This window comes from Saccoglossus kowalevskii, chromosome 11, assembly GCF_978046115.1.
Source record: "Saccoglossus kowalevskii chromosome 11, keSacKowa6.1, whole genome shotgun sequence".
NCBI lineage: Eukaryota > Metazoa > Hemichordata > Enteropneusta > Harrimaniidae > Saccoglossus > Saccoglossus kowalevskii.
The window spans coordinates 840,433-912,521 of NC_140651.1; the positions used below are offsets into that span (position 1 = coordinate 840,433).

Here is a 72,089-nt window from a genome sequence, read left to right on the forward strand (position 1 = left end):
TATCAAAGCAATCGGGCTTGCCGTTTTTAACAAGTAGTCGAAAATATCACTTTTTACCAAAAATGACAAAAATATTCATCAAAATTAGAAAATTGAAGATATCATCACAAATGAACAAATCTGAGAAGGTTCCACATGTAGTACCTATATATGCAATATCAAATTGTTACCTGTAGTGACTTATGGTATCATCCTGGTGAATCAGGCGCTAAATCGTTACCTGTAGTGATTACGGTATCGTCCTGGTGTATCGCTAAATCGTTACCTGTAGTGACTTACGGTATCATCCTGGTGTATCGCTAAATCGTTTGATTATGGTATCGTCCTGGTGTATCACTAAATAGTTACCTGTAGTGATTACGGTATCGTCCTGGTGTATCGCTAAATCATTACCTGTAGTGACTTACGGTATCATCCTGGTGTATCGCTAAATCGTTTGATTATGGTATCGTCCTGGTGTATCACTAAATAGTTACCTGTAGTGATTACGGTACCGTCCTGGTGTATCGCTAAATCATTACCTGTAGTGACTTACGGTATCATCCTGGTGAATCAGACACTAAATAGTTACCTTTAGTGATTACGGTATCGCTAAATAGAGACCTATAGTGACTTACGGTATCGTCCCGGTGTATCGCTAAATCGTTACCTGTAGTTCATGGTAACGGTTGGTTTATCGGACGCTAAATCGTTATCTGTAGTGATTTACGGTATCATTCTGGTGTATCTCTAAATCGTTACCTGTGGTGATTAACGATATCGTCCTGGTGTATCGCGATCTAAATCGTTACCTGTAGTTTACCTTATCGTAAGTTATGTTGCGGTGTTATGCACTGCGATATACTGTAAGTATTAACAGCAAGTCTCAGGAGTATTGGAGCAGCAAGTTCTACTTCGCACAACCACTTTGGTTTTGACTAAAGCAGATGACCTACAAGTTGAATATTATCCTTCATTCGATCACCATTTAATGCAAGTAATATCTAAAAAAATTCAAAAACAAAGTTGACAGCGAAGTAGAGAGCAAGTTTGCCGAATTTCTGTGACAATAGTTCCGTTGCTACGTTACCGTCTTTCTGAGTACCGACTTATTTTATCAGTCTATATATTTCGCATAAATCGATACAATGCAATCAACACGACTGGTGTCCTGGACACTCCGTTAACTACTAATACTATGTGACAAATTTCCCATTAGTCTTTGGTATAGCAAGGTCAGGGGTCATTCGTAGGAAGCAATTGACAAGTACATGGACTTTTGACATTAGGCGTATATTGCTATAAATTAAATCGCGGACCTTTATTACTCGTCCATATAATTGGTTGACTTTCATTTGAATCTGTGTCAATTAGCTGTCATGGGAATCACTGCGGTTTTGACAAGACACCACATCGCTCTGTAGAATCACGTTTATCAAATACTATTGGTATATACACTAGTTCATAGTGATGATGACAAATAATGCTCTACCCACAGAAGATAACCACTATCACAATCGAGACCGGGTAACTTGCCAAATACTAATGTTTTGACGGTATCCTGAACCCTGTGACATCGATAAAGATACGCGATCGACACCCGATCAATACATTTCATGGGTCAGTAAAGGTTTCGGTTCTTCGCAACTATTTATTTAATGCGTTTGAAGTTAAGATTGTAAAATATTGAATAATTGACAGGGTGGATTGACATTTGCCCCTGACCCACAACAAAAACAACATCCCACCAACCTAGCATAAATCAATTTCACGTCAGACTATAAGTGTGGACCGTGATTTCACGCATCCCTGCCGATAACACCGTCAACGTAGTTGAAGTTGCACTCACCATGGAGGTGTATAAACAAAACAGCACGATTAATATACGCGGTGAAAGCATCAACAACGCGGACGATCAACAACGAAGACCCAAAGATCCGGCGAAGAAAACACGCACAGAAGGTAAGCTATGACACCGGTATATATTGTTTATTCTTGACGGGGATACTGTGTAGTCATGCCTGGCGATTTTGTCTCACCAATGTAAGTAATTAAACCGTGCGTTACTGGGCGTGATGTGTAAACATATAGGCGAAGAGATCGCACCAAGCTCGCCGACTATTGACTTATTTAACGTCTTCACAGTGACCATCGATCTAGTTTACTTTATCACAAGAATATGCGCGATAGTTGGGTAGTCGTGCTTTACAGCGGTCAAGTGAATATTGGATTTAAAGCGCCATGCATGCTTGAAAGATATCACTAGTAAATACAGTATATGATACGCCTCATTTGGTTTTATGTGCCGATATATAATACATTTGTTTGGTATATCGGTCATTATTAAGTTACTGAGTGTGGATAGCTTCACGAAGAGAGACCGTTGTATTGGCAGTATTTTCAAACTGGACGTCAAACTGTTTTACGTAACGTTATGCGTCGCGCGGTGGGTGGGCGTCTTTTATTTTTTCACTGAAATATTTGTTAGAACAAGAATAGGCGCATCATTTAAAAAATACTACAAAACAAACAAATCTCTTTACTGTATCGTCCTCGTATATTGCGAGCTAAACCGTTACCTGTAGTGTTTTGTGGCTATATATATATATACATTAAATGGTAAAATGACATGCTTTTATTGCAAAAATTATTTCTATTAATGTTGTTCTACCAGAAGAAGGGTAGGAGAGAACCTGGAGAAAAGTTTTTTTTTTGGGGGGGGGGATTTAAAATATAGTCTATTTGCCTTAAATAAAGAACCATCCAACTATTTGCCGAGGAAAAGCTCAAGCCTTTTCAACAGTATGTGTTCAGTGGCGACATTAACAATCAATGTCAATGAGTATAGCATGTGATCTGCACAGAACATAGAACAATAATAAAGTAAACTATTTGCTCGTGGTCTCTGGTACGGACTTATTTTTTGTTGAAACCCCCTAAAAGAGGCTGATTAATACTTCCTACCAGCGGCAAATTGGTTGTATGCTTGCGATATGTCACCATTGTATGGTGCACGTTCAATGTATTTGTTCTTACCAAATACGATATGAACTTACTATGGGACCAAATGAGATATTTTCATTTAATGGACCCCCCTCGGTGGGACAACTCGATTTATTTGTCAACGCCGATTATGCTTTAAAGACCACGCACAATAGTCGCAATAGGCACGACACGTTACAAATAAGTATATATAGTTATTTAACGAAGCCATGGTGTACGCAGTGTCCCGCTGTGTATATTTCAGTTCTATAGTAGCTGGCGAGTGACAGCTATTGGCAATTGATCAGTGTGTTCCAGTCGCAGATCATGTCGAATAACATACTTGCAGAAGGTGGGTCTTCATCGAGGACGAGCTCAACAGGTGACTTCACATTTAAGGTGTATGTTGTGAGATAGACGTGCGGTATATGTGTGTTACGGTGAATAGTGAACCCCTAACCGCGGCATTGTAAGAGCGCTCATGTTTATATGTACATGTATGTCGCTAGACTACAAATGGTCGAACGTATGTCGACCATCGGTCAGTATTGGCGAATGATGACTGTATAATAATCGTTATTGTTTGTTTATGACATTAACTCATTTTTATTTACGACCAACTGAACGTCAAAGACGAAAAAGCCGGGCTTTGTAGTTTGAATTTCATATTTTGTTTATGCTGTTCGAGTCAGTCGGGATGTACCTCGCAATACGTATTCACATTGAACTGTAGCGTCGGTTATATATGGTTGGACAAACGGGAATATAACGTCCTTTGTTTGTTTTGTTGTTTAGGTGACGTGTCAGATGTAAGAAGGCGAGCCCAGACAGTTGTTGAGCCGACGACATTAACCAGCTCGGGGAGTGGGCATAACACCGGGAACCAAAAAACAATGAAGACAGACAGTACAGTAAATAGATGTAGCAATAGAAAAAAAATGTCACCGTCAACGGTTTTTGTTAGAGGACTATATTCAAACAAGTCGGCGGTGTATTTGGGACCCAGGCTAAAAAACGTACACACTCACAATAGCCTTTCTTCAAGTGAGGGAAGATGAGGTGGTCTATATGTGATGGAGTTTTTACGCTGATAAAAAGACTCGATGTGGGTGGTCATTACAACATTTGGAAAAAAATACTCTTTGACTGGAACTTTCAGTTTAGTTTGTATCATTGAATTCCATGATACAAATGATCAGCAGTTTAATGATTAGCGCCACGGTTACCTGTACTGAGAACGTTATACGACCCAGCAATTGTTTTAGCCAGGCCATGAGAATGTGTACAAGGAAATAACAGACATCACAGACAACAACATGGCTTCGAAAACCATTACACACGACAATAATGCACGCTTGGTGGATGTAACAATAATTATGTCAGTAAATATGAACTGCCTAAAGTGTTATAGAATACAAACACTGTAGAGTTAACACTATAATATTGATAAGCATAATAACTCTGAAGTTATGCAGCATGATTAGGTCCCACAATTATAAAATACAAATCATTACTAACTTCGTAGTCAATTATTGCTATTAACATTAGTACATCGTAAAGCAACAGTTTAGTATAGTAAGTGTGTTTCTTGTTTTCTAAAATTTATTTCAAGAGGTAATTCTCTTTTATTGTCCCAGATAATGTGCTTCAAAGTACGACTGGTATACTACATTTGTATGTTTACAAAGAATTTATTAAATTCTAAAACAGATAGATTTAATCGCTGAGTGAATTATTCAGTTTGTGTATGGACATGTGACAGCAACAGAGACCGATCAGCGGATCGATATATGTAAATGTTGCAGTAAGTTCACCATACTGTTGAATACGGCGCTTATTTTTTGTCACATACTGCGGAAACACGAAAAAGCTCCCGATGGATTGTCTCCAACAATTCAAGTTCATCGACGTTCATTTTAATACCAGATGAGAAAAACCTGCAGGAATTGAGCTTAGTCGAAATTTGTATTTACGGAAAGTGACCTTTAAACCTGATATGCATGTTGGGTTGTGTTGTATGCAACAATCTATAAGGCAGAGCAAAGTTTCTTTTTTCGCTAAAACCATGTGGAGGCACGTGGTTAATCAATTTGTGGTTAATCAGGGCGCTGTGTAGTGGCGAAATAAGTGCGGCGGGGCGGCATCTTTTTTTGGTGGTTTGCACGCTGACCAGAAACATAAATTTGTGTGTTAGGCTATATTAATTATGGCTTTTGCTTTAGATTGTATTTGTCGTAATCTAGGCAATTTCATTTGATAAATTCAGACCAAAGCTGTCCACCTTACTTTTTTTTTCAATGTAGCAAGTCTGGCGCCCCCTCGTGGCAGCTTCTGGCATTGTACTTCAGAAAAATATGGAGATCCGATTTCAGTGATGGTTATTGAAATATTTTAATATTCCAGTGTTATTCACGATAACATACGCCATAAACACAATGTAACCCTAGCGATGCATGACATCAGTTTGCAATTATATACACAAGTACTGGTAGTTCTATCTTGGTAGAATTGACGGGCACATGCTTTTTTTTTTATTTTTCATTTTGTTAGTAAATTATGAAAGTAAATACTAGTAATGGTACATCTGGATGTCAGAAGTAAATCGTATCAACATAATGACTGGCAATCTGGATAACTGTCTTTTAAAACATGTTCAAATTAATTAGTTTGATTATGTCTTAATAAAACAGTAGTATACGATTTATCATAAAATAAAAATGTTAAACTGCAGAAATGAAAAAGCTTGAGCACTTGATAGCTGCAAGTATAAGTGTATGTAAATGCAGAGTACATACATCATTGTTTCCTGTAATGAATACTTCTACATTTGATATCAAAATGGCACTGCTTAATGTACAATGAACTGTATCCTGTTTTTGTACCACGATGTAATATTGCAACTATAATAAACATATTTGCATAGTTTGGTCAAACCAAGTTGTTGTGCTTCACCAATAACTCTGTATGTGGTAATATACTGGTACATTGATGTCGTACACCACAGCATATAACCATGGTAACACTAAATGGCCAACTCATGACAGCTATGTTTATTATGAGCATTTTGGATTCAATGAATATGTCGCATACGACTTGTTTACCACTTCCGTGTGACTGAGAATGTTCTAGATTTTGTTTAGAAACTGGTTGAATAGGTAACAGAACACTGTAGGAGACAATAGAAGGTAATGGAACATTCTAGAAATTGGTAGTAAGTTCCAGACTCATTATGTATGCTGATGTAATGGTCTATTTATAGACAGTGTGGGTATATATAGGGGAGTTGTTCAGCACTGAGTTCAGATCAGAGATCTCGTTGAATTGTGTTGGAGTTTAAGTATCTAGTTATTGGAGGTTTGAAGTTTTACCATGTTATTGTACTTGATGATTGCAGAGTATAATAATACCAGTACCAGTTGAAACCTCATCTGTTGGCTCCGTGTTCGTATGTTATCATCGCCGCCAGGGAAGTCTTTCTGTTACTGTTGCCATTTTGGTATTTGAACCATCACACCTGTACTATACCAATTACGGTAATATTACGTTGCGTGTGACAGAATAATTCCAGAGGAAAATAGAGAAACAAATCATTCACAGCCAAATTTGAAAATATCATTCAGTATGTTTATTACATAATCTTCCTTTTAACTTCATTTCATTTGCTATGAAGTCTACTATTTTGAAAATATTTTGTCTGCTGAAGGAAAATCATACACGACATCAAAGATGTACATGTACACAGAAGCTTTATATGATGAGGGTATACAACGATGTGAAATAGAAGAAAAAATCACATATGCAAAATAGTATTTAGTCTGTGAAAGAACTTATTCATGTTCATTTTGACTGTGTTTCATAGTGTACCCATGCTTATTTTTAAAATGTGGTGATAATCTTGCAAATCTGCAATCAAAATTTCTCAGCCACACTGTGTTGTGTATTGCTATTACATAATTAGAACCATATTTGCTTGATGTGCATGAAATATGATTGCTTTCAAGCGCTCACAAAATGCGCGAGTCCGCTTCCCCTGAAATCCTAATATCACTGAACAAGGTTATGAAAGTTGCAAACCCTTATAATCCTTGATAACATCTATTTGGAATTACAAAAACACTATTAGTTTCAGAATTAGCGCTTGTGAGACTTTTATATTTGTAAAGTCACTGTAATCACAGAATTAATGACTGTAGTGTTTAACAATTCATTGCTTGGTTTACGTGTTCTAACATCAACTGCAAGTGCAAGTGCAAGTGAAAAGTAAATTAATTCCTGAGAATAATTTTTGTGTCTTCACTTACAATGATTAATCTATAGGCATTAGGTTGTAAATTATTATAATACATTGCTTCAAATGAAAGCTACACAGTCCTTGCATCAGCAACAGCATCAGGAACATATACTTTCATTCCATCCATATCTTTTGTAACACAAATTTGACAACCAAGTCTTGATCTGAAAAACAAATCAACGTGACATGACAAAGTCCTCATCATTTTCCAATGTAAGTCACATGTCAATCATTTTCAGCCAGAACATAAAATCAATGTATAATACCGGTAAGATGTGTGTGATATGATTGCAAGACGGAAATATTGCTGTGCAACAAATATGAATCTAATCATGGAAACAAAATTACTGCATCACGGTTCCATTATTCACAATTGTTTATAGCAATGAAATCCGTTGATGTACCGGTACTACCAAGATTTGGTTACAGAATGGCAGCAACGATTGATTTTGATAATTGTTGACATTAAAATTACCCCAATTCCCAGAATGCATTTCAACAGATGGTCTCCAGTATTCAGGATATTCTGGTAATACTCGGTTCAACTAAGATATCTCAAATCACAAATTATCTTTTTATCGCTGGTAAAATTTACATAAAAGAGATTGAAGAATATATTGCAACAAAGAATAGTAAACTCAAGGTACATCACCCAAAGTGGTCCATCTTACAGGAACAACTCAGACTTATTAATCCATATCTTTTACCTATCTAGATGACCACACTCAGTCAACATTTTCTTTTGAACTTTTGTATACCTTGAGATTATGCCATCTGTTATGTAATATACAAGTTTTATCTGTATCTGTTATGTACTTTAAAATACTTTTTTTGTGACAACTTATTCGCATATGGGGAATAAAAGGCCACGATTTTATTTTGTGCAAAACAGCATAACTTTTTTTTTCTTGGTGCATAGATTTCTATGCTTTGTCACATTGTGGACAAAAATAAAAGAACATTTTCATAATTCAAAATTGTTTTCTGCAACAAAATTTCAAAAGGAATTCACAAAATGCGTTGTATGGCTGTGGTTGCTGATCTAGGAACTATATATGAATGAGGTATGTATATGTGTGAGTCTCATCTGTAGTTGAGTAAAACCTGCCTAGATTTACAGTTTTTTTCACTTTAATTTAAATTTATTGCAAGTTTGTTTTCTGTATTTGATAATTTGTGTCACCAGCAAATGAATGGTAAAAACTGTAAATCACTGTTTTGCAGCAAATCAGATAAATCTTCATGTTGTGTTTTGACACATTGTTTCAGCTAATAGGCAAAGTACATGTATGACTTTTGCATTTGGTAGAAAGAATTTGTGGTTGTTTTGGCATGTACGCTGGTTGTTTTGGCATGTACGCTGGTTGTTTTGGCATGTGCGCTGGTTGTTTTGGCATGTATGCTGGTTGTTTTGGCATGTACGCTGGTTGTTTTGGTACTGTATGTACGCTGGTTGTTTTGGCATGTACGCTGGTTGTTTTGGCATGTATGCTGGTTGTTTTGGCATGTACACTGGTTGTGTTGGCATGTACGCTGGTTGTTTTGGCATGTACACTGGTTGTTTTGGTATGTACGCTGGTTGTTTTGGCATGTACGCTTGTTGTTTTGGCATGTACACTGGTTGTTTTGGCAAGTACACTGGTTGTTTTGGTACTGTATGTACGCTGGTTGTTTTGGCAAGTACGCTGGTTGTTTTGGCAAGTACGCTGGTTGTTTTGGCAAGTACACTGGTTGTTTTGGCATGTACACTAATTGTTTTGGCAAGTACAATGGTTGTTTTGGCATGTACGCTGGTTATATTGGTATGTATGCTGGTTGTTTTGGCATGTACACTGGTTGTTTTGGCATGTACACTGGTTGTTTTGGCTTGTACGCTGGTTGTATTGGTATGTAAGCTGGTTGTTTTGGCATGTACGCTGGTTGTATTGGTATGTATGCTGGTTGGTGGCATGTACACTGGTTGTTTTGGCATGTACGTTGGTTGTTTTGGCATGTACGCTGGTTGTTTTGGCATGAACGCTGGTTGTTTTGGCATGTATGCTGGTTGTTTTGGCATGTATGCTGGTTGTTTTGGAATGTACGCTGGTTGTTTTGGAATGTACACTGGTTGTTTTAGAATGTACACTGGTTGTTTTGGTATGTATGCTGGTTGTTTTGAAATGTACGCTGGTTGTTTTGGAATGTACACTGGTTGTTTTGGCATGTACGCTGGTTGTATTGGTATGTATGCTGGTTGTTTTGGCATGTACGCTGGTTGTTTTTGCATGTACGCTGGTTGTTTTGGCAAGTACACTGGTTGTTTTGGTACTGTATGTACGCTGGTTGTTTTGGCATGTACGCTTGTTGTTTTGGCATGTATACTGATTGTTTTGGCAAGTACACTGGTTGTTTTGGAATGTACACTGGTTGTTTTGGCATGTATGCTGGTTGTTTTGGAATGTACGCTGGTTGTTTTGGAATGTACACTGGTTGTTTTGGCATGTACGCTGGTTGTATTGGTATGTATGCTGGTTGTTTTGGCATGTACACTGATTGTTTTGGCATGTATGCTAATTGTTTTGGCATGTATGCTGGTTGTATTGGTATGTATGCTGGTTGTTTTGGAATGTACACTGATTGTTTTGGCATGTATGTTGGTTGTTTTGGCATGTATGCTGGTTGTTTTGGCATGTACGCTGGTTGTTTTGGCAAGTACACTGGTTGTTTTGGAATGTATACTGGTTGTTTTGGCATGTATGCTGGTTGTTTTGGAATGTACGCTGGTTGTTTTGGAATGTACACTGGTTGTTTTGGAATGTACGCTGGTTGTATTGGCATGTATGCTGGTTGTTTTGGCATGTATGCTGGTTGTTTTGGCATGTACACTGGTTGTTTTGGCTTGTACGCTGGTTGTATTGGTATGTATGCTGGTTAGTTTGGCATGTACACTGGTTGTTTTGGCATGTACGTTGGTTGTTTTGGCATGTACGCTGGTTGTTTTGGCATGTACGCTGGTTGTTTTGGCATGTACGCTGGTTGTTTTGGCATGTACTCTGGTTGTTTTGGCATGTACGCTGGTTGTTTTGGCATGTACGCTGGTTGTTTTGGCATGTACGCTGGTTGTTTTGGTATGTACGCTGGTTGTTTTGGTATGTACGCTGGTTGTTTTGGCATGTACACTGGTTGTTTTGGCAAGTACACTGGTTGTTTTGGCACTGTATGTACGCTGGTTGTTTTGGCAAGTACACTGGTTGTTTTGGCATGTACACTAGTTGTTTTGGCAAGTACAATGGTTGTTTTGGCATGTACGCTGGTTGTATTGGTATGTACGCTGGTTGTTTTGGCATGTACACTGGTTGTTTTGGCATGTACACTGGTTGTTTTGGCTTGTATGCTGGTTGTATTGGTATGCATGCTGGTTGTTTTGGCATGTAAACTGATTGTTTTGGCATGTATGCTGGTTGTTTTGGCATGTATGCTGGTTGTTTTGGAATGTACACTGATTGTTTTGGCATGTATGCTGGTTGTTTTGGCATGTACGCTGGTTGTTTTGGAATGTACACTGGTTGTTTTGGCATGTATGCTGGTTGTTTTGGAATGTACGCTGGTTGTTTTGGAATGTACGCTGGTTGTTTTGGAATGTACACTGGTTGTTTTGGCATGTACGCTGGTTGTTTTGGAATGTACACTGGTTGTTTTGGCATGTATGCTGGTTGTTTTGGAATGTACGCTGGTTGTTTTGGAATGTACGCTGGTTGTTTTGGCATGTACGCTGGTTGTATTGGTATGTATGCTGGTTGTTTTGGCATGTACACTGATTGTTTTGGCATGTATGCTAATTGTTTTGGCATGTATGCTGGTTGTTTTGGCATGTATGCTGGTTGTTTTGGCATGTATGCTGGTTGTTTTGGAATGTATGCTGGTTGTTTTGGCATGTACGCTGGTTGTTTTGGCAAGTACACTGGTTGTTTTGGAATGTACACTGGTTGTTTTGGCATGTATGCTGGTTGTTTTGGAATGTACGCTGGTTGTTTTGGAATGTACACTGGTTGTTTTGGCATGTACGCTGGTTGTATTGGTATGTATGCTGGTTGTTTTGGCATGTATGCTGGTTGTTTTGGCATGTACACTGGTTGTTTTGGCATGTACACTGATTGTTTTGGCATGTACGCTGGTTGTTTTGGAATGTACACTGGTTGTTTTGGCATGTACGCTGGTTGTTTTGGCATGTACACTGGTTGTTTTGGCATGTACACTGATTGTTTTGGCATGTACACTGGTTGTTTTGGCATGTACGCTGGTTGTTTTGGCATGTACACTGATTGTTTTGGCATGTACGCTGGTTGTTTTGGCAAGTACACTGGTTGTTTTGGTACTGTATGTACGCTGGTTGTTTTGGCAAGTACGCATGTTGTTTTGGCATGTATGCTGGTTGTTTTGGCAAGTACGCATGTTGTTTTGGCATGTACGCTGGTTGTTTTGGCATGTATGCTGATTGTTTTGGCATGTACGCTGGTTGTTTGGCAAGTACACTGGTTGTTTTAGTACTGAATGTACGCTGGTTGTTTTGGCAAGTACGCATGTTGTTTTGGCATGTACGCTGGTTGTTTTGGCAAGTACGCATGTTGTTTTGGCATGTACGCTGGTTGTTTTGGCATGTATGCTGGTTGTTTAGGCATAAACGCTGGTTGTTTTGGCATGTACGCTGGTTGTTTTGGCATGTACGCTGGTTGTTTAGGCATGTACGTTGGTTGTTTTGGCATGTACATTGGTTGTTTTGGCATGTACGCTGGTTGTTTTGGCATGTACGCTGGTTGTTTTGGCATGTACACTGGTTGTTTTGGCATGTACGCTGGTTGTTTTGGCATGTATGCTGGTTGTTTTGGCATGTACGCTGGTTGTTTTGGCATGTACGCTGGTTGTTTTGGCATGTACACTGGTTGTTTTGGCATGTACGCTGGTTGTTTTGGCATGTACGCTGGTTGTTTTGGCATGTACACTGGTTGTTTTGGCATGCACGCTGGTTGTTTTGGCATGTACGCTGGTTGTTTTGGCAAGTACACTGGTTGTTTTGGCATGTATGCTGGTTGTTTTGGCAAGTACGCTGGTTGTTTTGGCATGTACGCTGGTTGTTTTGGCAAGTACACTGGTTGTTTTGGCATGTATGCTGGTTGTTTTGGCAAGTACGCTGGTTGTTTTGGCAAGTACACTGATTGTTTTGGCATGTATGCTGGTTGTTTTGGCATGTATGCTGGTTGTTTTGGCAAGTACGCTGGTTGTTTTGGCATGTACGCTGGTTGTTTTGGCAAGTACACTGGTTGTTTTGGCATGTATGCTGGTTGTTTTGGCATGTATGCTGGTTGTTTTGGAATGTACACTGATTGTTTTGGCATGTATGCTGGTTGTTTTGGCATGTACGCTGGTTGTTTTGGCATGTACGCTGGTTGTTTTGGAATGTACACTGGTTGTTTTGGCATGTATGCTGGTTGTTTTGGAATGTACGCTGGTTGTTTTGGAATGTACGCTGGTTGTTTTGGAATGTACACTGGTTGTTTTGGCATGTACGCTGGTTGTTTTGGAATGTACACTGGTTGTTTTGGCATGTATGCTGGTTGTTTTGGAATGTACGCTGGTTGTTTTGGAATGTACACTGGTTGTTTTGGCATGTACGCTGGTTGTATTGGTATGTATGCTGGTTGTTTTGGCATGTACACTGATTGTTTTGGCATGTATGCTAATTGTTTTGGCATGTATGCTGGTTGTTTTGGCATGTATGCTGGTTGTTTTGGAATGTTTGCTGGTTGTTTTGGCAAGTACACTGGTTGTTTTGGAATGTACACTGGTTGTTTTGGCATGTATGCTGGTTGTTTTGGAATGTACGCTGGTTGTTTTGGAATGTACACTGGTTGTTTTGGCATGTACGCTGGTTGTATTGGTATTATGCTGGTTGTTTTGGCATGTATGCTGGTTGTTTTGGCATGTACACTGGTTGTTTTGGCATGTACACTGATTGTTTTGGCATGTACGCTGGTTGTTTTGGAATGTACACTGGTTGTTTTGGCATGTACGCTGGTTGTTTTGGCATGTACACTGGTTGTTTTGGCATGTACACTGATTGTTTTGGCATGTACACTGGTTGTTTTGGCATGTACGCTGGTTGTTTTGGCATGTACACTGATTGTTTTGGCATGTACGCTGGTTGTTTTGGCAAGTACACTGGTTGTTTTGGTACTGTATGTACGCTGGTTGTTTTGGCAAGTACGCATGTTGTTTTGGCATGTACACTGGTTGTTTTGGCAAGTACGCATGTTGTTTTGGCATGTACGCTGGTTGTTTTGGCATGTATGCTGGTTGTTTAGGCATAAACGCTGGTTGTTTTGGCATGTACGCTGGTTGTTTGGGCATGTACGTTGGTTGTTTTGGCATGTACATTGGTTGTTTTGGCATGTACGCTGGTTGTTTTGGCATGTACGCTGGTTGTTTTGGCATGTACACTGGTTGTTTTGGCATGTACGCTGGTTGTTTTGGCATGTACGCTGGTTGTTTTGGCATGTACGCTGGTTGTTTTGGCATGTACGCTGGTTGTTTTGGCATGTACACTGGTTGTTTTGGCATGTACGCTGGTTGTTTTGGCATGTACGCTGGTTGTTTTGGCATGTACACTGGTTGTTTTGGCATGCACGCTGGTTGTTTTGGCATGTACGCTGGTTGTTTTGGCAAGTACACTGGTTGTTTTGGCAAGTACGCTGGTTGTTTTGGCAAGTACACTGATTGTTTTGGCATGTATGCTGGTTGTTTTGGCGTGTATGCTGGTTGTTTTGGCAAGTACGCTGGTTGTTTTGGCATGTACGCTGGTTGTTTTGGCAAGTACACTGGTTGTTTTGGCATGTATGCTGGTTGTTTTGGCATGTATGCTGGTTGTTTTGGCATGTACGCTGGTTGTTTTGGCATGTACGCTGGTTGTTTTGGCATGTACGCTGGTTGTTTTGGCATGTACGCTGGTTGTTTTGGCAAGTACACTTGTTGTTTTGGAATGTACACTGCCCCCCTCTAAAGTTTCCACTGAGATTCGTTATGGTACGGCCCATTTATCCACTAGCTTCTGACAAGTCAAGCTATATTTAGACCACATGTGTCAATGTAGCTGGCCATGGTCATGTTCATGGTGTCACTGAAAACCCTAGCATTACCATCTAACCTAATTATTTATTCTGAGCATGCTCGAACCAGAGTTTTAGGTCAATAAACAGACACAATTGAAGTTTACTGTATACATGTCTATGCTTAGCTATTGCACCAAAGAAAGACAAGGAGATATCATTACCTATCTGTTAAACCATATGCTAGATCTAACATATCAAGTTCTTCATCTGTTGGCTCATCAGGTAATTTATCAAATACTTCTTTTTGAAATAATAAATGACATGTTGAGCATGCTAGTGTTCCTTCACATGCACCTAGTAATAAAAAAAGAGGAATAAAAAACAAATTTGACAGTGTTTTGTATATTACATGTATGTCACAAAATCATGTCATCATGGATGTATCCATTCATCACCTTCTGACAGGTATACCGGCATTTGTTTCTAACTTAAAATGAACTGTTATTATTCATTACGGTGTAATAAACATATTATCATACGCTATTCTAAAGCCAGTGCTCTGGTAGGACTTCAAAGTAGAAAGAAGAATGTCATCTCATTTACCATATACCGTACTCGACCGCGTTAGCACCCAGGGGCCTCAACTCAGAAAATCACGATGTTGTAGGGGTGGGCGCTTACCCGAGCACCCCCTCGAAAAAGAGTGCAAATGAAAATTTTGATTCATCAAGTGACAGATTACGTCTTTGAGGGAAAATCAAATTACTAAATTAATTTGCGTCGTCATTGATTTTCACAATGAACAAACAGAAATGATCACAAAAAATATGCACATTTTATTACAATATTAATTACGTACCACCATAATTTACGGAATTAAAAACATTCGAGTCTGTTGGAACACAGTCAAAGTCAAAATTGTCATATTATTTCCACTGACGAAGTTGTTGGATCGTACGCAAACTCTCGATGAAAATCACTTTCCGCCATCATGCAATTGCAGATTTGACCTACAGCAGCGTCGTTTGACCTAATGGGTCAAAGTTGGTTATTAACTAATCAGAATGCTGTGTTGTACTGACGCAATTCTTCTGAAATTGCCGAAGACTTTCCGGTAACGCAATGCGGAAGTGAATAATCGATGTCGAAGTACGATCTGTCTAGCTCTTCTAGCAATGAGATCACGTCCATTGAAAATGTGATTATTGAACAGTCTGAGATTACGCAACACGTTAACAAGGACAAAAAAATTGAGCTTTCATCACCTGAACTGAAAATTTCAGTACATTGTATTCTTACCAACCAAAATCAAGAACTGGCAAAACAAATTTGTTATATGAAAGCAGAATTAACAAATGCCATATCTTCAACTAGAATGAAACTACATTTGAACATTGACAAAGTTAATGAGTTGAAGAGTAATATTGATGAGATGGACACGAGTAGGAAATTAATGGAATCCAAGATTGAAGCATTACGAGGCATGCTGGACAAAGAACGTTGCAATAGAACATCAACTCAGGTCAAATTAGATAGATATATGAAGTAGGTGAAGTCATAGAAATTAAAACTTGATATGAACAATATGCAACTCAGCAGTCTATTGCTTAAATAAATTGTCGGCTGATCGTCCACATTCACAGGTAATTATTCAATGTATTCCCCTTAATGATAGAGATGAAATTCACAGTCGTGGCAATTTATTGAAAGACACAAAATTAATTAATTGTACACAAACATTAACTGATACTGTTGCAGCAAGCACAGGCCTACTACAGTGCTAATCAAAGAAAGCTTAGAAAGAACTCCCGTGTGCTGAGAGTTTTGGAGACACATTAAAAATTAATTCAAAATTACTTATACTTGAGATATTGATGGAATAGCTGAAAACTAATTATGCAAATAAGGTAACTAATATGAACAGATTTAAGTGTAAAACTAAAGGTCTGCACAATGTACCAAGTTTCATTGAAATGTGATTAGAACCAAAAAAATAATTATATTTATATAATAATTATTAATTATTATGCTAATTAGAGAATTAATATGAACAGATTTTAACCTAAAATTAATCAGGCTGTCTATTGTCCTAGAGCATTTATGTACCAAGTTTTATTCAAATGCGATGATCAATACTTGAGATATCAGTATTAATTATGTTAATTAGGTGATTAAGAAACATAAATATTTACCAAAAACTAATATGGTGCATGGTCTGAGGTTCATTGAAATGTGATGGGTACTCTTTAAAAGTTTCATTGAAATCCAATGAGTGGTTTTTAGACATCAGTGCAACAGCCATAGAACAGCAAAAAATTAACTAATTATGCAAATTAGGTAATTAATAGGCACAATTATTTATCCAAAAATTAATCAGGTCTCTGCATAGTCCTAGAAAAAATGTCTCAAGTCTCATTGAAATGTGATGATTAGTACTTCAGATATCAGGTAAAAAGCTTAAAATTAACTAATTATGCTAATAAGGTAATTAATATGCACAAATATTTTACCCAAAAACTAATTAGGTCTCTGCACAGTCCTCAAGTAACTATGTACCAAGTTTCATTGAAACGTGATCATTACTACTCAAAATATCAAAAGCTGAAAATTAATTAATTATGCAAATTAGGTACTTAATATGTACTGATATTACCCTAAAAACTATCAGGTCTGTGCAGTGTCATATGACACCTATGTACCAAGTTTTATTGAAATGTTATCATTAGTACTTGAGATATCAGTGGAAAAAACGAAAATTGATTAATCATTATGTAAATTAGGTAATTAATAATATTAACAGATTTTTACCCAAAACTAAACAAATCTGCGCATTAGTTCAGAGCATCCATGTGCCAAGTTTCATTGAAATCCAATGAATGGTTCTTCAAAAATCAGTGGAACAGCTTAAAATCAGTTAATTATCATGCAAATTAGGTAATTAATATTCATAGATTTTTACCCAAAACTAATCAAATCTGCGCACTAGTTCAGAGCATCCATGTGCCAAATTTCATCAAAATCCAATTAATGGTTCTTCAGATATCAGTGGAACAGTCTTGAAACAGCTAAAAATCAGCTAATTATCATGCAAATTAGGTAATTAATATTCATAAATTTTTACCAAAACCTAATCAACTCTGCGCATTATCCCAGAGTATCTATTTACCAAGTTTCACCAAAATTTGATTAGTGGTTCTTGAGATAACGGTGGAACAAAAAAAGTGACATACATACATACATACATACATACATACATACAGACATACATACATACAGACATACAGACAGGGTAACTGCAAAGACTCCCTTTTGTGCTTCGCACACGGGAGTCAAAAATGGTGGTGCCCATGTTCAGATTTGAGTTCCAGCGAGAGATACCTGCACTTGCTTATTGTGGATGGCAAAATTAGTAAACGTAGTACATGAAGCTGTTATTTAAGACATTTTAGATGACAGCATTAGTACTGTTAATAACAATTTTGGGTTTCATATTGATTTATTATTATTAAAGCGCCCATAAAAGTTGAACAAGCGTTGGTGGGGGTTGGCATAACATGTGCTTGTACTTACTAGGCATGTAATGTTAGTTAATTGGTTGGGTACGTTAATAGGTTGGGTATTTTCCCTTTTGTTGTTGACTGTCATGTGTGGTCAAGTTGGCATAATCTATGTTTAAACTATGTTAGTTTAGTGTTATAATTTCCTTATTGTTCTTTACAGATACATATAATTTATACATGTTTTTGTTTTGGGCAGGTCTATTCTTTTTCTTAGCAATGGGTACCTACATGTATTTAGGCAGAGGGTTTTCAACCTGACTGTTCAGATAGTTCTTACCCACCTTAGACTCCAGTAAGTCAAAATGACTATTTTGAACTGTAGGCATTAAGCTGCGATTCAGCCAATGATGGAGACAGGAATCTAAGTCATGACCTCATAGATTTTCTTCCACATCACGTAACACATGACCGAGGTCAAGGGGTCAGCACCATCTTGTCTTAGGTTCCCTTCCCAGTTTTCTCCGTATACAAGGACTAAATAAAAGCACTACGGAAAGATGGGTGGTTGGGAGGTACCCAGAATCTATGGTGGGTATGAACTATGTGAATACGCGGGTTGAAAACCTAAATTCACAACGAGCAATTTCCAACCTTAGACTCTGGTCTGACAAAATAATCAGATGCCAAGAGGTGGCGCGTTTCCGAGCAAAACAGAAAATAAAATTAAAATGTTATCCTTTCGAGTACTCAAAAGAATAAAATTACTTATGACATCCACCTAGCTATGAACAGTGAAAAACGCTGTCTTACCTTACCAGTGTGGCCCCATAGTAATAGTGCTGATCGGGTGATGGGGTTGGCATTGCCCCAGGACCCAATTCTGGCGGTAACTAGTTTCCCAAAAAGAAGAGGCCAAAACAGTTCTGCATAAGGGCATAGGCCGAAAGCGAGACCTGGGATGTCCAAAGAGTGCTGACGGAAGAAACTTCCCCCACACAAATCTGTAGCCGAGACTGCTCTATCGCATTTGCGCAGAGGTTCTTGTGGTCGTTTGGGTTGGGTCAACAATCAAAGTTTGATCACAGCGACGGGACCTACCTTAAAAAGACCTTTCTCAATGGATTGCATGCCTTTTCGGTAATAGTTGATATTTAGACGTTTTGCATTATCCAGAAGCCTGCCCTAAGTATGTGTTCAAGGGGGGCACCTGACGCAAGTGCTAATGACTTGGCAGTCGCACGAACCTCATGAGCTTGTACTCTACTGAGGACGCAAATCGCCCATAAACCTCAAACACTGTTGAAGTGATCCACCTAGAAGTTGGGGAGGCTGGTCTGTCCTGCTTACCTGGGCCATAACACATAAACATGTGCTTGTTGACTTGCCTCGACAACCAGTACATCTCTCATAGCAACTCAAAGCTTGAACCAGGCATAAAAGCAACTCCTTTTGATCCTCCGGGCCGACAATATTGGCTAAACAGGGGATGACGATCGGCTGTGGATTGTGTCCAGGGATTTATTTCTAGGCGAGAAACCTGATTCATGTCTTTATTACAGCTTGATTGTCCATAAAGGCGGCACAACAGTCCGAGAAGGACAGGGCCCCTAACTCAGAACAATGCCTACCAGAGAGCTAGTAGGAAGACTGTTTTCCACGTCAAATAATTCAGTGGTGCTGATTCCAGTGGTTCAGAGGGTGGTCTGCTTAGAGCTGACAACACAACCGACAAGTCCCAAAAAAGTCTCCTAATAATTGGACAATCGGCTAGTCTTGTCCCCGAAGAGTTCTCAATAGCGGGTGACAAGGCTGACCTATAGCCAACAATTGCTGCGTAGAATAAATCTACCTCGTGAAATAGATGGACGAAAAAATCAGCTACGTGGCCAACAGTGGGGTTGCATGGATCAACCTCCCTTCCACTACACCAATCAATGTATGCCCGCCACTTGGAGTCGTAGGCTACGTTGGTGGAACACCTCTTTGCCCCAGCCAGGATGTTTGCAGCACGCTCAGATAAGCCTTCTGTCTGTGCGGGTCTACTGAAAGCCTCCATGCGTGTAAGTGGTGAATCAGTGGAAGGGAGGAAAGGCGTACACATCCATGTGGGTCCACATGATCAATAATGCGTCCATGGTTCATGCTCCTGGAGTCTACGTCAATAGCTTGGCATTCTGGGGTGTAGCGAACAGTGACTGGCCCACAGCCTGGAGGCTACTCATTGGAGTACTTGCCACTTGTGTTTGGAAACAGAGTCACCATGAAAGGGCTTGACTGTTCCGCCCCCTAGAAGGTGGTGTGCAGTTAGCTCCACATTGTATTCCAGGCACCAATGGAGAATTTTCTCCGCCAGGGCTGACAGCGACGGGGATTTTGTTCCCCCTTATTGTTGATGTAGGAGACCACCATTGTGTTGTCCGTGCGGAGCAAGACTCTGTGGCCCGAAGTGTATCAGTGCCAAGTGCACTGCTTTCATTTTGAGCCAATTGATATTGTGGCCCTGAATCCAATGCAGGGGCCATATTCCTTGGGCTTCATTAGGTGCACTCCCCAACATGTGAGGTGGGCATCCATGATCAGAGTTATAAGCATGGCAAGTGGGTCCAAGGGGATCCCCTGCCTGGGGTTGGCAATTACTGTCAGGGCAAGGCATCCCTCGCTTGGTCCAAGAGAGTTACTCACCTCTCTAGTTCCCATAGGTGAGACCGGTGCTGCAACAAAGTGTGTTGCACCCGGCGGCTATACAGTGTAGCTTGGGAATGATGCGCATCAGCTCTCAGAGAGACACAGATGGAATGCTGACTAGACTGCCTGCTTATTGCTAGGCAACAAGCCTGCGATGGAGAGTAAAACTGTGTTTGGCGTCTCCATGCGGAACCGACTGAGGAGTGCATACTGATTTCATTTGCTTATAGTCAGGGATCCAGTGACCATTTCAGGGAGGGTACCTGGCATGGTCACCCATACTTTACATACCACCATAATTGTTTAAGTAAGACATTCTGCAATAATAATCAAGAGGGCTGCTCGCACGAAATTCTTGCAAAAATGCCCATTTTTGGGTCAAAATCCAAGATGGCGGCTCAAACTCCCCCAAAACATGGAAACTGATATTTTGCCCGTATCTTAATAAATAATCAATCGATTAAGTTCAACATTGTTTTAATATGTTCCTCTAGCAATGTGCATTATAGGTCCTACCAATCATTCTCTATAATCACATGATGTTGGTTCCATTTTCCAAGTTTAAATGGCAAAAATTTGTATTTTTGGCCATAATCTCTGTATTATTGAATGATATAGTCCCAGTATCACACACTACCACTTTTTTTTTTCTATTTTTTAATGTGTTTATCATTTAAATATATTTGGCCGATTTGGGGTTCTAAATGAATGATGGCAACCAAAATAGAAAATTATTGTTTTGCTGATATAAATATTGGATTGATTCAAAGTTGCCTTGAGATTTTCATATCAGAATGCTCTATACGGTATGTAGTAATAATGCCCTATTTCCATCTTTACTTTATTTTATTATTAACTTAAATATGTAAAAGAACCCATTTCTCACAAAATGACTGATGAAGTGCCAGTAATGAAATCTAAATATCAAATATCTTGGTGGTAAATTGGCATTTCAATGCAATCCCTTTAAAAACTGTATACAAACCAAGATCTAGAAGTAATATTGTCACAATTATGTTAATCACTGTCACTGTCACTTATTGTTGGTTGAATCCTGCCACACTTAGAAGGATTAGCTGCACATAGACAAGCAACAACACACTTCACGCCTGCCTTAACACAAATGCAGCAACGACTCATACATTTGGCCTTTGTACAGCGACAATAATGTGAACGTTGCACTTCTGTGGGCTTTGGATTGCATCATTATCAGGACAAACTTTCCGTTTATAATTTTTCTACCAAATATTGTTGCATCAGGGTACTCAGGTGATGGGTTGTGGGCATTTTTACTAACCACAATTTGATAAAGACTACGTAATACATGTAGTTTGAAGGCATCTTCTGTTGGAGGCAGGCATCTCAAATCACCTTTGGTAGTACAAAATAAGTGCGCTCTCAGATCATCTAAGTTGTCCGTGAAATTGGGCCTTCCATAAAGTGCCATAAAATATGATCTGGAACTTTGTAATATATCTTCAGTGATGTCCAACCTACCAGCCTGCTCACCATACTGGGCAAGTGGGAGCAGATCTGGTAATTTGTCCAGAGCAACCTTCAGAGCTCTCCTTTTTCCTCTTCTGTATGGATAGCTGACTGTATCACATCCGCTGAGTATGTACGTACTCAATAATATAGAAGTGATCAGAGAAATCTCCGTCTCAGACTTAATAGCAAGAGCACGGCTGATATCGTGGAGTGGCAGAAATGTTTCCATCTTATGTAACCACATTTCAGATCAGCAATTCGATTACAGTAATATAAACCAAACCAAGGACAACAACAACGATATTAGTGGCTTGAATTATGACCCTCTTGTAGCCAAGATTGTGAACACAGTATGCAATGTGAGCAAACATGCGTGTGTCTGCTTCTTCATGTTTTTCACAGGACAGTTCAGGTAGTTCATCAACTCTTTCACTGGTTACTTGAAGTGTCTTGCCGGGTTCATTTAGTGCTCCTCCTATAATTACTTTGACACCAACTGTATCTTTGTTGTATTCTGCCCATGCCTGCCCTAGATAATTGAGAAGATTTGACTTATTCGTTGGATTTTGGACAAATTCCTTCCAAGGTGGAATGACGAAACTGTGACAAGGCTCATATTCTTTGCCCTTGCTCTTGGATGCATTTTCTTGACTTTTTTCTCTTTCTTCACCTTTCAAACTTTCTGATGGTGGTACAATATACATCATATCTATCTCCCACAAAGTTAATACAGTCACAAAATTCCGGGCCATGCTAATTAATTTCTTTATGTATTTTTCCTGTAACTCACCAAATGTATTACATCCAAGATGTTGGTAGCGTTGGACGAAAGTCATTGCATCAACAACCAAAACAGTTGGTTCATCAGACGTGGGCAGGTAGTTCACAGGCTTCCATGTATCATCTAAGTATTCTTTAATAGCATTAAGATAATCAGCTTTATTACTTTTTCGCATGGCATAACCTTGTGATAGACTTGCCTCTGGTTCAAATAAAGATGCTGGATATTTGGTCCACTCATAACTCAGAATCTCTTTCTTCTTTTCTTCATCTAGTTCCTGCACGAAATACAGATTTCTGATTACTGAACTTTCCTCTTCATATATCTTCTTTGCTTTCTCTGCATCCGTTTTTTCTTAACCTTTGTGGCAAACGTCTGCAGTTTCACTATTTCTATTTTGTCACTACCCTTATCTTGTGCTGCAGCTATGGCTTGAAGACCCCTTTCCTTTGCCTTTACCAGATCACAGGAAATAGCTTTCTCTCCAGTAGATATGTTAATCAAGTCAGTTGAATCACAAGTGAAAGGATTGATCATCTTTTCATCAATGACCCGAAACACACTTTTAGTAGCCTCGTATTCCTTTCTTGATAATTGTTCTGAATCTTCATGGTGTTTTTTATGGTCTTGATCCATGTGTGTCATCAGCTTTGTCTTTTCGGAAATTGCTGTCATCATTGGCAAGACTCTCAAATATTTTTCCATTTTTGTGTTATTCCATGGAATAGACTGGTTTTTGCCTCACAGTTGTATGTCTGCTTAAGTCCCATGTCTGTCCAAACACCATTGAACCGACCCTGCTTTCTTCGCACTGTGAACTTTCCATCCATAAAAGCCTGCTGAACATCAGGTGCAGTTATTGATAGGCTCTTCATTGCTGACAGATAGTGGGGGAGACATGACACATAATTGTGGTGTCCTGCAGCCACTAGATATGGTAGCATATTCTCAGTCTCAGAGATATGGATATCCCATAGACCAGCCCGTTCAGCTTGAATGTATTGCTTCAAAATCATCACCATATCCATGTACATTAGCCACAGTTGACTAGTTGGTGATGTGCATCTTGAACTGTTGAACTCATTTAACAACTGTTTCATGGCTTCTAATGGTTCTGTTGTGGCATTCAAGCAGTCACTTGATACATGTCTTATATCATTATCAGAGAGTGCTTCAGACACTTGCTGTACACTGTGTGATAAAGCAGCAATTTCATCTAGCCCCATATTCTCTTCTATTAGCCAATGTTCGAATGCTTCCCAATGTAGGTGGAACATTGCAGCATGAACCAAGTTGTGTGCCCGTAGCATACCATAGTAGTCTTTCCCTGACATTATTTTATTCGCTGTACCACGTAGACAAATTCCAGCATCAACCAAGATATCTTCAATTCCACTATTCTTCATAAAAAAAACCCAATGGCACCCATGAAGTTTGTGGCAATGTGGAATCCACCCATTCGTATGACAAGTTTACTATATTTGTCCTTATGTTTTCTTTGCAGAGCTAGGGCAATTTCGTATATGGCTTGATCACAAGTTATAACAGTGAATTCCTGATCCAATTTGTTTGACACATTCCTACAATGTGCTAGTGATTGTTCTACTACATCTGGATCGGTGGGTGACTCTGGAAAAATTGGTCCATAACTGATCACAGTTGCTTTAGTTTCTTTTGAGATAAGTCTATCATTAAATACACTCCAGGTTGGAGGAATGAACTCAGCAGTGGTGGTACTATCATTCATAATATCGGTAGGGCCCATTTGCAGTAGTTGCCAAATGATGTTGCTGTTTTCTAAAGGATGGTCTGTTTCATTTGAATAATGCACCAGTACATCCATACCTGCTAGTGATCGACTTTGGCGTCTATCCTTGAGAGTGAGATTGCTTTGTTGGGCATAGAATGATTGTGTATATTTAATGGATGCTTTCCGGATTTTTATAAGTGGCACTGCACCTATCTTAATGACCCCTTCCCCTTCATCTAGGTACTGATAAATGTTAGGTGTTGTGGCATGACGAGTGGTTCCATCTTTAGTGTGCTCTTGAAAATCTAAGTTGTCCATAGCAAATTGACAGAATCGTCCTGGTTTTAAATCTGTCGGTACAAAAAAGCCATCCTCGGCTATTTGTTCTTCAGCTACTGTGGCCATAGTTGATATGTAACGTTGGGTGTCCTGGTAACTAATGCAATTTCCTAATCTATTGAATAGTGTTAATGTGTCCTTACTCCTTGTTTCCTTTAGAACATGTATGGCTGCTCCCACTTGCTTTGGCGTTGGAATAGTTGCTACTGAAGCAATTATGTCTTGTGCAATATTGAGCACTTGCTCATGCTGACGCTGTTTTAAGGGGACCCTCCCATCTTCTCCTATGACTGCATCTGCATCTGTAAAAAGTCATGCTATATGATTATATAAATTGTCTGTGACACGTGTTGATGCCGTTTCATAGGATATATCCATTGTTGGCATTTCTAAATGACTGGCTGTGGGAGTTTGAGCATGTTCCTGCAAACTTTCCCCAGATATTGTCACACTTTGTGGTGGAGTTGATTGTACCTGGGAATAGTTATCTTCAGCAGCTGTTTGTTGTGATTTTTGGTTCTTAAATGTCTTTATTTGTTCTTTCTCAGCTTTACCAAGGTGCTTTAATTCAGATCTAAGGTGCTTTGCTGCGTGAAATGACATTGTCTTCAGTTCATTGGTTCTGTTGGGAGGATCATCAGACTCATCGCCACTTTCCTCTGCATATTCTGATTCATCCAATTTGTCCTTCAGTTTCATAACTTCAGATAATAATCTCGAAACATTGAGGTCTGATGAGCACAGTAAACTTGATGTTCCTTGCTGTGGCACAATTGTCACTCTACAACCACTTGAGGTCGCATAGTAATTTTGTAGACGATGTACTAAATGAGATGATCTGTAGGACGATGCATCTGTTCCTCCATACTCTGCTAGCAGCCTTCGATATTGGTCACGTAGGGTTTTTACATAATAAATATTGCCTTCAAGCAATGGTTGATCAATTGAGGCAATGAGGTCCGAGAAAGATCTGTCATATATATTCTTGTGCTCATCTGGATGAACTAGCTTATCCTTTTTCAAATACATACTCGTACATGAATGGTGATATCTGAAGTCATATGCTACCATATCTATGCATCCACCTACTAAACCCCGAATTCTATGCGACATATTCTCATCACCCAACTCATTTGCTTTTTTCCATACCGCACTTTTTCTCTCCGCTGTAGAAACTAGGTTCAGTTTCCATGTACCAGTCTTGTCACGGCGCTTCCCACATATGAAGCAGTTTAATTTTAAGTCTATTGATGTGTCTGAAGAGGACCTGGTTTTTGTTTCAATTGCTGGATGGACATCACTGGGTCCAGGCTGGTTTGACTCATGTTTAGTCTTTTGACTTGTTCGCATCATTTGAGCTACAGTCTTTTTGTTGGTATAGTTTCTTCTGCAATTTGCATGATAATATATCTCTTTTGCAAATAGCGCATCTTTTGATTTCATGTGAGGCATAAGTCGAAATGACACTTCATCATCTCTGTTTTCAATAGCATAGAGTAAGGATGGATAACCCGTTTCAGTTAATCTTTGTAATGATCCGATATCTGATTCACTTTGGCAAATCAAATCAGTGTCAGGTTTACATCTTTTTTGCCTGATAGCGAAAGGAGCATCCATGATTCAACTGTTGTTCAGGTAATACACCTGTAAAAACAAAATTGTCTTGTTATTCAACAAATACAAGTCATAGAAGTAGACAAAAAAATCATAGAAGTAGACAATCTGATACATTGTATCCTGGAGAATATATTGCCATTAAGTTTATGTCAACAAATAAGACATTCCTGCTTACACCCCTCTGACCCAGAATGTGAAATGTTCATCCCTTCATATTTTACATTGTGCTATCTCAACACAATTTATATGACACCATGCCCCCATCCCACCCGGCACCAAGAATATTTAACGATACCTATATTATATTTTTATAGTATACAACAGAGTAAAATTATCTTCATGATTTATGTTCCTCTCTGTTATGTGGAATCATATTGCTATGAACATAACATGTTTATATGTATAGATATTATTTTCCTTGGCTACATTGTACATGAACCAAATGCAACTGCATCCAAGATTACAACTGATCAGACTTGTTTTCACCATATTTATCTCCAGGTCAGGATATGCACACAGGATTAAGCATGTGATATTTTTCGTCCACAAAATACATCACCAAATGATCAATGCTAACATTCAACATTACATATTGTGATGAATAATGTTTAATCTCTGCATGATTGCATGCTAAACACCTTGTGGCAAGATACATGCAAGATGCAAACCGGATTTTAGAGACATTTTATTGCACTCACCTGTCATCTAAAACATGGAAGCAGTGTGAAAGGTCATAACATCGCCACCACAGTTTGAGATGAGAAATGTTTTTTCCTAAATAAAATAAGAAACCTAACAAAAGTAACCTGACAAAATTAGTACAGACTACGCAACATCCAAAATGTATCAAAATATCATTAACTAATGTAAAATAGTGTGCGGACATTCATCCCTTTATAGCATTAGAGTAAAGAAAGTATGGATTGAAGTTCTGCTTATAAAGCCTTATTTCTGTGACCTAATTATGCAAATAAGGGCCACAGTATCCTAATGTTTTCAATGTGAAAACATTTTTCCTCAGCACAAAAAAAAATAAAAGATATTAGACTACTTGCGAAAATTTGTATTTCTAGGCCCTTTTTGTATTATGACGTCATAATTGTGTCAGAAAACAGCAAATAAAATTACTATCACAGTATTTGGATAGCTTATTTAATAGGCTTTTCAGATGGTACCATAAATATTATGGTTCTCTGCAGTTTAAATATATTTAAATGACATTTTACTAGAACACTTTTGCCATATATGTCTATTTTATAACGTTATAGTACAGAAAGTGGGATTCCAAGTCGCATTTAACAAGCTTAGTTTGGCTACTTTTGCAAGAGCAGATACTGAGCAGCCCTCTGGTTTCTTAAAGTTGAATGTTTGAAGGGTCCTCTACCCTGCGTAAGCAAACTATCTACCTCCTGTCAACAGGGGAGGTATCTCCATCAAAATTTTGTAACCATGTGTCACCACCTGGAGTGTCCAGGGGTAGGTTACCCCCTTCCTCCAAGCCAGAATACACCGGTGCAATCTGAGTGAGACAGGGATATGTGGCCACAGGTTTGGCAGTTCTACATTAGGGGCAATCTCTCCTTGCTGAGGCGAGTCCCATCAAGGTTTGTAAGAGCCGAAAAGCTCTGACTCTGCCTCCCGCCGAACGCTTTCTCATCCCCCATGTCTCATCCAGAAGCGTCAAACTTGTTTCCCTGCGACTTGGGGGGCACCCAAGGAAAGGGAGGATCCACCACCTGGTACCTTCTTCTTGGGGGGCATGCCACTACTCTTCCCTCCCCCAGGAGTGTAGGGCCGCTTGCCTCCTGGCTGCTTCTGGCCAGAGGGTGCCGACTTTGGCAGCAGCCAATTTGCTTGTGGACTCACCTGTACCATCTGGTCTGTGGCTTCCCAAAGCCCTGAGACTTTACCCTCCATCTCCCCATCAAAGAGGGTGGATGAGGTCTAGTCTGCGTAACTGTGGTGGTGACGCACCTTGTGGCTCAGTTCACCAACGAAAACACATGCTGCCAAAACAGCATCCCGCTGCACAGAGGTAGCCCCTGCCAAGAAAGCCAGATGACACTGCAGGATATCACACATAGCCGTGCGATGTCCTACCAACAACTGTGACAGGTGGTCTAGGAGGCTGATGCATTCTGCCTCTGAGACTTCAGAGTCCTGGAGACGCAATGCAATGCATTCCAGTGTGGTGGCCACAAACTCCAAAAAGTTAATGGGTCACAACTCTCAGTGCGTGGTGGACTGTTTCTGACTGAGATGCCGAAAAACTCCACAAACACAACCATCCACTTTCACCAGTCCCGCCGAACAAAGTTCATGGTACCTGGGTCAGCAGAAGGAACCAAGGGAATCCGGCCAGGGGCGTGAGGTTTGGCACCAGACTCTGCTGGCTCTGGTACCTGACACCGCACCGATCAGATAGCACTTGGTCCAGCAGAAGGCGATAGTCATAAGATTACCCCACCCTGGGGTCTTAGGACTATACTCTTCCACAGGGAACCAATGTCCTCCCTTCAACACGGTCTGTGCACCCTCTGCAATATTCAGCAGTCTGCAGGACCAGGAAAGCTGTGCAGATGGTGCTGCCTTGAATCCTGTAATCTCAAATCCCACAAGCCACAACGCTACCAAGAGGAACTGCATCAGGATCGTGGGTCGGGGTATAAACATCGGGTCACTAGGGCTGATTACTTCTTGCATCACCCCTATGGCGCGATTCACAGAGTCGTTCCAGAGAGTGAAATCTGAGTGGGCGTCCAAACCCGTAGGATCAGACATCGTCGAACTCCCCTTTCACTTTAAGGATCCGATCAAATGCCTGGTAGTTGGGGCAGCCCCTTCTGGAGTGCCTGCAGGTCATTCTAGGAAGGGTGACCCATAGCGGAGGTGGTGCTCTGGGAAAAATCCCTGGTACTGGCTCCTACTGACAATCCCTGGCTGGCAGGACAGAGAGTAAACATAAGGCAGAATGACGCTGACCCCGGTCACGTGTTACATGACGTGGAAGGAAATCTATGACGTCATGGGGCTTCCACTAACCTAGATTTCTCTCCTTGTCATTGGCTGAATCGCAGATTAAAGCCTACAGTTCAAAATAGTCATTTCGTCTATGATGGGTAATTGAATGTAGTGAATTTGATCATTTTACTTTCGCAACAAGCTTTACAAAACCACATATCAGAATAATGTGGGTACATTTAATATTTACATTATGTTATCATGATTGGTGGGTCTGATAAAATTGAAATAGTGTCGTATAATTGCAATGGATTAATTGATTAATTATGAGATAAATGTAGCAGTATATATTGTTTACAAAAAACCCACTCTATTATTAATAATGAGCATATGTGGAAAAATGACTGGGATGGTGATATCATTTTTAATCATGGTACCAGCAATCAGCATGGTGTAGCTATTCTTTTTAGAAAGTGTTGTTCATATGTAGTTCACAGCAGTAGAAATAGTAGGTGTTGAAAACGTTTTACTTTAGTTAATGTGTACGCTCCGAATGATGATAATGCAGTTTTTATTGATAAACTGAAAGTGAATGCAGAAGGGTATTGAAGTGATTTTTTGTAAAGATTTCAATACAATATTGAATGAGAACATGGATAGAGCAGGGAATATTACACACAGTTATCAAGATTATTATAGTTAAAGAATTAGGGAATTCTCAATTTGTACATGTATCTTTTTATGTTACTTACCTCGTCCAATGAGCATTTTTTTAAAAGTTCAATTTTAGTTGGAAGGTAAGCAAGACTAGGTTAGAATAAACACAGTTTACAACACATATAGTTAGGGCAGTCTGAATTTAACCAATTTGAGGGTTTTTAATGATTCTCTTAAAGCATTTGAACAGTTTATTTTATAACAAGGGGATTTATGTTCCCAATATAAATTCTTTCAATTAAACTCTGCCATTCCTTCAAAATGTATCTAAACTGAACATGCATAACCTTAAGTGGCTAAGTTGTATACTGTGCTGTTGAAACCTTTTTTTAAGCGATAAAATTCCAAGACGTATCCAGCACTACTGGCATGATATTATAATCCCTTATAAAATCACCATTGATGCAAAGCTAAGAAATTTCTTGTACAAGTTTACTATGAAATTGTTACCATCTAATCAACTTCTGTATACATGGAATCTCACAGATCTAGAGTCTCCATTATGTTATTTTTGAGGTTAATGAAGACTACTATCACTTATTTTGGGGTTGTAAATTTACATACAAGTTTTGGGAGAATGGTTAGAACAGAACAGAAGATTACTTTAGATTATACTAAATATCATTTTTATCATACCCGGTACATGCATTGTGGTGCACTTCACACTGTTGTCTATATGTGTAAAACAATGATAGAACTTGACAAAAAAAAAACAAGTATACCAGTATAAATTATATTGATTATATTGCAAACTTCTCCTTTTTCTGCCTTCCATTCAATAAATGTGCCCTTTCCAATATTTGAAAATATTTTTTTTTACATAGCATTTTAAATTAATGTTTTAATATTTTCAAATTGTGGTGTCCAATCTACCCATCCTAAGACGATACTGTTTACATTATCCATGCAGAGACATAAGTGCCCCTTTTTTCAACAAAAATGTAATTTTACTTACCAAAGCCATCTATATCTAAATCATTATCTAAAGCAATATCTAGAAGGTTCTGTCCAACTTTAGTTTTTACTGAGACTTCTGACTGGTCCCTCATAACATATGTAACTGTTATTCTGAAATCAATTCAAAAACTTAATAAATGTCAGGTGATGAATATTCATCAAAGTTGCACTATTGGTTGTTTGATGAAAGAACTGATACATTCACAATACGGGATCTTGGCACATTTTTTTAATCCTTTGTGTTTGCAGAAGGATTACAGCAGTTGTATTCATGTTAGTCATTTATTGATCTGTTATTTGACCCAAACGTTGAAAACTATATGCATATGAAGATAATAATTGCTATATTGTAATTATATCCATTTGCATTTAAAAAACAATTATTTTTTATGGTCAATGTAGCATTGCAACAAAAAAACAATTGCAGTGGCACATAAATATGCATCGCTGTCGACGGTTTGCATTCATTTCATTAATATGCATCGCTGTCGACGGTTTGCATTCATTTCATAAATATGCATCGCTGTCGATGGTTTGCATTCATTTCATTAATATGCATCGCTGTCGACGGTTTGCATTCATTTCATTAATATGCATCGCTGTCGACGGTTTGCATTCATTTCATAAATATGCATCGCTGTCGACGGTTTGCATTCATTTCATTAATATGCATCGCTGTCGACGGTTTGCATTCATTTCATAAATATGCATCGCTGTCGACGGTTTGCATTCATTTCATTAATATGCATCGCTGTCGACGGTTTGCATTCATTTCATAAATATGCATCGCTGTCGACGGTTTGCATTCATTTCATTAATATGCATCGCTGTCGACGGTTTGCATTCATTTCATTAATATGCATCGCTGTCGACGGTTTGCATTCATTTCATTAATATGCATCGCTGTCGACGGTTTGCATTCATTTCATTAATATGCATCGCTGTCGACGGTTTGCATTCATTTCATAAATATGCATCGCTGTCGACGGTTTGCATTCATTTCATTAATATGCATCGCTGTCGACGGTTTGCATTCATTTCATTAATATGCATCGCTGTCGACGGTTTGCATTCATTTCATTAATATGCATCGCTGTCGACGGTTTGCATTCATTTCATTAATATGCATCGCTGTCGACGGTTTGCATTCATTTCATTAATATGCATCGCTGTTGACGGTTTGCATTCATTTCATAAATATGCATCGCTGTCGACGGTTTGCATTCATTTCATAAATATGCATCGCTGTCGACGGTTTGCATTCATTTCATTAATATGCATCGCTGTCAACGGTTTGCATTCATTTCATTAATATGCATCGATGTCGACGGTTTGCATTCATTTCATTAATATGCATCGCTGTCGACGGTTTGCATTCATTTCATAAATATGCATCGCTGTCGACGGTTTGCATTCATTTCATTAATATGCATCGCTGTCGACGGTTTGCATTCATTTCATAAATATGCATCGCTGTCGACGGTTTGCATTCATTTCATAAATATGCATCGCTGTCGACGGTTTGCATTCATTTCATTAATATGCATCGCTGTCGACGGTTTGCATTCATTTCATTAATATGCATCGCTGTCGACGGTTTGCATTCATTTCATTAATATGCATCGCTGTCGACGGTTTGCATTCATTTCATAAATATGCATCGCTGTCGACGGTTTGCATTCATTTCATAAATATGCATCGCTGTCGACGGTTTGCATTCATTTCATTAATATGCATCGCTGTCGACGGTTTGCATTCATTTCATTAATATGCATCGCTGTCGACGGTTTGCATTCATTTCATAAATATGCATCGCTGTCGACGGTTTGCATTCATTTCATAAATATGCATCGCTGTCGACGGTTTGCATTCATTTCATTAATATGCATCGCTGCCGACGGTTTGCATTCATTTCATAAATATGCATCGCTGTCGACGGTTTGCATTCATTTCATAAATATGCATCGCTGTCGACGGTTTGCATTCATTTCATTAATATGCATCGCTGTCGACGGTTTGCATTCATTTCATTAATATGCATCGCTGTCGACGGTTTGCATTCATTTCATTAATATGCATCGCTGTCGACGGTTTGCATTCATTTCATAAATATGCATCGCTTTCGACGGTTTGCATTCATTTCATTAATATGCATCGCTGTCGACGGTTTGCATTCATTTCATAAATATGCATCGCTGTCGACGGTTTGCATTCATTTCATTAATATGCATCGCTGTCGACGGTTTGCATTCATTTCATAAATATGCATCGCTGTCGACGGTTTGCATTCATTTCATTAATATGCATCGCTGTCGACGGTTTGCATTCATTTCATTAATATGCATCGCTGTCGACGGTTTGCATTCATTTCATTAATATGCATCGCTGTCGACGGTTTGCATTCATTTCATTAATATGCATCGCTGTCGACGGTTTGCATTCATTTCATAAATATGCATCGCTGTCGACGGTTTGCATTCATTTCATTAATATGCATCGCTGTCGACGGTTTGCATTCATTTCATTAATATGCATCGCTGTCGACGGTTTGCATTCATTTCATTAATATGCATCGCTGTCGACGGTTTGCATTCATTTCATTAATATGCATCGCTGTCAACGGTTTGCATTCATTTCATTAATATGCATCGATGTCGACGGTTTGCATTCATTTCATTAATATGCATCGCTGTCGACGGTTTGCATTCATTTCATAAATATGCATCGCTGTCGACGGTTTGCATTCATTTCATTAATATGCATCGCTGTCGACGGTTTGCATTCATTTCATAAATATGCATCGCTGTCGACGGTTTGCATTCATTTCATAAATATGCATCGCTGTCGACGGTTTGCATTCATTTCATTAATATGCATCGCTGTCGACGGTTTGCATTCATTTCATTAATATGCATCGCTGTCGACGGTTTGCATTCATTTCATTAATATGCATCGCTGTCGACGGTTTGCATTCATTTCATAAATATGCATCGCTGTCGACGGTTTGCATTCATTTCATAAATATGCATCGCTGTCGACGGTTTGCATTCATTTCATTAATATGCATCGCTGTCGACGGTTTGCATTCATTTCATTAATATGCATCGCTGTCGACGGTTTGCATTCATTTCATAAATATGCATCGCTGTCGACGGTTTGCATTCATTTCATAAATATGCATCGCTGTCGACGGTTTGCATTCATTTCATTAATATGCATCGCTGTCGACGGTTTGCATTCATTTCATAAATATGCATCGCTGTCGACGGTTTGCATTCATTTCATAAATATGCATCGCTGTCGACGGTTTGCATTCATTTCATTAATATGCATCGCTGTCGACGGTTTGCATTCATTTCATTAATATGCATCGCTGTCGACGGTTTGCATTCATTTCATTAATATGCATCGCTGTCGACGGTTTGCATTCATTTCATAAATATGCATCGCTGTCGACGGTTTGCATTCATTTCATTAATATGCATCGCTGTCGACGGTTTGCATTCATTTCATAAATATGCATCGCTGTCGACGGTTTGCATTCATTTCATTAATATGCATCGCTGTCGACGGTTTGCATTCATTTCATAAATATGCATCGCTGTCGACGGTTTGCATTCATTTCATTAATATGCATCGCTGTCGACGGTTTGCATTCATTTCATTAATATGCATCGCTGTCGACGGTTTGCATTCATTTCATTAATATGCATCGCTGTCGACGGTTTGCATTCATTTCATTAATATGCATCGCTGTCGACGGTTTGCATTCATTTCATAAATATGCATCGCTGTCGACGGTTTGCATTCATTTCATTAATATGCATCGCTGTCGACGGTTTGCATTCATTTCATTAATATGCATCGCTGTCGACGGTTTGCATTCATTTCATTAATATGCATCGCTGTCGACGGTTTGCATTCATTTCATTAATATGCATCGCTGTCGACGGTTTGCATTCATTTCATTAATATGCATCGCTGTTGACGGTTTGCATTCATTTCATAAATATGCATCGCTGTCGACGGTTTGCATTCATTTCATAAATATGCATCGCTGTTGACGGTTTGCATTCATTTCATTAATATGCATCGCTGTCAACGGTTTGCATTCATTTCATTAATATGCATCGATGTCGACGGTTTGCATTCATTTCATTAATATGCATCGCTGTCGACGGTTTGCATTCATTTCATAAATATGCATCGCTGTCGACGGTTTGCATTCATTTCATTAATATGCATCGCTGTCGACGGTTTGCATTCATTTCATAAATATGCATCGCTGTCGACGGTTTGCATTCATTTCATAAATATGCATCGCTGTCGACGGTTTGCATTCATTTCATTAATATGCATCGCTGTCGACGGTTTGCATTCATTTCATTAATATGCATCGCTGTCGACGGTTTGCATTCATTTCATTAATATGCATCGCTGTCGACGGTTTGCATTCATTTCATAAATATGCATCGCTGTCGACGGTTTGCATTCATTTCATAAATATGCATCGCTGTCGACGGTTTGCATTCATTTCATTAATATGCATCGCTGTCGACGGTTTGCATTCATTTCATTAATATGCATCGCTGTCGACGGTTTGCATTCATTTCATAAATATGCATCGCTGTCGACGGTTTGCATTCATTTCATAAATATGCATCGCTGTCGACGGTTTGCATTCATTTCATTAATATGCATCGCTGTCGACGGTTTGCATTCATTTCATAAATATGCATCGCTGTCGACGGTTTGCATTCATTTCATAAATATGCATCGCTGTCGACGGTTTGCATTCATTTCATTAATATGCATCGCTGTCGACGGTTTGCATTCATTTCATTAATATGCATCGCTGTCGACGGTTTGCATTCATTTCATTAATATGCATCGCTGTCGACGGTTTGCATTCATTTCATAAATATGCATCGCTGTCGACGGTTTGCATTCATTTCATAAATATGCATCGCTGTCGACGGTTTGCATTCATTTCATTAATATGCATCGCTGTCGACGGTTTGCATTCATTTCATAAATATGCATCGCTGTCGACGGTTTGCATTCATTTCATAAATATGCATCGCTGTCGACGGTTTGCATTCATTTCATAAATATGCATCGCTGTCGACGGTTTGCATTCATTTCATAAATATGCATCGCTGTCGACGGTTTGCATTCATTTCATTAATATGCATCGCTGTCGACGGTTTGCATTCATTTCATTAATATGCATCGCTGTCGACGGTTTGCATTCATTTCATTAATATGCATCGCTGTCGACGGTTTGCATTCATTTCATAAATATGCATCGCTGTCGACGGTTTGCATTCATTTCATTAATATGCATCGCTGTCGACGGTTTGCATTCATTTCATTAATATGCATCGCTGTCGACGGTTTGCATTCATTTCATTAATATGCATCGCTGTCGACGGTTTGCATTCATTTCATAAATATGCATCGCTGTCGACGGTTTGCATTCATTTCATAAATATGCATCGCTGTCGACGGTTTGCATTCATTTCATAAATATGCATCGCTGTCGACGGTTTGCATTCATTTCATAAATATGCATCGCTGTCGACGGTTTGCATTCATTTCATTAATATGCATCGCTGTCGACGGTTTGCATTCATTTCATTAATATGCATCGCTGTCGACGGTTTGCATTCATTTCATAAATATGCATCGCTGTCGACGGTTTGCATTCATTTCATTAATATGCATCGCTGTCGACGGTTTGCATTCATTTCATTAATATGCATCGCTGTCGACGGTTTGCATTCATTTCATAAATATGCATCGCTGTCGACGGTTTGCATTCATTTCATAAATATGCATCGCTGTCGACGGTTTGCATTCATTTCATAAATATGCATCGCTGTCGACGGTTTGCATTCATTTCATAAATATGCATCGCTGTCGACGGTTTGCATTCATTTCATTAATATGCATCGCTGTCGACGGTTTGCATTCATTTCATTAATATGCATCGCTGTCGACGGTTTGCATTCATTTCATTAATATGCATCGCTTTCGACGGTTTGCATTCATTTCATTAATATGCATCGCTGTCAACGGTTTGCATTCATTTCATTAATATGCATCGCTGTCGACGGTTTGCATTCATTTCATAAATATGCATCGCTGTCGACGGTTTGCATTCATTTCATTAATATGCATCGCTGTCGACGGTTTGCATTCATTTCATTAATATGCATCGCTGTCGACGGTTTGCATTCATTTCATAAATATGCATCGCTGTCGACGGTTTGCATTCATTTCATTAATATGCATCGCTGTCGACGGTTTGCATTCATTTCATAAATATGCATCGCTGTCGACGGTTTGCATTCATTTCATTAATATGCATCGCTGTCGACGGTTTGCATTCATTTCATAAATATGCATCGCTGTCGACGGTTTGCATTCATTTCATTAATATGCATCGCTGTCGACGGTTTGCATTCATTTCATTAATATGCATCGCTGTCGACGGTTTGCATTCATTTCATTAATATGCATTGCTGTCGACGGTTTGCATTCATTTCATTAATATGCATCGCTGTCGACGGTTTGCATTCATTTCATTAATATGCATCGCTGTCGACGGTTTGCATTCATTTCATTAATATGCATCGCTGTCGACGGTTTGCATTCATTTCATTAATATGCATCGCTGTCGACGGTTTGCATTCATTTCATTAATATGCATCGCTGTCGACGGTTTGCATTCATTTCATAAATATGCATCGCTGTCGACGGTTTGCATTCATTTCATAAATATGCATCGCTGTCGACGGTTTGCATTCATTTCATAAATATGCATCGCTGTCGACGGTTTGCATTCATTTCATTAATATGCATCGCTGTCGACGGTTTGCATTCATTTCATAAATATGCATCGCTGTCGACGGTTTGCATTCATTTCATAAATATGCATCGCTGTCGACGGTTTGCATTCATTTCATTAATATGCATCGCTGTCGACGGTTTGCATTCATTTCATTAATATGCATCGCTGTCGACGGTTTGCATTCATTTCATTAATATGCATCGCTGTCGACGGTTTGCATTCATTTCATAAATATGCATCGCTGTCGACGGTTTGCATTCATTTCATTAATATGCATCGCTGTCGACGGTTTGCATTCATTTCATTAATATGCATCGCTGTCGACGGTTTGCATTCATTTCATAAATATGCATCGCTGTCGACGGTTTGCATTCATTTCATAAATATGCATCGCTGTCGACGGTTTGCATTCATTTCATTAATATGCATCGCTGTCGACAGTTTGCATTCATTTCATAAATATGCATCGCTGTCGACGGTTTGCATTCATTTCATAAATATGCATCGCTGTCGACGGTTTGCATTCATTTCATTAATATGCATCGCTGTCGACGGTTTGCATTCATTTCATTAATATGCATCGCTGTCGACGGTTTGCATTCATTTCATTAATATGCATCGCTGTCGACGGTTTGCATTCATTTCATAAATATGCATCGCTGTCGACGGTTTGCATTCATTTCATAAATATGCATCGCTGTCGACGGTTTGCATTCATTTCATTAATATGCATCGCTGTCGACGGTTTGCATTCATTTCATTAATATGCATCGCTGTCGACGGTTTGCATTCATTTCATAAATATGCATCGCTGTCGACGGTTTGCATTCATTTCATAAATATGCATCGCTGTCGACGGTTTGCATTCATTTCATTAATATGCATCGCTGTCGACGGTTTGCATTCATTTCATAAATATGCATCGCTGTCGACGGTTTGCATTCATTTCATAAATATGCATCGCTGTCGACGGTTTGCATTCATTTCATTAATATGCATCGCTGTCGACGGTTTGCATTCATTTCATTAATATGCATCGCTGTCGACGGTTTGCATTCATTTCATTAATATGCATCGCTGTCGACGGTTTGCATTCATTTCATAAATATGCATCGCTGTCGACGGTTTGCATTCATTTCATAAATATGCATCGCTGTCGACGGTTTGCATTCATTTCATTAATATGCATCGCTGTCGACGGTTTGCATTCATTTCATAAATATGCATCGCTGTCGACGGTTTCCATTCATTTCATAAATATGCATCGCTGTCGACGGTTTGCATTCATTTCATAAATATGCATCGCTGTCGACGGTTTGCATTCATTTCATTAATATGCATCGCTGTCGACGGTTTGCATTCATTTCATAAATATGCATCGCTGTCGACGGTTTGCATTCATTTCATTAATATGCATCGCTGTCGACGGTTTGCATTCATTTCATTAATATGCATCGCTGTCGACGGTTTGCATTCATTTCATTAATATGCATCGCTGTCGACGGTTTGCATTCATTTCATAAATATGCATCGCTGTCGACGGTTTGCATTCATTTCATAAATATGCATCGCTGTCGACGGTTTGCATTCATTTCATAAATATGCATCGCTGTCGACGGTTTGCATTCATTTCATTAATATGCATCGCTGTCGACGGTTTGCATTCATTTCATTAATATGCATCGCTGTCGACGGTTTGCATTCATTTCATAAATATGCATCGCTGTCGACGGTTTGCATTCATTTCATTAATATGCATCGCTGTCGACGGTTTGCATTCATTTCATAAATATGCATCGCTGTCGACGGTTTGCATTCATTTCATAAATATGCATCGCTGGCGGTTTGCATTCATTTCATAAATATGCATCGCTGTCGACGGTTTGCATTCATTTCATAAATATGCATCGCTGTCGACGGTTTGCATTCATTTCATTAATATGCATCGCTGTCGACGGTTTGCATTCATTTCATTAATATGCATCGCTGTCGACGGTTTGCATTCATTTCATTAATATGCATCGCTGTCGACGGTTTGCATTCATTTCATTAATATGCATCGCTGTCGACGGTTTGCATTCATTTCATAAATATGCATCGCTGTCGACGGTTTGCATTCATTTCATTAATATGCATCGCTGTCGACGGTTTGCATTCATTTCATTAATATGCATCGCTGTCGACGGTTTGCATTCATTTCATAAATATGCATCGCTGTCGACGGTTTGCATTCATTTCATAAATATGCATCGCTGTCGACGGTTTGCATTCATTTCATAAATATGCATCGCTGTCGACGGTTTGCATTCATTTCATTAATATGCATCGCTGTCGACGGTTTGCATTCATTTCATAAATATGCATCGCTGTCGACGGTTTGCATTCATTTCATTAATATGCATCGCTGTCGACGGTTTGCATTCATTTCATTAATATGCATCGCTGTCGACGGTTTGCATTCATTTCATAAATATGCATCGCTGTCGACGGTTTGCATTCATTTCATTAATATGCATCGCTGTCGACGGTTTGCATTCATTTCATTAATATGCATCGCTGTCGACGGTTTGCATTCATTTCATTAATATGCATCGCTGTCGACGGTTTGCATTCATTTCATTAATATGCATCGCTGTCGACGGTTTGCATTCATTTCATTAATATGCATCGCTGTCGACGGTTTGCATTCATTTCATAAATATGCATCGCTGTCGACGGTTTGCATTCATTTCATAAATATGCATCGCTGTCGACGGTTTGCATTCATTTCATTAATATGCATCGCTGTCGACGGTTTGCATTCATTTTTCATTAATATGCATCGCTGTCGACGGTTTGCATTCATTTCATAAATATGCATCGCTGTCGACGGTTTGCATTCATTTCATTAATATGCATCGCTGTCGACGGTTTGCATTCATTTCATAAATATGCATCGCTGTCGACGGTTTGCATTCATTTCATAAATATGCATCGCTGTCGACGGTTTGCATTCATTTCATAAATATGCATCGCTGTCGACGGTTTGCATTCATTTCATAAATATGCATCGCTGTCGACATTTTGCATTCATTTCATTAATATGCATCGCTGTCGACGGTTTGCATTCATTTCATTAATATGCATCGCTGTCGACGGTTTGCATTCATTTCATTAATATGCATCGCTGTCGACGGTTTGCATTCATTTCATAAATATGCATCGCTGTCGACGGTTTGCATTCATTTCATTAATATGCATCGCTGTCGACGGTTTGCATTCATTTCATTAATATGCATCGCTGTCGACGGTTTGCATTCATTTCATAAATTATTATGAGCATATCTAGCTGCACTTCCCACCATCGTCATATCATACTAGTATGAATCACTTATGTGGTAGAAATGAAGAAAACAGACCTATGTAAGATGACATTTTGAATTTAAGTGGTGATTGAACTAGTGAATGACCCAGTGATTTTACTTTAAGATGATTGAATATTAAACAGAATTGGGGATGTTACCTCCATTTATAGTAAAACTACTGGATTCACAGCAATGTGAGTAACAAGATTTGTTGTGAATGCTTGTCGTGAATTATGCTCTGATGCAATACACTCAAACTTGCTGATTGTTGTATAAAAATGTACACTGGAAAAATTGGAAAACTCTGCCTATTAAACAGTATGCAAGACAAAATCATCATCCCGTCATTAAGACATCGCCATGTTGATTTCATGGACACTTTTAGTATCTTATATTCAAAATTTTATTATCAACCAGCCGACCAATTTTAACATTGAACTTCCCAAAATGAGCATTTGTCATTGTTTTAATAGTTTCACAAAATATAACAGGGACAGAAACTTCGAGTTAGTACACATTTCGAAAATAGCTCATAGTTCCATAGGGAGAAACATCACACAGAATAACGATATGTACATGTACTGTCAAATCATCAATTTTACTACAGGAACAAAGCAGTCCATAGTCTACTCAGCTCTAAAAATCAGGAGTCAGACCCGTTTTGTTGAGTAAATAAGTGGACAGGCGTTTCGGCAACATATATATTATATATCTTATCGTTCACGTCCTTGTATATATTTATAAGATAAACAAAATGTCTTGTTAAAACAAATCACAGCAAATTTCTCGGCTATATTCGAACGTGAAAATAAAATATAAAAGTTACATCCGAATAATCCTCACGTGTATTATTAGTATTAGTTAATAAATACAAATACGCCATACACGCAACGTAGAATACTCGTATTAGTAAATAAATACAAATACGCCATACACGCAACGTAGAATTACTCGTATTAGTAAATAAATACAAATACGCCATACACGCAACGTAGAATTACTCGTATTAGTAAATAAATGAAAATACACTTTACACGCAACGTAGAGTTATTATTTAATACATACAAATACACAAAAATAAAACCACAGCATCCCATAGTATAATTATTGATGCATTGTAATGTATTTTTGTGATTTGTAAATATAATTTTGTAATTTATGCACTTTTTATTTTTTACTGTTAATTGTTTTTTTATTGTCTTGTAGTTTCGTGACTTTACTTCTGTACTTTCCAAAGTCTGTGTTAATAAACAAACTATTGTCTCAAATCAACCTCAAGTAATCATAACGTGGTTGCACCGGCATGTGACGTCCCTCTGGCCACACTTTCTTTGGTGCGTTTTATGAATAACTTTTCTTGTATTTTATCCAACTGTATTGAGTGACTTACCTTCAGTGTATAAATCATCAACAATAAATTGTTAACAATAAATTCAAGCACGGATTTCCTGTCTTTTATCTTTATATATTTAATATGAACTATTTCACTATGCCCAAATATATTGGGCACGAATGACCCGATTGACCTGCCATCCACACGGTGAATACAAGCAAGTATGGTGGTGCTTGGTGGGAATATTTCGTGCATGCAAGCGTGTCAGTAACTATATACAGTTGACCGAACCCGCAACACAAACCGACAAGACATAGCATATACCGCAAGTCAATGTCAACCCCTTGCACAATAACACACATAGAAATTGACCCTGCCCAAGATCGTAATGCTGATCAAAAAAATGGAACGAATGTGAAATGGGACAAATGAGAATTAGGACGATTGTGAATTAGGACGAATCGACTTGTGCTACGAATGTGTTAGGACGAATGTGAATTGAGACGAATTGACTGTGAATCAGTCCATGGAGGTATAAACAGAAACATACCTCCATGATCAGTCCAAGACGTCACACAATTAATTATTCATGCTTCACAATCACACACTCTGAAGGTCAAAAAGACCCGGAGGAGACCCACTGAAGGTCATGGAGACCTACAAGATGCTCGAGACTTTGAGTTATGACAAAAACTAAACGCGATGGATCTACCAAATAATAATACAAGTTACATGACACTTCGTCCGTTTAAAAGAAATCCGACCAGGTGTGTGACCGGTTCTACGCTATGTCACGGCATGGAGGTAAAATATTTTTTTTACCTCCATGGTCACGGTTACTATACTAGTAACCTTAGCTATGTTGGCAAGTGTGCGTCTGCGGGGTTCGTCAGCGATTTTACTTACGTGTCTTTTGAAAGAATGCTTGCCGATGTGCTCAGCGGCCTCATAGCTTGGGAAACATGCCATTTTTGTAAATAAACACGAGGGACAGTGTTACTAGCAAGGGCTGATCGAGTAAATCTTGCCAGCCCATAACGAAGGTGTGGAACAATTATAGAGGACGCCATTTTCATATATCGGGTCACGTGTTTAATACTGTATGACCTCCACTTCAATGAGTTTAAGAGTTCAAAAGGTCAAGCTGATATTAATTATTAATTATGGCAGTCGTCGTGCTGCGTCCTGTTCGATATGGGACTCATCTGTACAAAATGCAACACAAATTCAATTGAGGATGAATTCTATTATGTTATGAAATGCTCACAACATATTGCAATCAGGAACAAATTGTTTGACTCAATTAGAAATAAAACTGTTAATTTCCATTTGATGGACATTATGGGCAACACTTCCTCATTGATACAGTTTGTTATGTTTATAAAAGAAAGTATGGTAATGTTACACAGTAATTATCAATTCCCTGTTTTTCTAAGCCCTTTTGTTAAACTGTTATAGTATCTTTTTGTCTGTTTATTTGTCTGTATTGTTATTTAGTTATAGATTTGACTATGTTCTACTCAAAATGAATATGTCAATACAGTTATTATTATTTATTTCTATTGCAAATTTACACTTACATTCCCACTGCAACCACCCGCTAATTTCGGAAACTATATCAGTAGTATTGCTGTCTAAGTTGCTGACTGTTAGGCGCCCCCTTTAGTCCGCTAAAAAATGACAAATTGACAATTGAGAAACCCAACCCACGTCAATAGAAGTGCCCCCTTACCGAATTTCTGGATCCGCCAGTGTGGCTGGTAGAATCTGGCAAAAAAATGCCAAATGCTACTAGGACTTCTGCCGGGTCAGTGAAACCCCACTTTTTCGCCAAAAATCGCCATGAGCAGTTTTCCGCGATAACTTTTCAAATCATTTTCGTGATCCCGGCTGTTTATGCGTCCAGCCTGTCAACTCGTGAAAGTTGTCGCAGAAAACTGCTAATAGCGATTTGGGGCGAAAAGATGGCGTTTTACTAAGAATTATAAGACATTGATTCAAACTTTTGGCATTTTTCTATAGGATTAGATGATAATGTCCACGTGAAAAAAAAGATTAAATGCATTCGAAATTGCCGTTTAGAAAATGCTAGTTGTGTGCTTTGTTTCCCCCTTTAGGTAATTCTACTGTACACACCGACCCGGTAACAATTCTTGTAGCGTCATTGCTATAATATTATTTCTAAACAATATTTTGACTCAAAATGAACGACTATTTAAAGCTGTACGCAATTATTCTAGTTCTTTCTGCTGGATCCTACCAGCCATACATAGATCGTCCGGCCCTGTGATTAGAACATGTTTGGTGGCAAACTAACGCCAAACTGAATAACTTTTACTTTCACGTTTTGATAAATCTTACCAGACCGAATCTGGTATACAGCTGTGATGTCAGTTTCTGTGGATTTACGTTGGTGTCTCTCAATATACGTCCATCATGGGAAATCATAGTTAACTTGGTAGTTAAAGGAAGCATAATTGATTATTGGTATCTTTAAGTTAACTATACGAGTGCATTTCTACTCGGGTCAGGATAAATATATCTTGATCGGGATACAGGTGCACATCGATCTGAGGATATCTCGATCGGGATAAGTTGTCTTTGTACGTCTTGAAGTAGGATTCGTTCAGGGCTAACCTCCGATCGGGATAAGTTGTCTTTGTACGTCTCGAAGTAGGATTCGTTCAGGGCTAAGCTCCGATCGGGATAAGTTGTCTTTGTGCGTCTAGTGGTAGGATTCGTTCAGGGCTAAGCTCCGATCGGGATAAGTTGTCTTTGTACGTCTCGAAGTAGGATTTGTTTAGGGCTAACCTCCGATCGGGATAAGTTGTCTTTGTGCGTCTCGAAGTAGGATTCGTTCAGGGCTAAGTTCCGATCGGGATAAGTTGTCTTTGTACGTCTCGAAGTAGGATTCGTTCAGGTCTAACTTCCGATCGGGATAAGTTGTCTTTGTACGTCTCGAAGAAGGATTAGTTCAGGGCTAACTTCCGATCGGGATAAGTTGTCTTTGTACGTCTCGAAGAAGGATTAGTTCAGGGCTAACTTCCGATCGGGATAAGTTGTCTTTGTACGTCTCGAAGAAGGATTAGTTCAGGGCTAACTTCCGATCGGGATAAGTTGTCTTTGTACGTCTCGAAGAAAGATTAGTTCAGGGCTAACTTCCGATCGGGATAAGTTGTCTTTGTACGTCTCGAAGAAGGATTAGTTCAGGGCTAACTTCCGATCGGGATAAGTTGTCTTTGTACGTCTCGAAGAAGGATTAGTTCAGGGCTAACCTCCGATCGGGATAAGTTGTCTTTGTACGTCTCGAAGTAGGATTAGTTCAGGGCTAACTTCCGATCGGGATAAGTTGTCTTTGTACGTCTCGAAGTAGGATTAGTTCAGGGCTAACTTCCGATCGGGATAAGTTGTCTTTGTGCGTCTCGAAGTAGGATTAGTTCAGGGCTAACTTCATTTTTAACTTCTATTCCGATAGGGATAAATATCTTTTTAACAACAGAAAGCAAAAATTTGCCTTGGACAACTTATGTTCGATCCCTGGCTTTTATAGTCTTTGTGAGAGGAAAGTATGATCCCGATCAGATCAACAATATCTTGACTGGATTATATTAATCGAAATACACGTATATCCTGACCGAGATTGATATCTCGTTCGACGGTTTGTCCTGACTGAATACGAGTTATCTGTAGAGGTTTTTTTTTTTCAACATTTTCTCTGTGAAGAATTTTTTTTAAATCCACTATACTACTAGTACGTATCTTGAATCTTGACTAGAATTTGTCTATACGTTTGTTTTGTAGTTTAGTGTGGCAGGAGATAAAATCGGACAGAAAAACACACAAGACTTCAAATGTGGGACAGAAAACTTCCAGAGACACAATGTCGTTATTCCCGCTACAGTGAACATTGTGTGTTGTTATTTTTCTAATAAACGAATAAATTAATTTAATTTAATTTAATTGAATTGAATTGAATTTAAGTATATTATATTACAATTTAACCAAATATTATATGTTGTTTATTTAAATTAGCTAAGAGTGGTAAACACAGCACGGAACAATATGGGTTTTTGTGGAGCAAATCAGCCCGGCAAAATTGGCCCCGTGGTTTAGAAAAGACTGTTCAGGAGTCGTTGAAAGTTCAAGTTGGGTCTCAGTTTTGTTCTGGAAAGCGCATCCGCACGGGGGGGGGGGGCTACTTGCATAGAAGTGCAATACGGGTATGTGCCGCCCGACTGGGGTGTCATTTCACGTTATTTTGTTTAGAAGTGGGTGGTCATTTATCAATGTTTTGGTTTAGAACTTGAAGTGTGTAGCATTTTTTTACTTTTTCACAGGTCCTTATATTCAAAGCCAGATACTGGAAAAGGCTGAATAAAATGCATCGCCACCAGGATGCGCTCACTGGTTGCGAAAGTTGTAAGCTGGGGTGTCTTTTTGTTGTTGCTGAAAACACTTGTGTTTAGAAGTGGGTATATAAATAGAAAAAAAAATGGTTTAGAAGTGAGTATGGTTTACGAGAGGTGGGCTGCACACCCTTACCCACTTAATGTGGAAGAAGCCCCCCCCCCCCCGGCATTCCGCATGCCCAGTCTGATTTTGAGACGAGTGTGAAGACAGCGTACGGTTCGATTCACGTACGATTGACGTACGATTAATAGTCTCATTGAAATACCTATAATTCACGCGAATGTTGATATTTAGAAATTTGAGCCAATGTAACAATATTGTGGAAAAATAGGAATAAACTTTTTATTGTCCATGTAAATGAAGGTTATAAATACTTTTATAGTGCACATGACAGTTCCTTGACTCCGTCTGAAGTGCACAAAGAAGATCAAAGGGCAATGAATATCAATAAAAACATCGTCAACGTCCTTGTTTCCAAGATTTCTTTAGTTTTTTTAGTACTGAGTGGGGATAATTTGATACTATATTTTTTATTCAAGTTTTTTTTAAAACATAATTATGCGTTTCTTGTATGTTTCTATTGCTATTTCATAATTGTTTGAGCACGCGTAGGTATTTAAATCGTACGTGAATCGAATCGTACGCTGTCTTTATACCCGTGATTTTGAGTGTGATTCTATCGTGTGGTTACGCTCACGCGTTTCACGAGACTACAATTACGCGTGTTTGTATCTACGGGCAACCCTTGTTCACAATATTTATGCCGAACTACTCAAACAATTTATCAATCCGCCTCAAAAAATATTCCGTTTATTAGTTTATATTCATGTTTTTCATAGTTCAGATCTATATAGCTAACTCGCTAAATCATTTGTTAATCTCAAGAGTGCATGTTCATTTAAAAATTTTTTTTTTGTTGGATAAGAACAGGCCCACACGTTTTGCGGAGTGATTTGAATGACCCGTGGTTAATGTAAAATGTTCATGTGTACAGGGAAACAGTGAACGCCATTATCGAAGAGTAATATTTTACCGTAGTTAGCCCTGTAAAGATTGTTCAGTTTGTGTGATTAAGACCTGTAATTTTGTACAAACTTCTCACTAACTGTTGTCGGAATTGTTGAAGGACGTATTTGCTAGACTTCTGTCAACTTATCAACATGACGACGGTGATACCACAACAGAAGAGTGGCACATACACATTTGCCAGCCAACCCAGAGCAGTGCCACAGAGGAAAAAATACAGACAAGACCCAGCACTTTTACAACAGTAAGTTAGTTACAACAAATCCTGCTGTCAACATCCCCCCCCCAGTAGTTGTTATAGAAAGTAGGAATTATTCTAAGATCTTATTTGTAACTAAAATGATCACTGTTGGTCCTGATTTATATACATACAATATTTCCTAGTGGATCGAATCGGAAGTTTGTCGTTGTCATCTGTAATTTCGAATTGTGTCTGATTGTTGAGCTATTATTAATTTTTGTAAGATCTTACTGTTTGAACTTGACTTAAAATTTTGGCACCAAATAGTTTGGTAGTTTGTGGGTCAAACAGTATGTTGTAAATGCGTGTGTATACAGAATGTGTTGGTGAATGTTTTGTTTATTTTCTCACCTCCACTAAGTTGGTTTATTTATTATTAGATATTGAACCTATTTGGGAGATTTTTAATAGTTGCGTTTGATTTTACTTGTGATTATCCGTGGTTAGCTTAATTAATTCATTTATTCCCATTTAGCTGTCTCCGAAAAGCTCTGTTTTGTTAATCCTGAAAATAACGTTGACAACGCGGGTGTCAACGAACACATTGTGGCGCGTGAATCGAACACTTCATTCTGATTAATCTCACTTGCCAATTTTCTTGCTGATTAACAATTTCAATTATACTTGTATTTTCATACTGATATACTCTTTATTATCTAGAAATGACCCCTCCGCTCCATATGGCAATATTATGTACGACAGGCGTATTGTGCGAGGAAACACATACGCACAGCACACACTTCCTGCGGTAAGTTATTTTATGTCAAAATATTGTGTTGATGATCGAGTTCAACAAGTTTCACCATATAATTCTCTTGTTGTTCAATACTGAATTTAATGACCTCCCTAGTGTTTTACATGCAAGAGCAGATATGAACTTCATTGCACCCCCCCCCCCCCTCCCAGGAGAAAGTGTAGTATTTCTAATTTGGCTTGTCATCTTCTATTAAAGTCAATTTAAAAATAAAAATAGTGAATTCTCAAAGGGGCGGAACGTTCTATGTTGCTAAGATGGGCACCATTGTACTATGTATTTCTATGGGCTCTGAATGAGCTGCTGTGGATGTATAATGTAATACATATATTAAAAATTACATTCTATTAACCAAACTAAGATGGTATTTGAAAAACAAAAACTGATCGATTCATATTCACTAAAGTGCATCAGATAAATGTAACTAATTATATGATTTTGTTTGCTTCTGCTCATAAGAGTGTTTTGATTTCAATGCAGTGGACATCGTAGTTGAAATTTTATCTTTTTTTACAAATTAAACATCATAACTGCATGAGATAAACTTTTAAATTACATAAAGTCATGCGTGACTTTCTACAATGATAATTTGATCAGATGACAACCTTGATCAATGTGGTAATGATTTGTCATGATCACACAAGCTGTTATGTGTAAAACTGCTCCTGTACTAGAATACATGTTGAATTATTTACCGGTAAATCATATACTGTATTACTCAAAACTGCTCAGATTGTGCTGTCTGATAAAAATAACAATCCAAGTACATGATAATTACCGGTAGTTAAACAAAAAAATGGGGCATCTAGTTTATAGTTATCTTACAGCAGTGCATGAACATGTTAGTGTGGCAAGGCGGCCAACCAATCCAAAGCATCAAAAAATACACTTCATGATGAGTATACAGTCAGAATTGTTTGAATAATATACAAGGGTTGGTTGAACCACACATCAAGCCAAAGAAGTGTAGCCAATTGACACTGGCTAGGGCACTGTGATCATAGTCACTTGTAACATCCAAACATTGGGCTGGTATAATATAATAGATTGTACCTCGGCAGAATTTTTCATCACAAGAATATCATATCACTGTTAAATAACATTTTGACATAAACTGGGAATTAAAACAATATCTTTGATAATTAATGACCTTTTATCATCAATTATTATAGAATGCTCAACCAGATCCCATTGAAGTGCAGAGACAGCAAGAAGCCAGACGGCGTGCTGTTGCCAGAAAACGTGCCAAGGATCAACTTCGTCCAAGGTCACCTGAACCAGTAGAAGGACGCAAACACATTGATGTCCAAACAGAATTATACTTAGAAGAGCTGAGTGATAGAGTGGAGGAAGCTGATGTCCAAGTTCAAACTGATGCTTTCCTTGATAGACCACCAACACCATTATTTGTTCCTGCTAAAACAGGCAAAGATATTGCAACACAAATATTAGAAGGAGAGGTAAGAAATTTTAAAATTACTTTTATTCTTATGTAAACAGTTCTCTCATTGCAGATGCACTAGAAATCTAGGAAATAATTAGACACATAGATTTTAAAATTACTTTTATTCTTATGTAAACAGTTCTCTCATTGCAGATGCACTAGAAATCTAGGAAATAATTAGACACATAGATTTTAATGATTTTTACTGTACTGTGCAACTTAACTTAACAAAATAATCACTGAAATGTGACTTTTTGGTTAATATGTGATCAAATCCAAGTTGTAATTATGTAATGTAATTATAGCATTAAAACACTGACAAATTATATTTCATTTCAAACACATTAATGTAAGCTTATGCATAAACAACATGAATCTCTATCGAACATTGTGTCCTTTTTTTATTATGGTTTTTTTGGGGTATTTAAATATTTATTAAATGGGATGAAAATTTTATCTCAATATTTTGTTTCGAAAGTGCTACTTATAAGAATTCTTGTAAAATCCATGGAAAATAAAATTAAATTACCTATCTTATGCCATTTTATGACTATGTAACTAAACAATATTTTCAGATATGAAATGATCTTTTCTCCATAGGAACCTATTTTAAATGACTCAAACATTGTCATTTTCATGTTTCATTTATATCAATTTTGTGAACTACAATATAAAAATGAACCATTGTATGAAAATCATGATTTTCTGAATATCCGTTCTAATACCAATGAAAAAAATAACCAACAAACTGTGTTTCTTTTGGTTGACATGTGTGTTGCTCATGAAATAAGTGTAAGTTTGCTAACTGGGGATTATTTTCTATACCATAAAAACTCCATCAAGAATATGCAACGGCATACAAATGAAAATGCTTTTCTTGTTCTTGAATTAAAAAAAAAAACTTCTCAGAGCCAGTATACATTGGTGCTGACAAAATAACCTACAATGTGACATTCAAGTTACACCCAAATGAGTACTCTTTGTTTCCGTTTTTAGATTAATTTAGATGCAACAGAGACATTCTTTACTCAGGAAATATTCTGAGTACCAGTATATATATTGTCTTAAAACATTGTTTGTCTTGCCACATGGTACTGGTATGATGTGTTGTGATCACAGATCTGATCACTAGAGAAGTTACAGAATGAGATAATAGGCAATATACTTTGCATACAAATAAAAGTTTGAGTTTCACCAAAAATATGGGTACACAATTATAATTATTCTTTTACTTGGCCTAAACATGATTCAAATGTCATGTTTTGCAACACTTTTTTGTCCCTTATAGTATGAATGATTCTGTTATGTATAAAAAAAAAAAAAAAAAGTGTGAAATAAGAAGATACAAAGATAAACTATTTTTTAAATGTTGCAATTAAAAAGATACATTTAATTATTAGCTTTGAAAATGTTACTGGGTACACATATTGAGATTGTGAATTTGTGGTTTTCACAGTAGTTCAATATTGTTTCCAAAAAAAAAATCAGATTCCAACATTTCAACACACAGAATTGTTTAAATAGAAAACATGAGTAAATGAAATAATTCTTTATTTTATTTACAGCTGTTTGATTTTGACATTGAAGTCAAACCTATCTTAGAAGTTTTAGTTGGTAAAACGGTAGAACAAGCGTTATTAGAAGTAATGGAAGAAGAGGAACTTGCCAATCTAAGGTCTCAACAACGTGCCTTTGAAGAACTTAGAAATGCCGAACTTGTGGAAACTCAGAGGTTAGAGGAGCAAGAAAGGAGGCACAGGGAAGAAAAGGTAGATGATATTTTCAATTATTTAAAAATATTAAATAACTGCTTTAACTTTGTAAGCTTTAGATTTGTAGAAAAACAATCATATTGTTAGAAGTCTTGTCAGTCAGTATATCTCAGCTTTTAGAATATTTTACAGAACCTTATTGTGTATGCACTTGTTTTTCTTTATCAGGAACGACGTATGATGCAACAGAGAGAGGTGCTAAAGAAAGAAAGAGAAACTGCAGATAAAATTGCTGCAAGGGCGTTTGCTCAGGCCTATCTGGCAGACCTTGTACCTTCCGTGTTTGGTACTCTTAATGACAATGGATATTTCTATGATCCGGTGGAAAGGGATGTTGAAACTGGATTTATGCCATGGCTTATGGATGAAGTTGAAAAACAACTTGGAAAATCAATACTGTCACGGACTGTTCTTGATTGTAAGTAAAATTTATTTTTGTTCATATTTACAGAAATCATAACAGTTTATTTTAACTTGCATTTCTAGCCGACCCATTCAAATGACTAACAATGTGTATTGATACGATTTATGATCCACCACTCGACCTTTACACTTGTCTGATTAATTTGTTTATTCTCTTATCAATAGCAATCATCAGGGATGTTGTTAAAGAACGTATGGCAGCATATTTTGAACTAGACCATTCTGTAATGGATGAAGAGAGAGCAACTGAAACAGCACAGGCATTGGTTGATCAAAAACTTGATGGTGAAACTCAGCCAACCACTGAAAGTGAAAAACCAGCAGAAGAAACAGAGGTAAGTGTTGAATTTCTCTATTTTGCCTTTTCATCCAGGTTCAAATTTTATTTTGTGTTCATCGTCCGTGTCAACTTTTTACTTTTTCGACTTCTTCTTGAAAACTACAAGCCTGAATGATATGATACCTTGGATATATCTCTCTTAGATTTGTTCATTTCATAATGTTTCCTTCAATTCTCTAATTTTGGTGAATATTTTTGGTAAAAATTGATATTTTTGACTTCTTGTTAAAAACCGTTTTGTTCATTTTCTAATGATATCTTCTGTTATTTAATTGAAATGTGCATTGCACAGCACAGCTATCTCATCCGACAGGCTCCTTGTTCAAAATTATCATGGGCTGCACATGCAAATAAAAAGACCAAAACGTTTGTTAACGTTCAGACATGCTAAAAAGTGAGCCACATTTTAAATTAAAACTTGATGCACAAGCTGTCTTGATGATAGGGCTCCTTTTGAACCTTTTCTTTGGAAACATGATATAAGTTTACTCCTGTTATTTTTGTATACACAGTGATACTAATATATGATATATTTTGTAATTTACAGGCAGCAGAACCAGTTATAACAACAGAGGAACCTGAAACAGCAGGTGGAGAAGAAGAACCAAAAGAAGAAGCAGAAGAACCAGCTGCTGAGCCACCAGCTGAAGGTGAAGAGGAGTAACATAAAAACAGATACTGGCTTGTTTCCAATTTAACCATCCTCTTTGATAGAGTTAAATAACTGTATGCAATTTACACTCTATCAACTTTTAATAAAAATTGTAAAATTCAATCTTATCTATTAAAATTGGTTCAACTGCCATTAAAACATCAATGCTAGTCATTCAATCCAACATGCCCTATATCTTTCCCTATCCCATGTCATAGCAACACTTCTTGTACATAGTTGACTTATCAGATATGTTTGCACTATTAACCGGTTTTGAGATGACCAACAAAATTGTTATCAAAACAACAAAAGTGTATCATTCACCCAAATCTTTGTTATGTGACATAATTATCATTGTTCTGGAATACAGGGATCCTCTCATCAGTATGTAATATTTTTTATACCTATTTTAAATAAGTTTCATTTGCTTTTATGTTATCAAGTGTGATAGATTAAACTACAATTTTAATCTCAAGTTGTAAATGCTGAACTTCTCTTGATTCCTATTAATTTCAGAAAAACCTAAATATAGGACTCAACTTAATGACTGTCAAATCATTTTCAATCATATAAATTATTCAGTATTTGTGATTATTTATGACACAATTTTTAAATGGTGTTGTAAATCACTTTATTCACTTTTTGGCTGTATGCCATATTATTTTGTGTTCACCCCATTAAAGCGGCAGTCATATCGTAGTGAGTTGTGTTTCCCATTTACGTATACAATGCATGTAAAGTGCATTCTTTTCACAAAATTGGAATGCATGCTTTGCAATGATTATGGTGCCACCATTACTGTCCATTCAATCAGAAATTGTTAATTTATTATGCTATGTACTGTAAAGTGTCTAATTTAACGAGAAACAAATTTCAGAATTTCTTAAGATTTTCGGTGAATTTCACAAAATTTTGTTTTTACATTTGCCATAAAATCTTGAAATTGAAAATATTTCAAGCAGTGAAAATTATTTTGTTTACAGTACATCAGCTGGTACTGTAATGCATTATGGATAATTTACAGTGATTTGTGTCACCATCCATCCCAGTATTGAGTTCTCTCTGCTTTCAGGCAAGCACAAAAAACATTAAATGTTCAACAAAGTTGAAGTGATTGGGCAATTTATTTTGAAACATTCCAATACCTAGACTTTTATTTTTTATTATAAACCCTATGCTAATGCACATAAGCTGAAAACCATATGTTTGTTCTCTATTCTTTTGGTCAATTCAAAGAATGGCAATGTCCAAAGCATTGACTTAATGCTTTGTTTACATTAGACCATGATGGTGTGGTACTTTACTTAAAAACATGTAAAATATCTTAGTTTAGTACTTGTACTTAAGCGAGGCCATGTTACACCCATCTTTGTGTATATTATTTGTATTATGTTTCCTGTATGAAGTTGTACGATAAAATAAAAGTAGCCAAATTGGCTTTGAATTTTGAAAATCCTAGGTGCATATTAATTTAATTGAACAAGAAATGTCAAATGTCCTGACCATACTTATGATGGATGTAAACTACATTACTATTGCCCTGCAGTGAATGCTAAATCGTATCTTATTTGAATTCTCAATGCATGTCATGATGCCTATCAATTGGAAACAAAATCATTTGCTTTAACCAAAATATTGCCATCCATTGAGCTGGTGTGTAAAAGTTCATTTCTACTGACCACCAAAAAAATGTGATTATTGCTTAACAACTGGTCCTGTAATAATTTATAAAGTGATAAAAGACTAAAACACTGTTTTGAGTTTAAAATACATCAGTATGCCTTGAGCTTGACAATAGTACAAACAACCGCCATACAATCCCTGCGCCCTTGGTACTGAAAACATGAATATTACAGTGGCTTGGCGGATAACCAAAGAATATTATGTAATCGGCTAGTATTATTTCCTTATCCAAGTCTTGACCTTCGAGTCGTTACCCCATGTATTTTCATGCCTATGTGATAAATAATTTGGATGGATATAACCCTGTCTATGATATGTGGTTTGACAGTACCGCTTAGTGAGGACATGCACAAGATTATGCTTGTATTCGTTTTAGCTAAGATACCCCCATGAACTCATTGTATCCCTAGGGACTCACCTCGGTTTTATACTAAGGGGCGCTTTTCTTGCATGTAGTTTTTTGAAACCAGAAGATTTGTAATACCCTGCTTGGCCAGAGTCAGTCTATACTTCAATAACAAGTTTATAGGTTATCGGTATTTAGAATGTCAGTCTCATATGTTATTAATAATTATGTAATTATTATGTATGTCTATGATTGGCTAATGTTCAAATTGTACGAGTCATTTATTATGTGATATTGTAACTTTAGAGGGCGAGGTTAATGTCTGAGATTTTCAAATGTATCAAGTTATAATGATGTTGATTGTATTGGTTTTAGCATGGAGGTAAAAAGAGATTGTGCAGTCATTTTCATCGCATGCGATCATAAACTCAGTCTCGTCGCCACCACAAATACATAATGATTTGTTATTAAATAGCACTTCTTTTTCGATACTTTCAACGTCGCCCCAATCTTCAGCATAATCCTCAAAATACTCGCTCGAATAATTACAACCTTCTTCCTGCTTCGCCATTTTCAAGTGTGTACGCATGCTCACCCGGGTTGATATGGTCTCCGAACGTATACGGACAGCCACGAAGTTAACTGACAGAAGATTAAACCCCGTTAATCTCGTAATAAGATTAAGATAAATGAAGTGGTCAATATCTAATGAGTAAATAAACTATCTAATGAGCAAATAAACTATAACTATCATGGAACAGGCAGCAACAATAGCGTCCTCTCTCCTTCCCTTTCTCGCTCCATGGTTAGAGCACAGTCCCTCTAGAGGGATAGAGGGACTGTGATTAGAGCAGGGAGCTGTGTCTCATTACAGCTCCCTGATTAGAGGTAGTCATAGTCCTTGGCAGGAAGTCTTGTAGTCTTTCTGAATTATTGAATATAACAAAAAGTACAGTATACTATTCGATCATTCATTATAGTAGACGTCTTCGCCATATACATGGAATGCGCTACTATGGGGTGCTGATCCTTCCGTCACGTGGTATGGCCTTTGACACCCCCCCCCCCCCGAACACACGCACAACACCACCCTGGACGCCCATTTCCCCGCAATAGACTGTTCTCAGCTTGGATGTCCCGGTTCTATTCACCTACCCCAGATGAAAAATGCATTCCAAAGAATTAAAATAATTCCTAATCGTTTTATGCGACCGCCTGTGATCGCTTCAAACTAGAGGGGCCAAGGGAGGTAGTAGCTAATACAGGTTACAGGAAATAAAAAAATGCATTTTACGTTTTTACGGGAAATAAAATTAAAAGTTCCATTTACAGTAAAAAAAATATTTTTTTTTAGACTTTACAGATAAAGCAAATTCCTAATTACATATTACATCCTTATGATATATTGATATACTTTGTGTTTATGAATCCTAATTTTAATATGGAAAATGCTTTATAATGCTTACAAAAAATCGGACGATTAAATTAGCTGATTACATTTATAACATGCCCATGTCTACAAATTTACGTTCTCTATTTACGAAAATAAAAACAATTGACAATTAAAGCCGCAAGCGGCGTCACCGGGGCCCAAGCTGACAAGATTCTGTTTCATAATTAATGTGGTCACATGTTAGACAATCAGGTAGCTTGAATTATCAGTAACATGAGGTCAAAATGAAGTTGGTACCATGTATTTACCTGGTTTGGTTATCGAAATATGGTTTTCAGGATATATAATGAGCCATGTTCTTAATAATGAGATTACATAATCATATATAGCCATTTCTAATGTCAGTTACATCTTTCATTCAATGTCTTCATAATGACACTTGTTACATGTCCTGCTCTGCGACAGTGTTTTAGATATGACTGCTTTGCATATTAATGAGTTCACATGACCATATATGGTCATCTGTTTTTTTTAATCAAATCTCTTGTTCACTGTTGTCATAATAACACAGGATTCATCTTCCTAACTGCAACAGTGTTTAAGATATAATGGTTATGCATATTAATGAGTTCACATGACCATATATGGTTATCTGTTATTTTAATCAAATCTCTTGTTCACTGTTGTCATAATAACACAGGATTCATCTTCCTAACTGCAACAGTGTTTAAGATATAATGGTTATGCATATTAATGAGTTCACATGACCATATATGGTCATCTGTTATTTTAATCAAATCTCTTGTTCACTGTTGTCATAATAACACAGGATTCATCTTCCTAACTGCGACAGTGTTTTAGATATGACTGCTATGCATATTAATGAGTTCACATGACCATATATGGTTATCTGTTATTTTAATCAAATCTCTTGTTCACTGTTGTCATAATGACACAGGATTTATCTTCCTAACTGCGACAGTGTTTAAGATATAATGGTTATGCATATTAATGAGTTCACATGACCATATATGGTTATCTGTTATTTTAATCAAATCTCTTGTTCACTGTTGTCATAATGACACAGGATTCATCTTCCTAACTGCAACAGTGTTTGAGATATAACGATTACGCATATTAATGAGCTCACGTGACTATATATGGTCATCTGTTATTTTAATCAAATCTTTTGTTCAATATTGTCATAATAACACAGGATTCCACTTCCTAACTGCAACAGTGTTTGAGATATGACAGTTATGCATATTAATGAGCTCACATGACCATATATGGTCATTTGTTATTTTAATCGAATCTCTTGTTCAAGGTTGTCATAATAACACAGGATTCATCATCCTAACTACAACAGTGCTTGAGTTATAACAGTTATGCATATTAATGAGGTTAGAAGCCCCCACCCCATGGGTGCCCAGCCACGTGGCCTAACAGCGTGCTATTGGGGCAAAATGATGCATCTGATGACACAAATGCACATACAAAATTTGAAAGAAATCAGACTAATACAAAACATGTAGTTGCATAATTTCTATTTTCACAAAATCCAAGATGGCGGTCAAACCACGTGACTGATCAAAATAATATTATTTTTCTCGTATGCAGCTAAGGCCAAGCATGGTAAATATAAAAACATCTAGTAGATTGGTTGAATCGTCTCTGAGAAACAAATACCCAAACTTTTGGTCAATTTTGCTTAAAATCCAAAATGGCGGCCAAACCATGTGACTGATCTGAAATTTTTTTTAGGTTTCTGAAAGGGCTTGATACACAGATGCCATGAAGCAAAATTGAAAATATTCCCTCAAGTGTTGCCAGAGTAAAAAACTACTTCCTGTTTAGAAGAAATCCAAAATGGTGGCCAAACCACGTGACCAATCGTAAACATTTTTTCAAACATAAATGGGATTCATATATAGAAGCTAAATACTACATATGAGAGCATTCTGCTTGGTGGTTCTGAAGAAGAAGATTTTCAAGTGTTTTTTGCCGTTTTTAGGAAAAACAAAATGGCGGGAAAAGTCACATGACCGCTAAAGTTTTTATTGCTGATATTTATTACACATGAGTTGTACTATATACCATAAAAATATCTAGACGCCTAGACCCTCAGAAAGTGGTCAAACAGCCACTTCCGGTTTTATTTCAATCCAATATGGCTGCCAAACTAATTGTCCAATCGAAATTCTGAAAGCATGTTGCACCAGTTCACATTATGGACTATCAGTATAGAGCATTATCAGACCATTTTGTTCAGCGGTTTTCTCAAACGGCTTGACGAAAAAAGTTACGGAAGAAAGAAGAAAGAAAGATTAAAGCCGCAAGCGGCGTCACCGGGGCCCAAGCTGACAAGATTCTGTTTCATAATCAATGAGGTCACATGTTAGACAATCAGGTAGCTTGAATTATCAGTAACATGAGGTCAAAATGAAGTTGGTACCATGTATTTACCTGGTTTGGTTATCGAAATGGTTTTCAGGATATATAATGAGCCATGTTCTTATGCACAATAATGAGATTACATAATCATATATAGCCATTTCTAATGTCAGTTACATCTTTCATTCAATGTCTTCATAATGACACTAGTTACATGTCCTGCTCTGCGACAGTGTTTTAGATATGACTGCTATGCATATTAATGAGCTCACATGACCATATATGGTCATGTTATTTTAATCAAATCTCTTGTTCACTGTTGTCATAATAACACAGGATTCATCTTCCTAACTGCAACAGTGTTTAAGATATAATGGTTATGCATATTAATGAGTTCACATGACCATATATGGTCATCTGTTATTTTAATCAAATCTCTTGTTCACTGTTGTCATGATAACACAGGATTTATCTTCCTAATTGCAACAGTGTTTAAGATATAATGGTTATGCATATTAATGAGTTCACATGTCCATATATGGTCATCTGTTATTTTAATCAAATCTCTTGTTCACTGTTGTCATAATAACACAGGATTCATCTTCCTAACTGCAACAGTGTTTAAGATATTATGGTTATGCATATTAATGAGTTCACATGACCATATATGGCCATCTGTCATTTTAATGAAATCACTTTTTTAATGTTGTCATAATAACACAGGTTTCATCTCCCTAACTACAACAGTGCTTGAGTTATAACAGTTATGCATATTAATGAGGTTAGAAGCCCCCACCCCATGGGTGCCCAGCCACGTGGCCTAACAGTGTGCTATTGGGGCAAAATGATGCATCTGATGACACAAATGCACATACAAAATTTGAAAGAAATCAGACTAATACAAAACATGTAGTTGCATAATTTCTATTTTCACAAAATCCAAGATGGCGGCCAAACCACGTGACTGATCAAAATAATATTATTTTTCTCGTATGCAGCTAAGGCCAGGCATGGCAAATATAAAAACATCTAGTAGATTGGTTGAATCGTCTCTGAGAAACAAATACCCAAACTTTTGGTCAATTTTGCTTAAAATCCAAAATGGCGGCCAAACCATGTGACTGATCTGAAATTTTTTTTAGGTTTCTGAAAGGGCTTGATACACAGATGCCATGAAGCAAAATTGAAAATATTCCCTCAAGTGTTGCCAGAGTAAAAAACTACTTCCTGTTTAGAAGAAATCCAAAATGGTGGCCAAACCACGTGACCAATCGTAAACATTTTTTCAAACATAAATGGGATTCATATATAGAAGCTAAATACTACATGTGAGAGCATTCTGCTTGGTGGTTCTGAAGAAGAAGATTTTTAAGTGTTTTTTGCCGTTTTTAGGAAAAACAAAATGGCGGGAAAAGTCACATGACCGCTAAAGTTTTTATTGCTGATATTTATTACACATGAGTTGTACTATATACCATAAAAAAATCTAGACGCCTAGACCCTCAGAAAGTGGTAAAACAGCCACTTCCGGTTTTATTTCAATCCAATATGGCTGCTAAACTAATTGACCAATCGAAATTCTGAAAGCATGTTGCACTAGTTCACATTAGGGACTATCAGCATACAGCATTATCAGACCATTCTGTTCAGCGGTTTTCTCAAACGGCTTGACGAAAAAAGTTACGGAAGAAAGAAGAAGATGATGAAGAAGAAAAATCCGAACAATAAGAATAGGGGCCACGCCCTACAGGCTTGGGCCCCTAATTAAAGCCGCAAGCGGCGTCACCGGGGCCCAAGCTGATAAGTTTCTGTTTCATAATTAATGAGGTCACATGTTAGACAATCAGGTAGTTTGAATTATCAGTAACATGAGGTCGAAATGAAGTTGGTACCATGTATTTACCTGGTTTGGTTATCGAAATATGGTTTTCAGGATATATAATGAGCCATGTTCTTATGCACAATAATGAGATTACATAATCATATATAGCCATTTCTAATGTCAGTTACATCTTTCATTCAATGTCTTCATAATGACACGAGTTACATGACCTGCTCTGCGACTGTGTTTTAGATATGACTGCTTTGCATATTAATGAGTTCACATGACCATATATGGTCATCTGTTATTTTAATCAAATTTCTTGTTCACTGTTGTCATAATAACACAGGATTCATCTTCCTAACTGCAACAGTGTTTAAGATATAATGGTTATGCATATTAATGAGTTCACATGACCATATATGGTCATCTGTTATTTTAATCAAATCTCTTGTTCACTGTTGTCATAATAACACAGGATTCATCTTCCTAACTGCGACAGTGTTTTAGATATGACTGCTATGCATATTAATGAGTTCACATGACCATATATGGTTATCTGTTATTTTAATCAAATCTCTTGTTCATTGTTGTCATAATGACACAGGATTCATCTTCCTAACTGCAACAGTGTTTGAGATATAACGATTACGCATATTAATTAGCTCACATGACTATATATGGTCATCTGTTATTTTAATCAAATCTTTTGTTCAATGTTGTCATAATAACACAGGATTCCACTTCTTAACTGCAACAGTGTTTGAGATATGACAGTTATGCATATTAATGAGCTCACATGACCCTATATGGTCATTTGTTATTTTAATCGAATCTCTTGTTCAAGGTTGTCATAATAACACAGGATTCATCATCCTAACTACAACAGTGCTTGAGTTATAACAGTTATGCATATTAATGAGGTTAGAAGCCCCCACCCCATGGGTGCCCAGCCACGTGGCCTAACAGTGTGCTATTGGGGCAAAATGATGCATCTGATGACACAAATGCACATACAAAATTTGAAAGAAATCAGACTAATACAAAACATGTAGTTGCATAATTTCTATTTTCACAAAATCCAAGATGGCGGCCAAACCACGTGACTGATCAAAATAATATTATTTTTCTCGTATGCAGCTAAGGCCAGGCATGGTAAATATAAAAACATCTAGTAGATTGGTTGAATCGTCTCTGAGAAACAAATACCCAAACTTTTGGTCAATTTTGCTTAAAATCCAAAATGGCGGCCAAACCATGTGACTGATCTGAAATTTTTTTTAGGTTTCTGAAAGGGCTTGATACACAGATGCCATGAAGCAAAATTGAAAATATTCCCTCAAGTGTTGCCAGAGTAAAAAACTACTTCCTGTTTAGAAGAAATCCAAAATGGTGGCTAAACCACGTGACCAATCGTAAACATTTTTTCAAACATAAATGGGATTCATATATAGAAGCTAAATACTACATATGAGTGCATTCTGCTTGGTGGTTCTGAAGAAGAAGATTTTTAAGTGTTTTTTGCCGTTTTTAGGAAAAACAAAATGGCGGGAAAAGTCACATGACCGCTAAAGTTTTTATTGCTGATATTTATTACACATGAGTTGTACTATATACCATAAAAAAATCTAGACGCCTAGACCCTCAGAAAGTGGTAAAACAGCCACTTCCGGTTTTATTTCAATCCAATATGGCTGCTAAACTAATTGACCAATCGAAATTCTGAAAGCATGTTGCACTAGTTCACATTAGGGACTATCAGTATAGAGCATTATCAGACCATTCTGTTCAGCGGTTTTCTCAAACGGCTTGACGAAAAAAGTTACGGAAGAAAGAAGAAGATGATGAAGAAGAAAAATCCGAACAATAAGAATAGGGGCCACGCCCTACAGGCTTGGGCCCCTAAAGAAAGAAAGAAGAAATTAAAGCCGCAAGCGGCATCACCGGGGCCCAAGCTGATAAGATTGTTTTTCATAATTAATGAGGTCAACATGTTAGACAATCAGATACTAGTAACTTGTATTATCAGTAACATGAGGTCGAAATTAAGTTGGTACCATGTATTTACCTGGTTTGGTTATCGAAATATGGATTTCAGGATATATAATGAGCCATGTTCTTATGTACAATAATGAGATTACATAATCATATATAGCCATTTCTAATGTCAATTACATCTTTCATGCAATGTCTTCATAATGACACTAGTTACATGTCCTGCTCTGCGACAGTGTTTCAGATATGACTGCTATGCATATTAATGAGTTTACATGACCATATATGGTCATCTGTTATTTTAATCAAATCTCTTGTTCACTGTAGTCATAATATTACACAGGATTCATCTTCCTAACTGCAACAGTGTTTAAGATATAATGGTTATGCATATTAATGAGTTCACATGACCATATATGGTCATCTGTTATTTTAATCAAATCTCTTGTTCACTGTTGTCATAATAACACAGGATTCATCTTCCTAACTGCAACAGTGTTTGAGATATAATGGTTATGCATATTATTGAGTTCACATGACCATATATGGTCATCTGTTATTTTAATCAAATCTCTTGTTCACTGTTGTAATAATAACACAGGATTCATGTTCCTAACTGAGACAGTGTTTAAGATATAATGGTTATGCATATTAATGAGTTCACATGACCATATATGGTTATCTGTTATTTTAATCAAATCTCTTGTTCACTGTTGTCATAATAACACAGGATTCCACTTCCTAACTGCAACAGTGTTTGAGATATGACAGTTATGCATATTAATGAGCTCACATGACCATATATGGTCATTTGTTATTTTAATCGAATCTCTTGTTCAAGGTTGTCATAATAACACAGAATTCATCATCCTAACTACAACAGTGCTTGAGTTATAACAGTTATGCATATTAATGAGGTTAGAAGCCCCCACCCCATGGGTGCCCAGCCACGTGGCCTAACAGTGTGCTATTGGGGCAAAATGATGCATCTGATGACACAAATGCACATACAAAATTTGAAAGAAATCAGACTAATACAAAACATGTAGTTGCATAATTTCTATTTTCACAAAATCCAAGATGGCGGCCAAACCACGTGACTGATCAAAATAATATTATTTTTCTCGTATGCAGCTAAGGCCAGGCATGGTAAATATAAAAACATCTAGTAGATTTGGTTGAATCGTCTCTGAGAAACAAATACCCAAACTTTTGGTCAATTTTGCTTAAAATCCAAAATGGCGGCCAAACCATGTGACTGATCTGAAATTTTTTTTAGGTTTCTGAAAGGGCTTGATACACAGATGCCATGAAGCAAAATTGAAAATATTCCCTCAAGTGTTGCCAGAGTAAAAAACTACTTCCTGTTTAGAAGAAATCCAAAATGGAGGCCAAACCACGTGACCAATCGTAAACATTTTTTCAAACATAAATGGGATTCATATATAGAAGCTAAATACTACATATGAGAGCATTCTGCTTGGTGGTTCTGAAGAAGAAGATTTTCAAGTGTTTTTTGCCGTTTTTAGGAAAAACAAAATGGCGGGAAAAGTCACATGACCGCTAAAGTTTTTATTGCTGATATTTATTACACATGAGTTGTACTATATACCATAAACAAATCTAGACGCCTAGACCCTCAGAAAGTGGTCAAACAGCCACTTCCGGTTTTATTTCAATCCAATATGGCTGCCAAACTAATTGACCAATCGAAATTCTGAAAGCATGTTGCACCAGTTCACATTAGGGACTATCAGTATAGAGCATTATCAGACCATTCCGTTCAGGGGTTTTCTCAAACGGCTTGACGAAAAAAGTTACGGAAGAAAGAAAGAAAGAAGAAAGAAAATTAAAGCCGCAAGCGGCGTCACCGGGGCCCAAGCTGATAAGATTCTGTTTCATAATTAATGAGGTCACATGTTAGACAATCAGGTAGCTTGAATTATCAGTAACATGAGGTCGAAATGAAGTTGGTACCATGTATTTACCTGGTTTGGTTATCGAAATATGGTTTTCAGGATATATAATGAGCCATGTTCTTATGCACAATAATGAGATTACATAATCATATATAGCCATTTCTAATGTCAGTTACATCTTTCATTCAATGTCTTCATAATGACACTAGTTACATGTCCTGCTCTGCGACACTGTTTCAGATATGACTGCTATGCATATTAATGAGTTTACATGACCATATATGGTCATTTGTTAATTTAATCAAATCTCTTGTTCACTGTTGTCTTAATAACACAGGATTCATCTTCCTAACTGCAACAGTGTTTAAGATATAATGGTTATGCATATTAATGAGTTCACATGACCATATATGGTCATCTGTTATTTTAATCAAATCTCCTGTTCACTGTTGTCATAATAACACAGGATTCATCTTCCTAACTGCAACAGTGTTTAAGATATAATGGTTATGCATATTAATGAGTTCACATGACCATATATGGTCGTCTGTTATTTTAATCAAATCTCTTGTTCAACGTTGTCATAATAACACAGGATTCATCACCCTAACTGCGACAGTGTTTGAGTTATAACAGTTATGCATATTAATGAGGTTAGAAGCCCCACCCCATGGGTGCCCAGCCACGTGGCCTAGCAGTGTGCTATTGGGGCAAAATGATACATCTGATGACACAAATGCACATACAAAATTTGAAAGAAATCAGACTAATACAAAACATGTAGTTGCATAATGTCTATTTTCACAAAATCCAAGATGGCGGCCAAACCACGTGACTGGTCAAAATAATATTATTTTTCTCATATGGAGCTAAGGGCACGTATGGTAAATATAAAAACATCTAGTAGATTGGTTGAATCGTCTCTGAGAAACAAATACCCAAACTTTTGGTCAATTTTCCTCAAAATCCAAAATGGCGGCCAAACCATGTGACTGATCTGAATTTTTTTTTAGATTTTTGAAAGGGTTTGATACACTGATCCCATGAAGCAAAATTGAAAATAATCCCTCAAGTGTTGCCAGAGTAAAAAACTACTTCCTGTTTAGAAGAAATCCAAAATGGTGGCCAAACCACGTGACCAATCGTAAAAAAATGTTCAAACATAAATGGGATTCATATATAGAAGCTAAATACTACATATGAGAGCATTCTACTTGGTGGTTCTGAAGAAGAAGATTTTTAAGTGTTTTTTGCCGTTTTTAGGAAAAACAAAATGGCGGGAAAAGTCACATGACCGCTAAAGTTTTTATTGCTGATATTTATTACACATGAGTTGTACTATATACCATAAAAAAATCTAGACGCCTAGACCCTCAGAAAGTGGTCAAACAGCCACTTCCGGTTTTATTTCAATCCAATATGGCTGCCAAACTAATTGACCAATCAAAATTCTGAAAGCATGTTGCACCAGTTCACATTAGGGACTATCAGTATAGAACATTATCAGACCATTCCGTTCAGCGGTTTTCTCAAACGGCTTGACGAAAAAAGTTACGGAAGAAAGAAAGAAAGAAGAAAGAAGAAAAAACCGGACAATAAGAATAGGGGCCTCGCCCTTCAGGCTTGGGCCCCTAATTAAAGCCGCAAGCGGCATCACCGGGGCCCAAGCTGACAAGATTCTGTTTCGTAATTAATGTGGTCACATGTTAGACAATCAGGTAGCTTGAATTATCAGTAACATGGGGTCGAAATGAAGTTGGTACCATGTATTTACCTGGTTTGGTTATCGAAATATGGTTTTCCGGATATATAATGAGCCATGTTCTTATGCACAATAATGAGATTACATAATCATATATAGCCATTTCTAATGTCAGTTACATCTTTCATTCAATGTCTTCATAATGACACTAGTTACATGTCCTGCTCTGCGACAGTGTTTTAGATATGACTGCTTTGCATATTAATGAGTTCACATGACCATATATGGTCATCTGTTATTTTAATCAAATCTCTTGTTCACTGTTGTCATAATAACACAGGATTCATCTTCCTAACTGCAATAGTGTTTAAGATATAATGGTTATGCATATTAATGAGTTCACATGACCATATATGGTCATCTGTTCTTTTAATCAAATCTGTTGTCATAATAACTCAGGATTCATCTTCCTAACTGCAACAGTGTTTAAGATATAATAGTTATGCATATTAATGAGTTCACATGACCATATATGGTCATCTGTTATTTTTAATCAAATCTCTTGTTTACTGTTGTCATGATAACACAGGATTCATCTTCCTAACTACAACAGTGCTTGAGATATATCAGTTATGCATATTAATGAGGTTAGAAGCCCCCACCCCCATGGGTGCTCAGCCACGTGGCCTAGCAGTGTGCTATTGGGGCAAAATGATGCATCTGATGACACAAATGCACATACAAAATTTGAAAGAGATCAGACTAATACAAAACATGCAGTTGCATAATTTCTATTTTGACAAAATCCAAGATGGCGGCCAAACCACGTGACTGATCATAATAATATTATTTTTCTCATATGGAGCTATGGCCAGGCATGGTAAATATAAAAACATTTAGTAGATTGGTTGAATCGTCTCTGAGAAACAAATACCCAAACTTTTGGTCAATTTTGCTTAAAATCCAAAATGGCGGCCAAACCATGTGACTGATCTGAAATTTTTTTTAGGTTTCTGAAAGGGCTTGATACACAGATGCCATGAAGCAAAATTTAAAATATTCCCTAAAGTGTTGCCAGAGTAAAAAACTCCTTCCTGTTTAGAAGAAATCCAAAATGGTGGCCAAACCACGTGACCAATCGTAAACATTTTTTCAAACATAAATGGGATTCATATATAGAAGCTAAATACTACATATGAGAGCATTCTGTATGGTGGTTCTGAAGAAGAAGATTTTTAAGTGTTTTTTGCCGTTTTTAGGAAAAACAAAATGGCGGGAAAAGTCACATGACCGCTAAACTTTTTATTGCTGATGTTTATTACACATGAGTTGTACTATATACCATAAAAAAATCTAGACGCCTAGACCCTCAGAAAGTGGTCAAACAGCCACTTCCGGTTTTATTTCAATCCAATATGGCTGCCAAACTAATTGACCAATCGAAATTCTGACAGCATGTTGCACCAGTTCACATTAGGGACTATCAGTATAGAGCATTATCAGACCATTCTGTTCAGCAGTTTTCTCAAACGGCTTGACGAAAAAAGTTACGGAAGAAAGAAAGAAGAAAGAAAAAACCGGACAATAAGAATAGGGGCCTCGCCCTTTGGGCTTGGGCCCCTAATTAAAGCCGCAAGCGGCGTCACCGGGGCCCAAGCTGATAAGATTCTGTTTCATAATTAATGAGGTCACATGTTAGACAATCAGGTAGCTCTTATTATCAGTAACATGAGGTCGAAATAAAGTTGGTACCATGTATTTACCTGGTTTGGTTATCGAAATATGGTTTACAGGATATATAATGAGCCATGTTCTTATGCACAATAATGAGATTACATAATCATATACAGCCATTTCTAATGTCAGTTACATCTTTCATTCAATGTCTTCATAATAACACTAGTTACATGTCCTGTTCTGTGACAGTGTTTTAGATATGACTGCTATGCATATTAATGAGTTCACATGACCATATATGGTCATCTGTTATTTTAATCAAATCTCTTGTTCACTGTTGTCATAATAACACAGGATTCATCTTCCTAACTGCGACAGTGTTTTAGATATGACTGCTATGCATATTAATGAGTTCACATAACCATATATGGTTATCTGTTATTTTAATCAAATCTCTTGTTCACTGTTGTCATAATGACACAGGATTTATCTTCCTAACTGCGACAGTGTTTAAGATAAAATGGTTATGCATATTAATGAGTTCACATGACCATATATGGTTATCTGTTATTTCAATCAAATCTCTTGTTCACTGTTGTCATAATGACACAGGATTCATCTTCCTAACTGCAACAGTGTTTGAGATATAACGATTACGCATATTAATGAGCTCACGTGACTATATATGGTCATCTGTTATTTTAATCAAATCTTTTGATCAATGTTGTCATAATAACACAGGATTCCACTTCCTAACTGCAACAGTGTTTGAGATATGACTGCTATGCATATTAATGAGCTCACATGACCATATATGGTCATCTGTTATTTTATTCAAATCTCTTGTTTAACATCATCATAATAACACAGGTTTCATCTTCCTACCTGCAACAGTGCTTGAGATATAACAGTTATGCATATTAATGAGCTCACATGACCATATATGGTCATATGTTATTTTAATCAAATCTCAGGTTCACTGTTGTCATGATAACACAGGAATCATCTTCCTACCTGCAACAGTGCTTGAGATATAACAGTTATGCATATTAATGAGGTTAGAAGCCCCCCACCTCATGGGTGCCCAGCCACGTGGCCTAACAGTGTGCTATTGGGGCAAAATGATGCATCTGATGACACAAATGCACATACAAAATTTGAAAGAAATCAGACTAATACAAAACATGTAGTTGCATAATTTCTATTTTCACAAAATCCAAGATGGCGGCCAAACCACGTGACCGATCAAAATAATATTATTTTTCTCGTATGCAGCTAAGGCCAGGCATGGTAAATATAAAAACATCTGGTAGATTGGTTGAATCGTCTCTGAGAAACAAATACCCAAACTTTTGGTCAATTTTGCTTAAAATCCAAAATGGCGGCCAAACCATGTGACTGATCTAAATTTTTTTTTAGGTTTCTGAAAGGGCTTGATACACAGATGCCATGAAGCAAAATTGAAAATATTCCCTCAAGTGTTGCCAGAGTAAAAAACAACTTCCTGTTTAGAAGAAATCCAAAATGGTGGCCAAACCACGTGACCAATCGTAAACATTTTTTCAAACATAAATGGGATTCATATATAGAAGCTAAATACTACATATGAGAGCATTCTGCTTGGTGGTTCTGAAGAAGAAGATTTTTAAGTGTTTTTTGCCGTTTTTAGGAAAAACAAAATGGCGGGAAAAGTCACATGACCGCTAAAGTTTTTATTGCTGATATTTATTACACATGAGTTGTACTATATACCATAAAAAAATCTAGACGCCTAGACCCTCAGAAAGTGGTCAAACAGCCACTTCCGGTTTTATTTCAATCCAATATGGCTGCCAAACTAATTGACCAATCGATATTCTGAAAGCATGTTGCACCAGTTCACATTAGGGACTATCAGTATAGAGCATTATCAGACCATTCCGTTCAGCGGTTTTCTCAAACGGCTTGACGAAAAAAGTTACGGAAGAAAGAAAGAAGAAAGAAAAAACCGGACAATAAGAATAGGGGCCTCGCCCTTCGGGCTTGGGCCCCTAATTAAAGCCGCAAGCGGCGTCACCGGGGCCCAAGCTGACAAGATTCTGTTTCATAATTAATGAGGTCACATGTTAGACAATCAGGTAGCTTGAATTATCAGTAACATGAGGTCAAAATGAAGTTGATACTATGTATTTACCTGGTTTGGTTATCGAAATATGGTTTTCAGGATATATAATGAGCCATGTTCTTATGCACAATAATGAGATTACAGAATCATATATAGCCATTTCCAATGTCAGTTACATCTTTTATTCAATGTTTTCATAATGACACTAGTTACATGTCCTGCTCTGTGACAGTGTTTCAGATATGACTGCTATGCATATTAATGAGTTCACATGCCCATATATGGTCATCTGTTATTTTAATCAAATCTCTTGTTCACTGTTGTCATAATGACACAGGATTCATCTTCCTAACTGCAAAAGTGTTTAAGATATAACGATTACACATATTAATGAGCTTACACGACTATATATGGTCATCTGTTGTTTTAATCAAATCTTTTGTTCAATGTTGTCATAATAACACAGGATTCCACTTCCTAACTGCAACAGTGTTTGAGATATGACAGTTATGCATATTAATGAGCTCAGATGACCATATATGGTCATTTGTTATTTTAATCAAATCTCTTGTTCAACGTTGTCATAATAACACAGGATTCATCATCCTAACTACAACAGTGCTTGAGTTATAACAGTTATGCATATTAATGAGGTTAGAAGCCCCCACCCCATGGGTGCCCAGTCACGAGGCCTAACAGTGTGCTATTGGGGCAAAATGATGCATCTGATGACACAAATGCACATACAAAATTTGAAAGAAATCAGACTAATACAAAACATGTAGTTGCATAATTTCTAATTTCACAAAATCCAAGATGGCGGCCAAACCATGTGACTGATCAAAATAATATTATTTTTCTCATATGGAGCTAAGGGCAGGCATGGTAAATATAAAAACATCTAGTAGATTGGTTGAATCGTCTCTGAGAAACAAATACCCAAACTTTTTGTCAATTTTGCATAAAATCCAAAATGGCGGCCAAACCATGTGACTGATCTGAATTTTTTTTAGATTTCTGAAAGGGTTTGATACACAGATGCCATGAAGCAAAATTGAAAATAATCCCTCAAGTGTTGCCAGAGTAAAAAACTACTTCCTGTTTAGAAGAAATCCAAAATGGTGGCCAAACCACGTGACCAATCGTAAAAAAATGTTCAAACATAAATGGGATTCATATATAGAAGCTAAATACTACATATGAGAGCATTCTACTAGGTGGTTCTGAAGAAGAAGATTTTTAATTGTTTTTTGCCGTTTTTTGGAAAAACAAAATGGCGGGAAAAGTCGCATGACCGCTAAAGTTTTTATTGCTGATATTTATTACACAT

At 37.5% G+C, this 72,089-nt stretch overlaps 3 protein-coding genes across 3 annotated transcripts; 2 read left to right on the plus strand and 1 right to left on the minus strand.

The window, feature by feature from the left end:
- Positions 1 to 1,787: 1,787 nt before the first annotated feature.
- On the plus strand, positions 1,788 to 4,674 carry LOC144357192 (uncharacterized). Its single transcript, XM_078011643.2, has 2 exons — positions 1,788 to 1,941; positions 3,757 to 4,674. Exons 1-2 carry the CDS (start codon positions 1,830 to 1,832, stop codon positions 4,017 to 4,019), a joined length of 375 nt encoding a protein of 124 aa, XP_077867769.2. The 5' UTR covers positions 1,788 to 1,829; the 3' UTR covers positions 4,020 to 4,674.
- A 1,889-nt stretch (positions 4,675 to 6,563) lies between these two features.
- On the minus strand, positions 6,564 to 43,742 carry LOC146735854 (adrenodoxin-like). The gene is made up of 4 exons (XM_085505365.1): positions 43,569 to 43,742; positions 31,128 to 31,240; positions 14,556 to 14,688; positions 6,564 to 7,416 (listed from the first exon to the last, which is right to left on the minus strand). Exons 1-4 carry the CDS (start codon positions 43,736 to 43,738, stop codon positions 7,323 to 7,325), a joined length of 510 nt encoding a protein of 169 aa, XP_085361491.1. The 5' UTR covers positions 43,739 to 43,742; the 3' UTR covers positions 6,564 to 7,322.
- Positions 43,743 to 48,053: 4,311 nt separating this feature from the next.
- Positions 48,054 to 54,199, plus strand: LOC100378839 (radial spoke head protein 3 homolog B-like). The gene is made up of 7 exons (XM_002740542.3): positions 48,054 to 48,342; positions 49,000 to 49,087; positions 50,266 to 50,553; positions 52,103 to 52,306; positions 52,478 to 52,727; positions 52,898 to 53,067; positions 53,620 to 54,199. Exons 1-7 carry the CDS (start codon positions 48,233 to 48,235, stop codon positions 53,734 to 53,736), a joined length of 1,227 nt encoding a protein of 408 aa, XP_002740588.1. The 5' UTR covers positions 48,054 to 48,232; the 3' UTR covers positions 53,737 to 54,199.
- Positions 54,200 to 72,089: the final 17,890 nt, after the last annotated feature.

Coding starts and splice junctions, on each gene's coding strand:
- LOC144357192 (XM_078011643.2), top strand. CDS start 1,830: ATGGAGGTGTATAAACAAAACAGCACGATTAATATACGCGGTGAAAGC. Junction 1,942..3,756: donor GAAGAAAACACGCACAGAAG/GTAAGCTATGAC, acceptor TTTGTTGTTTAG/GTGACGTGTCAGATGTAAGA.
- LOC100378839 (XM_002740542.3), top strand. CDS start 48,233: ATGACGACGGTGATACCACAACAGAAGAGTGGCACATACACATTTGCC. Junction 48,343..48,999: donor GACCCAGCACTTTTACAACA/GTAAGTTAGTTA, acceptor TTTATTATCTAG/AAATGACCCCTCCGCTCCAT. Junction 52,307..52,477: donor GGAGGCACAGGGAAGAAAAG/GTAGATGATATT, acceptor TTTCTTTATCAG/GAACGACGTATGATGCAACA.
- LOC146735854 (XM_085505365.1), bottom strand. CDS start 43,738: ATGAAAATGGCGTCCTCTATAATTGTTCCACACCTTCGTTATGGGCTG. Junction 14,689..31,127: donor TTTAGATATAGATGGCTTTG/GTAAGTAAAATT, acceptor TTTTATTACTAG/GTGCATGTGAAGGAACACTA. Junction 7,417..14,555: donor GCATATGGTTTAACAGATAG/GTAATGATATCT, acceptor TTTGTTTTTCAG/ATCAAGACTTGGTTGTCAAA.